Genomic DNA, 72,089 nt, shown 5'->3' on the forward strand with positions numbered 1-72,089 from the left:
TGACACAGCGACAAGGAATGCGCCTGTTCAATCCATGTCTCTGTTAATCCCAGCTGGAGTGGCACGAAATGCAACACTGACACCAGGGAAGGGTTGATTCAAACCAGGCCTGTCTTAAACCCAGAAGGAGAGGTACTGAGTCCCACTCACATACCAGCAAAGCGCTTATACAATCCAGGACTGTGGTGACCGCAGCTGGAGTGGTAGAGAATCCCACTCACACACCAAGAAATGTTCAATTCAAACCAGGCCTCTGTCAATTTCGGTTGGAGTGTTTTGAGTCCCACTCACAATCCATAAAATAGCCAATTCCTGTCAGGCCTGTGTCATTCCCAGATGGAGTGGTACTGAGTTCCACTCACACTCCAAGTTAGAGCCAAATAAAAAACGACCTGTGGTATTGAGTCTGTCTCACAATCCAAAAAATAGCCAGTTCACAGCAGACGTGTGTTAATCGCTGCTGGAGTGGTACTGAGTCCCGCTCACAAACCTGGAAATAGCCATATTAAACCAAGGCATTGTTACTCCCAGCTGCGGTGGCACTGAGCCCCACGCACACAACAGGAAGGGGCCAATTCATATCAGACCTGTGGGAATGCCAGCCGGAGTGGTACTGAGTCGCACTGACACACCATGAACGGGCCAATTCAAACCATGCCTGTGTTAATCCCAGCTGGAGTGGTAAATAGTCTGGTTAACACAGAAGGAAATGTCCAATTCAAGCCAGGCGTGTGTTAGTCCCTGATGGAGTGGTACTGTGTCCCACTCAGAAAGCAGATAAAGACCAATTCAAACCAGGCCAGTGTTAATCCAAACAGGAGTGGTCCTGAGTCCCACTCACGTCAGGAAAACACCAATACAATCCAGGTTTGTGTTAATCCCAGGTGGAGTGGTACTAAATCCTACTCGCACACCAGGAATGGGTCAATTCAAACGAGGCCGGTGTTAACCCCAGCTGGAGTGGTACTGAATTCCACGCACACACTCGGCAAGGTTCAATTGAATCCAGGCCTTTACTAATCCCAGTTGATGTGGTTCGGAGTCCCACTGATACTCCAGGAAAGAGCAAATTCAAGTCATGCCTGTGTTATTCCCAGTTGGGATCGTACTGAATCCTAGTTACGCGCCAGGGAAGTGCCTAATCAAATCAGGCCTGTGTTAGTCCCAGCTGGAGTGGTACTAAGTTCCACTCACACACCACGAAAGGTTCAATTCAAACCAGGCCAGTTTTGCCCCCAGCTGGAGTGGTACTGCTTCCCACTCACACAAGAGGTGGGGACCAATTCATTCCAGGCCTGTGTTAATCCCAGTTGGAGTGGTACTGAGTCCCACTCACACTCCAGGAATTGGCCAGTTCAAACCAGGCCTCTATCAATTCCATTGGAGTGTTTTGAGTCCCAGGTACAATCCAGAAAATAGTCAATTCATGCCAAGCCTGTGTCATTTGCTGCTGTACTGTTACTGAGTCCCACTTACAATTCAGATAATAGTAAATTCATACCAGACCTGTGTTAAACCCCAGCTGGAGTGGTACTAAATTCCACTCACACACCAGGGAAGTTCCACTTCAAACCAGGCCAGTTTTGGATCCCAGCTGGATTGGTACTAAATTCCACTCACACAACAGGAAATGTCCAATTCAAACCAGGCTTGTATTAATCCCAGTTGGAGTGGCATTGTGTGCCACTCACAGACCAGGCACAGGCCAATTCAAACCACGCCTGTGTTAATCCCATCTGCAGTGGAACTGAGGCCTACTCACAAAATAGGAAATATGCAATTAAAGCCAAGCCTTTGTAAATCCCAGCTGGAGTGGCACTGAGACTTACTCATACTCCACGGAAGTGCCACTTCAAACCATACCTGCGTTAATCCCAGTTGTAATGGTACTCAGTCCCACTCACACACGAGAAAAGTGCCAATTTAACTAAGGCTTGTGGTACTACCAGGTGGAATGATACTGAAACCCACTCCGACGTCAGAAGCGCTGATTGATACAGGACATTGCTAATCACAGTTGAAATGGTACTGAATCCCACTCAAACAACAGTAGCAGGCCTGTGTTAATCCCAGCTGGAGTGGTTGTAAATCACCCCCACACACCCGGAAGGGTTGAATTCAAACGAGGCCTATGTTAACCCCAGCTGGGTTGGTACTGACTCCCACTCTCACACCAGGGAATGTCTAATTCAAACCAGTCCGGTTTTGATCCGAGATGGAGATCTACTGAGTCCCATTCCCACACCAGGAAAGGCCTCTTGAAGCCAGGCCTTTGTTAATCCCAGTTTGAGTGGTACTGATTCCCACCCACGAAACAAGAAGAGACCAATTCTTAACAAGCCTGTGTTCATCCCAGTTGGAATGATACTAAGGTTCACTTTCACGCCAGGAACGGTCCAATTCAATCCAGGCCGGTTTTAATCCCAGCTAAATTGGTACTGAGTCCCAATCACACACCAGGAAATGGCCAGTTCAGACCAGGCCACTGTTAAAGTCGGTTGGTTGTTTTGACTCCCACTCACAATCTGGAAAATAGACAGTTCATGTCAGGCCTGTGTCATTCCAAGCTGGAGTGGTACTGAGCCCCACTCACACTCCGGGATAGAACCAAATAAATCTCGACTTGTGTTTTTCCCAGCTGGAGTCGTACTGAGTGACACTCACACATCTGAAAAGAGTCCATTTAAACCAGGCCTTAGTCAATCCCATTTGGAGTGGTACTGAGTCCGGATATCACAGCAGGAAAGGGCCTATTCAAACCAGGCTGGTACTAATCCCAGCTGGAGTAGAACTGAGTCCCACTCACACAGAAAGAAAGTGCCTATTGAATCCATGCCTGTGTTAATCCCAGTTGGAGTGGTACTAAATACCACACACACCAGGAAGGCGTCAATTCAAACGAGGTCGATGTTAACCCCAGACGGACTGGTGTTGAATCTCACTCACACACCAGCAAATGTCCAATTCAAACCATGCCGGTTTTGTTCCCATCTCACGTTGTACTGAGTCCATTCCCACGCCACGAAGGGCCGATTGAAAACAGGCCTTTGTTAACCCCATCTTGAGTGGTACTGAGTCCCAAACACACACCAGGAAAGGTCCAATTCAAAGCACGCCGGTTTTAATCCCAGCTGGAATGGTACTGATTCTCACTCACACAACAGGAAGGCGCCAATTCATGCCAGGCCTGTCTTAGTCCGATTTGGAGTGTTACTGAGTTCCAGCCACAATCCTGAACATAGGCAATTCATGCCAGGCCGGTGACATTCCCAGCAGCATTTGTACAGAGTCGCTCTCACACACCTGGAAAGAGCCAAATAAAAACCGGCCTCTTTCAACCTCACCTGGTGCTGCACTGAGTCATATTCAGAATCCAGAAAATAGCCAATTCATACCAGGCTTGTGTTATTCTCAGTAGGGGTGGTACTGAGTCCGATGCACACACCAGGAAAGGGCCAATTCAACCCAGCCCTTTCTTAATCCCAGCTGTATTGTTACTGAGTCCCATTCACATACCAGTAGAGGGCAATTTCAAACCAGGTCTCCGTTAAACGCGACGGGAGTGTTATTGAGACCAACTCAAAAAACAAGAAAGTGCCCATTCTGAGCAGGCCCCTGGTATTCCCATCTGCTGTGGTACTTAGCCCACTTACTCACCAGCAAAGCTTCTAGACTGACCAGTCCTGTACTACTTTGGGAATAGTGATCACAATTCCGTAAGTTTCAGAATACTCATGGACAAAGACGAGAGTGGTCCTAAAGGAAGAGTGCTAAATTGGGGGAAGGCCAACTATACCAACATTCGGAAGGAGCTGGGGAATGTAGATTGGGAGCAGCTGTTTGAAGGTAAATCTACATGTGATATGTGGGAGGCTTTTAAAGAGAGGTTGATTAGCGTGCAAGAGAGACATGTTCCTGTGAAAATGAGGGGTAGAAATGGCAAGATTAGGGAACCATGGATGACAGGTGAAATTGTGAGACTAGCTAAGAGGAAAAAGGAAGCACACATAAGGTCGAGGCGGCTGAAGGAAGACGAAGCTTTGAAAGAATATCGGGATTGTAGGACCAATCTGAAACGAGGAATTAAGAGGGCTAAAAGGGGTCATGAAATAGCTTTAGCAAACAGGGTTAAGGAAAATCCCAAAGCCTTTTATTCATATATAAGGAGCTAGAGGGTAACTAGAGAAAGGATTGGCCCACTCAAGGACAAAGGAGGAAAGTTATGCGTGGAGTCAGAGAAAATGGGTGAGATTCTAAACGAGTACTTTGCATCGGTATTCACCGAGGTGAGGGACATGACAGATGTTGAGGTTAGGGACAGATGTTTGATTACTCTAGGTCAAGTCGGCATAAGGAGGGAGGAAGTGTTGGCTATTCTAAAAGGCATTAAGGTGGACAGGTCGCCAGGTCCAGATGGGATCTATCCCAGGTTACTGAGGGAAGCGAGAGAGGAAATAGCTGGGGCTTTAACAGATATCTTTGCAGCATTCTTAAACACGGGTGAGGTCCCGGAGGACTGGAGAATTGCTAATGTTGTCCGCTTGTTTAAGAAGGGTAGCAGGGAAAATCCAGGTAATTATCGACCGGTGAGCCTGAAGTCAGTGGTGGGGAAGCTGCTGGAGAAGATACTGAGGGATAGGAACTATTCCCATTTGGAGGAAAATGGGCTTATCAATGATAGGCAACACGGTTTTGTGACGGGTAAGTCGTGCCTCACAAACATTATTGAGTTTTTCGAGAAGGTGACCAAACAGGTGGATGAGGGGAAAGCAGTGGATGTGGTGTATATGGATTTCAGTAAGGCGTTTGATAAGGTTCCCCACGGTAGGCTATTGCAGAAAATAGGGAAGTATGGGTTTGAAGGTGATTTAGAGATTTGGATCAGAAATTGGCTGGCTGTAAGAAGACAGAGGGAGGTTGTTGATGGCAAATGTTCATCCTGGAGTTTAGTTACTAGTGGTGTACTGCAAGGATCTGTTTTGGGGCCACTGCTGTTTGTCATTTTTATAAATGACCTGGATGAGGGTGGACAAGGGTGGGTTAGTAAATTTGCAGATGACACTAAGGTCGGTGGAGTTATGGATAGTGCCGAAGGATGTTGTAGGGTACAGAGGGACATAGATAGGCTGCAGAGCTGGGCTGAGAGATGGCAAATGGAGTTTAATGCGGAAAAGTGCGAGGTGATTCACTTTGGAAGGAGTAACAGGAATGCAGAGTACTGGGCTAATGGGAAGATTCTTGGTAGTGTAGATGAACAGAGAGATCTTGGTGTCCAGGTGCATAAATCCCTGAAGGTTAATAGGGCTGTTAAGAAGGCATATTATGTGTTAGCTTTTATTAGTAGGGGGATCGAGTTTCGGAGCCACGAGGTCATGCTGCAGCTGTACAAAACTCTGGTGAGACCGCACCTGGAGTATTGCGTGCAGTTCTGGTCACCGCATTATAGGAAGGATGTGGAAGCTATGGGAAGGGTGCAGAGGATATTTACTAGGATGTTGCCCGGTATGGAGGGAAGGTCGCACGAGGAAAGGCTGAGGGACTTGAGGTTGTTTTCGTTGGAGAGAAGGAGGAGGAGAAGTGACTTAATAGAGATATATAAGATAATCAGAGCGTTAGATAGGGTAGATAGTGAGAGTCTGTTTCCTCAGATGGTGATGGCAAACACGAGGGGACATAGCTTCAAGTTGAGGGGTGATAGATATAGGACAGATGTCAGAGGTAGTTTCTTTACTCAGAGAGTAGTAGGGGCGTGGAACGCCCTGCCTGCAACAGTAGTAGACTCGCCAACTTGAAGGGCATTTAAGTGGTCATTGGATAGACATATGGATGAAAATGGAATAATGTAGGTCAGATGGTTTCACAGGTAGCGCAACATCGAGGGCCGAAGGGCCTGTACTGCGCTGTAATGTTCTAAAAAAAAGTGACAAAGTTGATTGATGAGGGAAGGGATTTAGATGTCATGTACATGGACTTCAGTAAGGCGTTTGATAATGTTCCCCATGGTAGGCTGATGGAGAAAGTGAAGTCGCATGGGGTCCAGGGTGTACTAGCTAGATGGATAAAGAACAGGAGACAGAGAGTAGCAGTGGAAGGGAGCTTCTCAAAATGGAGATGTGTGACCAGTGGTATTCCACAGGGATCCGTGCTGGGACCACTGTTGTTTGCGATATACATAAATGATTTGGAGGAAAGAATAGGTGGTCTGATTAGCGAGTTTACAGCCGACACTAAGATTGGTGGAGTAGCAGATAGTGAAGGGGACTGTCATAGAATACAGCAGAATATAGATAGATTGGAGATTTGGGCAGATAAATGGCAGATGGAGTTCAATCAGGGCAAATGCGAGGTGATTAATTTTGGAAGATCCAATTCAAGAGTGAACTATACAGTAAATGGAAACGTCCTGGGGAAAATTGATCTGCAGAGAGATTTGGGTGTTCAGGTCCATTGTTCCCTGAAGGTGGCAACGCAGGTCAATAGAGTGGTCAAGAAGGCATACGGCATGCTTTCCTTCATCGGACGGGCTATTGAGTACGAGTGTTGGCAGGTCATGTTACAGTTGTATAAGACTTTGGTTCGGCCACATTTGGAACACTGCGTGCAGTTCTGGTCGCCACATTACCAAAAGGATGTAGATGCTTTGGAGAGGGTGCAGAGGAGGTTCACCAGGATGTTGCCTGGTATGGAGGGCGCTAGCTATGAAGAGAGGTTGAGTAGATTAGGATTATTTTCATTCGAAAGACGGATGTTGAGGGGGGACCTGATTGAGGTGTACAATATCATGAGAGGCCTGGACAGGGTGGATAGCAAGAAGCTTTTTCCCAGAGTGGTGGATTCAATTACTAGAGGACACGAGTTCAAAGTGAGAGGGGAAAAGTTTAGGGGAGATATGCGTGGAAAGTTCTTTACGCAGAGGGTGGTGGGTGCCTGGAACGCGTTGCCATCGGAGGTGGTAGACGCGGGCATGATAGCTTCTTTTAAGATGTATCTAGACAGATACATGAATGGGCAGCAAGCAAAGAGATGCAGACCCTTGGAAAATAGGCGACATGTTTAGATCGAGGATCTGGATTGGCGCAGGCTTGGAGGGCCGAAGGGCCTGTTCCTGTGCTGTAATTTTCTTTGTTCTTTGTTCTTAATCACAATTGAAGTGGCACGAAATCCAACTTACAAAGAAGGAAATGGCCTATTCAAATCAGGCCATTGTTGATCCTTGTTGGAGTGGTACTGAGTCCCACTTACACAGCAGGAAATGTTCAGTTCAAACCAGGCCTGAGTTAATCCCAGCTGGATTGGTCCTGAGTCCGACTCACAGACCAGGAAAGGGCCAATTCAAGCCAGGCCTCTGTTAATCCCAGCTGCATTGGTACTGAGTCCCACTGACACACCAAGAAAGAGGCAATTCAAATCTGGTCTGTTTTAATCCCAGTTGGAGAGGCCTTTATCCCACTCACACACCAAGAAATGGCCAATACAAACCAGGCCGCTGTTAATCTTAGCTGTAGTGGTACTGAGTCACACTCACACATCAGGAAAGGGCCAATTGAATACATCATTCCAGCTATTAGTCTCGTAAACATTCTCTCTACTGCCTCCAACGCATTTACATCATTCCTTAAATAAGGATACTAGTGCTGTGCACAGTGCTCCATATGTGGTCTCACCAGTGGCCTATATAGCTGAAGCATAACCTCCCTACTTTAGTGTTCAATTTCCCTTGTAATATATGATCACATTCTATCAGTTCTGCTAATTACATGCTGCACCTGCATACTGTCCTTTGTCGATTCATGCACCAGGACATCCATATCCCTCTGCATCTCAGAGCCCTGCAATTTTTCACCATTTAGATTATTTGCTTAATGCTTATTCTTCCTGCGAAAGTGACATTTTCACATTTTTCCACATTATACTCTATTTGCCAGATCTTTGCCACTCACTTAACCTATCTATATCCCTTTATAGCCCCCTGATGTCCTCTTCACAAGTTACTTTCCTACCCAGCTTTGTGTCATCAGCAAATCTAGCAACCATACCTTCATTTATATAATTTGCAAAAAGTTGAGGCCCTTTCGCAGATCCTTGTGGCACACCATTCGTTCCATCTTTCCAACCAGAAAATGACCCATTTAAGCCTACTGTCTGTTTCCCGTTGACTAGCCAATATTCTAACCATGCCAATATGTTACCCCCAACGCAATGAGTTTTTATTTTCTGAAATAACCTTTGCTGCGGCACCTCATCAAATGCCTTATGGAAATCTAAGTACAGTACATCCATTGGTTCCCCTTATCCGCAGCATATGTAACTACCTCAAGGAACTCCAATTAATTGGTTAAACATGATTTCCCTTTCACAAAGCCAGCTTGACTGTGCCTGGTTACCTTGATTTTTTTTTCTAGATACCCCGCAATACCGTCTTTCATAGTAGTTTCTAACATTTTCCCTCATACAGATGTTAAGCTAACTGGCCTGCAGTTTCCTGCTTTCTGTCTCCCTCCCTTTTGAATAAAGGAGTTACATTTGCTATTTTCCATTTTCGCGGAACCTTTCCTGAATCTAGGGAATTTTGGAAAATTAAAACTAACACATCAACGATCTCACTAGCCACTTCTTTTTATGACCGAGGATGACGTCCATCAGAACACGGGAGCTTGTCCGCCCGCAGTTCCAACAATTTGCTCAGTACCACTGCCTTGGTGATTGCAATTTTTTGAGTTGTTCTCTCTCATCCATTTCCTAACTTACAGCTTATACTGGGCTGTTACCTGTATCCTCAATAGTGAAGTACAATGCAAATTATGTTAAATTCTTCGGAAATCTTCTTATCATCAATTAATTCCCCAGACTCTATTTCGATTGGACCAAAGCTCACTTTGTTAATTCTTTCTTTTTTACATATCGATAGAAACTTTTAATTTCTGTATTTATATTCCTAGCCAACATTTTGCCATACTCTAATTTTACCGCCCATAGCATTCTTTTGGTCATCCATTGCTGCTTTCTATATTCTGTCTAATCTTCTGTCCTCCCATTATCTTTGTGTAATTATAGGTTTTTCTTACGTTTGATACTATCTTTAACAGTTTTAGTTAACCACGGATTGCCAGCTCCCACCCTTGGATTTTTTTCTTTCTCGTTGAAATGCATCTATTCTGCGTATTCTGAAATATCCCCTTAAATGTCTGCCACAGCATCTCTATTGACTTATCCCTTCACCTGATTTGCCAGTTCACTTTTGCTCGCTTTGATTTTATGGCCTTATAATTACCCTTATTTAAGTTTAACATACCATTCTTGCACACACTTTTCTCTCCTTCAAACTGAATATAAGATTCAATCATATCATGATCGCTGCTACCTTCGGGGGCCTTAACTATGAAGTCATTAATTAATCCTATCTCGTTGCACAAAACCAGGTCTAGTACCGCTTGTTCTCTGGTTGGCACCAGAACGTATTGTTCCAAGAAATTATCCCAAAAAGATTCTATGCACTCCTCATCTCGGCTACCTCTGCCAATTGATTTTTTCAGTCTATTAGTCTGTTCAGTTACGCCCCCCCACCCCCCCATAATTATCTCTGTACCTTTCTGACAAACTGCCATTATTTCTTAATTTATAATCTGCCCCACAACGTGGTTAATGTTTGGTGGCCTGTACACCACTCCCACAAGTGACTTCTTGCCTTTATGATTTCTCTTCTCTGCCCAAACTGCTTCTACATCCTGGTTTCTTGAACTTAGGTCATCCCTCCCCATTGTACTAACGCCATCATTAATTAACAGAGCAACCCCGCTACTCTTTCATAGCTTCCCGCCCTTCCTAAATGCCATGTACCCTTCAAAATTCAGGTCCTAATCTATGTCAGCCTATACAGAGACATGGTTGTAGGATCTCAGATATTACGTATTTATTTCTATTGGCGCCCTCAGTTCATTTGTTTTGTTTGAATGCGACATGCATTCAGATGCAAGCCTTTAGTTTTGTCCTTTTATTATTTTGTAACCTCAAGCCTTATCTGTCGATTTACTCTTAGATTTGTACGCTCTGTCCCTTCCTGTCACAGTCTGTTTATCATTTCCAACATAAATACCTTTGTCTTTTGCCTTGTCTCTGCTCCTTTCTTTACCATATCTTCCCAAATTTAATCCCTTCCCCCCGCTCTTCAGTTTAAAACCCTGTCTGCTTCCCTAAGTATGTGACTCTCTAGAACAGCGACACAGCATTATTCAGGTGTAAACCATCCCAATGGTACAGCCACCACTCTCCCAGTACTGGTGCCAGTGCCCCACGTACTGGAACCCACTTCTACCATACCAGTCTTTGAGACACGCATTAACTTCTCTAATCTTATTTGCCCTGTGCCTATTTGCACCTGGCTCAGGTAATAATCCAAGAACCTTTGAGGTTCATCTTCTCAATTTGGTATCTGGTTCCTCATACTAACTATGCAGAAGCTCTTTCCATGTACTGAATGTGTGATTGGTACCTACATGGACCACGATGACGGGATGTTCTCTCTCCCAATGTAAGTTCCTCTCTATCCCTGAGCAGATGTCCCAAACCCTGCCACCGGGCAGGAAGCACAGCCGTCTGGACTTCTGCTCTTTGCTGCAGAGAACAGTGTCAATCCCCCTAACTTCTTGCTCGTGACGTTTACCTGCATCCTTACTCCGGCGGTTCTCTGTTTTCCTTCTCACACTGATGATTGTGACGTCACTCTGAAGTCACTATTCGATTTTTTTTCCTGTGCTGGTCGTGCTCACGTCGTGCTCCTCTCTCTCTCTGCTCCCACCGTGCTCCTCTCTTTACACCCGCTGTGCTCCTCTCGCTCTCTCGCTCCGCTCCCGTAGCCCTCTTCTCTCTCTCCACTCCTGCCGTGCTTCTCTCTCTCAGATCCCGTCGCGCTCCTCTCTCTCTCTCTCTCTCTGCACTCACTGTTCTCCTCTCTCTCTCTCCGCTCCCACCGTACTCCTCTGCCTCTGCTTCAGCCGTGCTCCTCTCTCCCTCGCTTCAATCTCGCCGTGTCCCTCTCTCTCCATTCCAGCCGTGCACCTCTTTGTCGTTTTCCACTCCTGCTGTGCTCCTCTCTCTCTCCGATCCCGCCATGCTCCTCCCTCTCTCTCCACTCCAGTCGTGCTCCTTTCTCTCTATTCCCGCCGTTTCTCCCTCTCTCTCTGCTCCCGCCCTGCTCCTCTCTCCCTCTCCCGCCTGGCTCCTCTCTCCTTCTCTCCACTCCCAACCTGCTCCTCTCTTCGCTCCCACTGTGCTCCTTTATTTCTCTGTTCCTACCGTGCTCCGCTCTTTCCCTCTCCATTCCCGCCCTGCTCCTCTCTTTCTCTCCACTCCCACCGTGCTTCTCTGTCTCTCGCTTTGTCTGCGGTTTCCGGTCGTGAGGGGTGCTGCACTACAAGTGTGGTCAGTAGTTTGGAATGTCACTTTGTCGAAGGGGCAGTTGTGAGGGGTGCTGCACTGTCAGAGGAGCAGTCGTAAGTAAGTGTTGCACTGTTGGAGGTACAGCACTGAAGGAGAACCACACTGCCAGAAGCACAGTGCTGAGTGTTGTTTTGCTGCTGGAGGGGCAGTCCTGAGAAAGAGCGACACCGTCGGAGGCACAGCAATGAAGGGGAGTTACACTGCCAGACACGTAGTGCTGAAGAGGGGCTGCACTCTCAGAGGTACAGTTTTGTGGGAGTGCTGGACTGTCGCAGATGTTCTTTTTCAGACGAGACATTAAATCAAATTCCCCTCTTCCCTTTCATTTGGAGGTAATACATCTCATGGCTTTCTTTTGAATAAAAGCAGATCACTTATTTCCGAACCTCCTGTCCAATAATTATTCCTCATATACGTCACTGCAAAAAGATGATGTGGTCAGAATGACATTGCTCTTTGTGATCTCCTGTTTCACTGAGATTGGCTGCATTCTTTTTCCACATTGCAACAAGAGACGCCATCTGAAAAGTATTTCCTTGGCTGTAAAACAGTTTGGAAAGTCCTGTGGTTGGGCAAGAGCAATTTGAATGTAAGTCTTTTCTTCTTTCCTTTCTTTCATATCACTTTTGATGCCTGAGGCAAACAGTACTCAAACCGGTCATGGCAAATTTCACCAACAGTGGCCACAACAATTGTCTTTTAAAATGGTCTCAGTGCGTATCACTGAGAATGGTCAGAGCAAATATCTCTCAAGCTCATCGACATGAATATAATTTAAAACTGGTTCAGAACATATCATTAAAAATAGCCTCAGCACACATCATTAAAATGGCTGCAGTGCATGGTGCTTAAAATGGCTAGAACAAATATTACTTAAAATGGTCACAACAAATATCATTTAAAACAGCATCTGCACACAACATTATAATGGCCACAGTGTAAGGCGTTTAAAACAGCTGCAGCAAATATTACTTAAAATGGCCATGACAAATATCATTTAAAAATGCCACCGCACAAATCATTTAACATGGCCACAGTGCATGCCACATAAAATAGCCTGCCTGCATATCATATAACATCGCTGCTGTAGACACAAATCACTTAATGTGACCACCACTCACAACACTTAACATGATCCACAAGCATTGATCTAATTTTAAAATGGCTTCCGTGCATATCTATTAACCATTGAATACATTGCATTGTCCAGAAACAGAGCAGTATTCCGAAATTAGAAAAAAAAGAACACATATACACAAGCTCATACTGATGACTTCAATCTCCTGTCTGTGGAGGAGAACACACCCTGTTTTAAATCATGGGTCAACATGCTTGTATCACATTAAACGTTCAGGCCTAAATTAACCACAGCTATAAACCACTTTAAAACTCAAAGACCGCAATGCAACAGGAACACGTTCAAACAAGCCATTGAAATCCAGAGTCCTGGATAGGAAATTCACCCCTATTGTAATAAAGAGATTCAAAAGCATGTTGACCCATTGGATACTGCCTCAGGGTGAAGGAAGGAGAATGAAGATCCTGTCCAATAAAGTTCCTCATTCTATAACGCTCCAGCTCTCTTTATGTCTCATAATTGCAGTTTTCAGCGTAAAGCAGATGTCCCCAGGGGGAGCGAGATACAGAAATTGGATAAGGCAAAGCAAGAGATTCACGAGAAAAGGTCTGAACGATTCCAAAGCTTCCTTTCTCAGTTAGACCGACAATCTCTGAGCAACAGCTCATTATAATCAAATCCCAATGGGAAAGCAAAGGATTGAAAGTGATAAAGATTGAGAGAGAGAGAGAAATTGAGAATGTACAAATTAGATACACAGCAGATTGAGAGATATTTCCCTTCCCCTGGAGATAGAGAGGAAGGGAGGATGATTTGGGATTGCGACTGGGATCTGTCCCGCACAGAATCACCCTGGTTCAGCAGTTTACTTCACCCTCCACGTCTGTGATACATTGGCTGTCTCTGAATCTGTTTCCCATTGTCCTATCCATCGACTTGTTAATCCAGGACAAACCAGGTTGGAACCCATTTGACCAGGAGACCTGATTTTATTTTCTCATTTAAAATCATTAAATCTAAGCCCTTCAGAATCATTAATACAGTTTGAAAACATCTGATCCCACTCACAGGGTCCACACAAGGACTGTAGAAGGAATAAGACCCAGTGCCACTGTTCAATTCCACCCACAGCTCATGCTTCATATTAACCCCACTAAGCTCCATCAGAATTTCTCATTCTCCCTGTCTGACCTTTTGGACTGTGTTATTTCCCTGGCTTTGGGACACCAACGTTGGGAGCAAATGCGATTCCCAAGCCTGCACTTGCCGGTAATGAGAGGAGCAGAGTATTCTTCCAGGGATGAGACCTCCTAATTGACTATCTGTAAGCTCGCTATGCAATTAAAGATGGAGGGAAGGCCTTCCGAAGAGCTGGGTGCTGTTTAGGCAGGTCAGTCACTGCATGGGTGCCTCAACATGAAGGGTCCCTTTTCGTGCTGCACAGCAGTCATCAAATAACCAGGTCATGGCGAGAGAGGGAAGACCCCTCTGCTGGATGTGTCTTCAGTCTTTGAGGAATGTACCCGCCTCTTTGGAGCTTGGATTCTCTGTCTGGTCCAGGAACATTTAACCCTCTTTTTCAGTCCCTGTCTTGCTTTCATGCTTTGTCTGTTTCACTCTCACTCCCTGTTTGTCACTCTCTCTCACTCATTCCCCATGCAGAATTTTCTCTGCGGCTGTTGGGACAGGGATGTGATGGTCAAATCGGGTCTTGACACTGCACTCTGGGGAACAGTCACCCGGTTATGATTTTCCTCGAATTGATCAATTATTTTCAGGGGTGGATTGGCCGCCCATGTAAGAACAGTGAGCGGGCTTTCAAATCTAGAGGACCAGTATTCAGCTGTACAGCACTGAAGGAGAAGCAGCTTGCCTTTCCAGCTTTGTGGCCGACATCATTTGGGGGCATCTTCTCTCCAGTTTCTTAAAATGTTGAAGTAAAAAAAACACAACTGTTGGACCAGCATTGTGAATGGAGAGCTGTTCCACAGGGCGGCCTGTAACAGCTGCTGAAGGCAGGCAAACAGAGATTGTCTCGAAGCCTTCCTGGAGTACTGTCCCTCACCAGCCCCGTCTGTCACTGGAAAACCACCTTCAGGCAGCTGGTCTAGTCTTGGATGCCTCGGGGAGGCCGGAGGTTGACTGAAAAGTTCCGTTTGGCCTTCCACAGAGGGCTGGACTGTGTACCCTTGGAGGGATTCCTGATGCTTGGCTGAAAAGGCAGGGGGAAATTCCATCTAGGCCAGCTGGATCCCCCTGGAAAGATTATAACACACTGGGAATATTATTAACCGGCGTCGTTGATCCCGATCCCTTTCTAGGCAGTGATCCCTTGAGTGGTTATAATGTACTGGGAATATCATCAATTGGCGCCGTTGATCCCCATGCCTTTCTAGGCAGTGATCCCTGGAGTGGTAATGACACATTGGGAATATTACCAACCAGGGCCCGTGACCCCATGCCTTTCTATGCAGCGATCCCTGGAGTGATTATAACAAACTGGGAATATTAAAAACCAGGGACGGTGATCCCCTTGCCTTTCTAGGCAGTAATCCTTGGAGTGATTAGAACACAATGGGAATTAGAACAACCAGGGATGATGATCCCCATCCCTTACTGGGCAGCAATCCCTGGAGTGATTAGAAGACACTGGGACAATTAACAATCTGGGCCGTCGATCCCCATCCCTTTCGAGGCAGTGATCCCACCTCTAACAGCTCTGCCCATCAGAGGGCCAGATATTCAGCAGTATTGGCAGTGCCACTGGGAATAACGTCTGCTGCCATTACTACAAGAGTCCTTGAATTCAGGCTCAGTGCTGGAGCCAGGACCCACGCTCAGAGGCACATGGTCACAAGGGTCTGGCAGTGAGGCTCAGGTGAAGGGGCTAAATGTGGGCCTTTAGTGCAAGGGAGTGGGACTTCATCAAGATGCACCTTTCCATGTGGGAGTCCTTCCAGGGACACAAATTTCCCACAGTGAAGCATCCCCTCCCCCCACCACCCCCACAAGCCAACTGGCAGGTCGCCTTGTTTTACTGGGCGATGTCCCACATGGCAGAGCCCCTTGCCCACGGCACACCACTGATTAAATCCCAGTGGCGGCAGGAAGAGACACTTAATTGGCAATTTATATGCCTCAATTTGACTCTGGGTAGGAAGACCGTTGTCAGTCTATCCCATTCCAAGAATATTGCATTGCGATGGGGAGGCGATATGCCTGTGTCCCCGGCCTCCCATCACAATTCTATAGGCCCCTGCCTTTGAATTAGTCTCAGGGCCGCCTATACAATTCCACCAAGAGGTAATTAGCTCCCTTGAATTAGCAATGGGTGAGCTGTAGCACTGTCTCTCCCCAACATCCTGGCATGGGGGCGGTGATGGCCCCAGCAAACTGGCATGCAAACCCGCGGCACGAGTTCATGTGTCCACCTGCCTCTGTTCTCACCTGCATATGTGGTGTTAAATATTGCTCCATCTCTCTCTCTCTCTACCTTGTTCGCTGCCTGTACATCTCTCTGCATGCCTCTCTCCCTCACTTTGTGCTGGACTCCGTCTCTTGCTTTCCTTCTCTCTGTCTCACTCTTTCACTCTCTATATTTTTCTCCCAATCCGTGTCTGTCTGCCTCTCTCTCTCTGATCCTCGTTTTTTTCCCTCTCATTCTATCTCTCTTTATCTCTCTCTCTCTAGTCAGTCTGTCTTTATCTCTATTCAAGTCTCTCCCACGCCTTCTCTCCCTGTCATGTTATTTGTACCCCTTCCTCGCTCTGTTTTAGCATTTCTCTCCTTCTCTGACTCTCTCTCCCTATTTTATTAACTTTCTCCCTCCCTCTTTTTCGCTTCCTCTCTCTTTCGTTCTCCCTCTCTCTTCATCTCTTTATTAGTCTTCATCTGTCACTCTGTTCCATGTTTTTTTTCTCATGCACACTCCCTGTCTTTCTTTCTAACGCACTCAGTTTGTTTTCTCTTTCCCTCTATCCATTGCTCTCCACCTCGCCATGTATTTCACGCGCATCCAGTCCAGAGACGGGGAACGGACTCGGGGGGAGAGGACAGGAGCCCGGGGGTAGGGGTGCAGCAGCTCGGGGGGAGGGGGACAAGAGCTCGGGGGGAGGGGGAACAGGATCTCGGGGGGGACAGCATCTCGGCGGGAAGGGGACAGGAGTTCGTGGGGGGGGAGGTGGACTGGAGCTCGGGTGTGGTCGTGGGGGACAGGAGCTTGGAGAAGGGGGTTCGGTGTCAGAGGGGTTGGGCGACAGGATATGAAACAGCTTCGTTCATGGTAAAGTTGTACTGTTACTTTTATTGTTTCTAATAGAGATTACAAATTGTGAGATCTATTTGCAGTCGTGAAAGTTGTCATTTGGCTTCTTAGCCTGCGCAATCTCGAAGTTCTGTTGACAGCATCCCACATTTGAACCTACAAGGGCAGCCTAGTATTTGTACATTTCAGCACACCTTCGGCCACCCGAGTCTGTGCCGACCATCAACCACCCATTTATACTATACTTACACTAATTCCATATTCCTACCACATACCCACCTGTCCCTATATTTCCCTATCACCTACCGATACTAGGGGCAATTGCTAATGGCCAATTTACCTATCAACCTGCAAGTCTTTGGCTTGTGGGAGGAAACCGGAGCACCCGGTGGAAACCCACGCAGACACAGGGAGAACTTGCAAACTCCACACAGGCAGTACCCAGAATTGAACCCGGGTTGCTGGAGTTGTGAGGCTTCGGTGCTAACCACTGCGCCACTGTGTGTTGAACCGAAATCAATTGACAGCTTGTTTATCAAACTTAATGATCGTTTATATAATCTCCAGCAGCTCCAATCTTTTCATAAAAACTATATTAAACATCTGAAAATGCTTCACAATAAACCTTAACTGAGCCCCACCCAAGGAGAAGAAACAAACCAGTCTCCAAGCCCAGCCTGTCCTGAGACAGCAGCCGGACACAGTTCTTCATGTGAGAATGTTCAATTAGTAATCAGGACCAGGAAACATGGTTATTTTTAATCTGCAGAATCCAGGGATTGTGACAGTGATTCTGACAGCCACACCATCAACCTGATTCAGATCAGAAAATGCAGCACGTAAAGGCAGCATTTCCATAGATCCAGCCTTTAACATAGTTGAACATCCCAAAGAGTTTCATAGGAGAGTTAGTAGACAGAAATAGCACCCAGACACAAAAGGAGATATTAAGACTGGTGACCAAAGCCTTTGTCAAAGAGATAGGTGATCAGGACTAAAATGAAGAAAGTGAGGAAAAGAAGCAGAGAGGTTTTGGGAAAGAATTCTAGAGCTTTGGGATGATATAGCTGAAGGCACGGCCAGCAATGGTTCAGCAATTAAAATTGGGAAAGCTCAGGAGGCTAGGATAAGTGGACTGCAGAGATATGGAGGTGTAAGGCTAAGGAGGAGATTACAGAGATAGAGAGGGGCGACGACATGGAGGTGATTACAGAGATAGCGAGGGGCGAGGCCATGGAGGGACATTGCTGACTTGATTGTGAAAGAAATCTTAACTAAGCGAGGAAGCAGATCTCAGATGGTTCTCCTCTCCTCTCCTCCCACGTATTAGATCAAGAAATTCAAACAAAACTGCAGGTTCCAGGAGGAGGAGAGAGCGGCAAGGCTGAGATTAGAACGCACTTCCAATAATAAAAACAGGTATTCGTAAAAACAATGTGCACCTTTCAGAGAAAAGCCAGGTGAAATGGATTGCTATTCAAACAAAAGCACATCTGCTCTGGTTCCATTCTCTAAATCTTTTCGTTTACTTGTTTAAAAGGATTACATGGATTCTTCAATATTCCTGAAGCATCCTCACCGACAGCTCCTGTCTGAAAATGAATTTGCTGCCAGCTGGGCCCTCGTCTAAATCTTAATGCTCGTCTATTTAAACTTCTTAGGTGGAGGCGAGACAGAAGAGTAAGGTCTAGTTCCGTTCAATGGGACGGCAGTGTCAGTGTTAAACTTCTGATGTGACGGCGAAACAGAAGAATAAGGTCTAGTTCCATTCAATGGGACTGCAGTGTCTGTGTTAAACTTCTGAGGTGAAGGAGAGAAAGAAGAATAAGGTCTGGTTCCCTTCAATAGGACAGCAGTGTCTGTGTTAAACCTCTGAGGTGGAGGCGAAACAGAAGAGTATGGTCTCGTTCCATTCAATGGCACGGCAATGTCTGTGTTAAACTTATGAGGTGGAGGAGAGGCAGAAGAGTAAGGCCTATTTCCATTCAATGGGACGGCAGTGTCTGTGTTAAACTTCCGAGGAGGAGGCGAGAGAGGAGAGTAAGGTCTAGTTCGATTCAATGGGTCAACAGTGCCTGTGTTAAACTTCTGAGGTAGAGTTGAGACAGAAGCGCAAGGTCTAGTTCCATTCAATGGGACGGCAGTGTCTGTGTTAAACCCCTGAGGTGGAGGCGAAACAGAAGAGTAAGGTCTAGTTCCGTTCAATGTCACGGCAGTGTCTGTGTTAAACTTCTGAGGTGGAGGAGAGACAGAAGAGTAAGGTCTACTTGCATTGAATGGGACGGCAGTGTCTGTGCTAAACTTCAGAGGTGGAGCAGAGATAGAAAAGTAAGGTCTATTTCCATTCAATGGGACGGAGGTGTTTGTGTTAAATTAATGAGGTGGAGGAGAGACCGAAGATTATATCTAATTCCACTCAATGGGATGGCAGTGTCTGTTTTAAACTATTGAGGTGGAGGCGAGACAGTAGACTAACATCTGCTTCCATTCAATTGGACGGCAGTGTCTGTGTTAACAAAAGCAAGAAATGCCGGATTCACTCAGCAGGTCTGGCAGCATCTGTGGAAAGAGAAGCAGAGTTAACGTTTCGGGTCAGTGACCCTTCTTCGGAACTGACAAATATTAGAAAAGTCACAGATTATAAACCTGTACCCACTGTTTTTTTCAGGTTGTTCTTCTTCAGGTTTGCACTTGCTGATGTTCAATATTCAGTATATTCACACCTAATCTGTACTAATGCTTTGCCTTTCAACACACCATTAACATATTGTTTGCCTTTGCTCCTTGACCTTTTGGTCAGCTATGTGGCCTGGTCCAATCTGCACCTTCTCCTTTGTTATCTCTTGCCCAAACCCCACCTCACTTGTTTATAATCTGTGACTTTTCAAATATTTGTCAGTTCCGAAGAAGGGTCACTGACCCGAAACGTTAACTCTGCTTCTCTTTCCACAGATGCTGCCAGAATTGCTGAGTGAATCCGGCATTTCTTGTTTTTGTTTCAGATTTCAAGCATCCGCAGTATTTTGCTTTTATTTTAGTGTCTGTGTTAAACTTCCGAGGACAAGGAGTGACCGAAGATTAAGGTCTGGTTCCATTCATTGGGACGGCAGTGTCTGTGTTAAACGTCTGAGGTTGAGGAGTGAAGTAAGAGTACGATATAGTTCCATTTAGTGGGAGGGCAGTGTCTGTGTTCAACGTCTGTGGTGGAGGAGACACAGAAGAGTAAGATCTCGTTCCATTCAATGGGACGGCAATGTATGTGCTAAACTGCTGAGGCGGAGGCGAGAGAGAAGAGTGAGGTCTAGTTCCATACAATGGGACGGCAGTGTCTGTGTTAAACTTCTGAGATGGAGGAGAGACAGAGGAGTAAGGTGCAGTTACATTCAATGGGAGGACAGAGTCGCTGGTAATCTTCTGAAGTGGAGCCCAGACAGAAGAGTAAGGTCCAGACCCATTCAATGTGAGGACAGTGTTTGTGTTAAACCTCTGAGGTGGAGGCGAGGCAGAAGAGTATCGTCAATGCCATTCAATGGGGCGACAGTTTCTGTATTAAACTTCAGATGTGGTGGCGAGACAGAAGAGTCAGGTCTAATTCCATTCAGTGGGAGGACAGTGTCTGTGTTAAACTTGTGAGGTGGACGCGAGACAGAAGAGTGATTTCTAGTTCAATTCAATTGGACGACAGCGTCTGTGTTAAACCTCTTAGATGGAGTTGAAAAAGAAGAGTAATATCTAGTTCCAGTCAACGGGATGGGATTGTGTGTGTTAAACTTGTGACGTGGAGGAGAAACAGACGACTGATGTCCAGTTCCATTCAATGGGGTGCAGTGCCTGTGTTAAACCTCTGAGGTGGAGGCGAGACAGAAGAGTAACGTCAAGTGCCATTCATTTGGCGACAGTTTCTGTGTTAAACCTCTGTGGTGGCGGAGAGACAGAAGAGGAAGATCTAGTAACATTCAATGGGACGGCAGTGTCTGTGTTAAACTGTTGAGGTGCAAGAGAGACAGAAGAGTAAGGTCTGGTTCCATTCAATGGAGGGCAGTGTCTGGGTTAAACTTCTGAGGTGGAGGCGAGACAGAAGAGTAAGGTCTTGTTCCATTCAATGTGACAGACGTGTCTGTGTTAAGCTTCTTAGGTGGAGGAGAGACAGAAGAGTAAGGTCTTGTTCCATTCAATGTGACAGACGTGTCTGTGTTAAGCATCTTAGGTGGCAGAGAGACAGAAGAGTAAGGTCTTGTTCCATGCAATTTGACAGACGTGTCTGTGTTAAGCTTCTTAGGTGGCGGAGAGTCAGAAGAATAATTCTAGTTCTATTCAATGGGACGGCAGTGTCTGTGTTAATTTTCTGAGGTGGAGCGGAGACAGAAGAGTAACGTCTGGTTCCATTCAATGCGACGGCAGTGTCGGTGTTAAACCCCTGAGGTGGAGGAGAAACAGAAGAGTAAGGTCTAGTTCCTTTCAATGGGACAGCAATGTCGGTGTTAAACTTCTGAGGTTGAGGCGAGAGAGAAGAGTAAGGTCTAGTTACTTTCAATGGGTTGGAAGTATGTCTGTTAAACCTCTGAGGTGGAGGCGATGCAGAAGAGTAATGTCTGGTTCCATTCAATGGGGAGCAAATTTATTTGTTAAACTTCTGTGGTGGAGGCGAGACAGAACAGTAAGGTCTAGTAACATTCAATGGGACGGATGTGACTGTGTTAAACTTTTGAGTTGAATGATCGACAGAAGTGTAAGGTTTAGTTCCATTCAATGGGACAGCAGTGTCTGTGCTAACCTTCTGATGTGGATGAGAGACAGAAGAGTAAGGTCCAGATCCATTCAATGGGACGGAAGTGTTTCTGTTAAACCTCTGAGGTGGAGACGAGACAGAAGAGGAAGGTCTTGTTCCATTCAATGGGAGGAGAGTGTCTGTTGTAAACTTCTGAGGTGGAGGCGAGACAGAAGAGTAAGGTCTAATTCCATTCAATGGGAGGGCAGTGTCTGTGTTAAACCTCTGAGGAGGAGGAGGAGAGACAGATGAGTAAGGTCTAGTTACATGCAATGTGAGGCATGTATCAGTGTTAAGCTTCTGAGGTGGAGGAGAGACATAAGAGTATGGTGTAGTTTCTGTCAAAAGGACGGCCGTGTCTGTGTTAAACATCTGAGGTCTAGGCGAGACAGAACAGTAAGGTCTAGTTCCATTCAATTGGACGGCAGTGTCTGTGTTAATCTTCTGAGGTGGATGAGAGACAGAAGAGTAAGGTCCAGTTCCATTCAATGGGAGGGCAGTGTCTTTGTTAAACTTCTGAGGTGGAGGAGAGAAAGTAGAGTACGGTCTAATTCCAACCAATGGGAGGGGAGTGTCCATGTTAAACATCTGAGCTGGAGGAGAGACAGAAGAGTAAGATCTGGTTCCATTCAATTGGAAGGCAGTGTCTGTGTTAAGCCTCTGAGGTGGAGGAGAGACAGAAGAGTATGGTCTAGATCCATTCAATGGGACGGCAGTGTATGTGTTAAACTTCTGAGGTGGAGGAGAGATAGAAGAGTAAAGTCTAGTTCCACTCAATGGAAGGACAGTGTCTGTTAAACTTCTTAGGTGGAGGCAAGACAGAAGAGTAAGGTACAGTTCCGAAGAAGGGTCACTGACCCGAAACGTTAACTCTGCTTCTCTTTCCACAGATGCTGCCAGACCTGCTGAGTGATTCCAGCATTTATTGTTTTTGTTTGAGAAAGGTACAGTTCCATTCAATGGAAGGACAGTGTCTGTTAAACTTCTTAGGTGGAGGCGAGACAGAACAGTAAGTTCTAGTTCCATTCAATGGGACGGCAGTGTCTGTGTTAAACTTCTGAGGTGGAGGAGAGACAGAGGAGTAAGGTGCAGTTACATTCAATGGGAGGACAGAGTCGCTGGTAATCTTCTGAAGTGGAGCCCAGACAGAAGAGTAAGGTCTAGACCCATTCAATGTGAGGACAGTGTTTGTGTTAAACCTCTGAGGTGGAGGCGAGGCGGAAGAGTATCGTCAATGCCATTCAATGGGGCGACAGTTTCTGTATTAAACTTCAGATGTGGTGGCGAGACAGAAGAGTCAGGTTCAATTCCATTCAGTGGGAGGACAGTGTCTGTGTTAAACTTGTGAGGTGGACGCGAGACAGAAGAGTGATTTCTAGTTCAATTCAATTGGACGACAGCGTCTGTGTTAAACCTCTTAGATGGAGTTGAAAAAGAAGAGTAATATCTAGTTCCAGTCAACGGGATGGGATTGTGTGTGTTAAACTTGTGACGTGGAGGAGAAACAGACGACTAATGTCCAGTTCCATTCAATGGGGTGCAGTGCCTGTGTTAAACCTCTGAGGTGGAGGCGAGACAGAAGAGTAAGGTCTTGTTCCATTCAATGTGACAGACGTGTCTGTGTTAAACTTCTTAGGTGGAGGAGAGACAGAAGAGTAAGGTCTTGTTCCATTCAATGTGACAGACGTGTCTGTGTTAAGCATCTTAGGTGGCAGAGAGACAGAAGAGTAAGGTCTTGTTCCATACAATTTGACAGACGTGTCTGTGTTAAGCTTCTTAGGTGGCGGAGAGTCAGAAGAATAATTCTAGTGCTATTCAATGGGACGGCAGTGTCTGTGTTAATTTTCTGAGGTGGAGCGGAGACAGAAGAGTAACGTCTGGTTCCATTCAATGCGACGGCAGTGTCGGTGTTAAACCCCTGAGGTGGAGGAGAAACAGAAGAGTAAGGTCTAGTTCCTTTCAATGGGACAGCAATGTCGGTGTTAAACTTCTGAGGTTGAGGCGAGAGAGAAGAGTAAGGTCTAGTTCCTTTCAATGGGATGGAAGTATTTCTGTTAAACCTCTGAGGTGGAGGCGATGCAGAAGAGTAATGTCTGGTTCCATTCAATGGGGAGCAAATTTATTTGTTAAACTTCTGTGGTGGAGGCGAGACAGAACAGTAAGGTCTAGTAACATTCAATGGGACGGATGTGACTGTGTTAAACTTTTGAGTTGAATGATCGACAGAAGTGTAAGGTTTAGTTCCATTCAATGGGACAGCAGTGTCTGTGCTAAACTTCTGATGTAGATGAGAGACAGAAGAGTAAGGTCCAGATCCATTCAATGGGAGGGAAGTGTTTCTGTTAAACCTCTGAGGTGGAGACGAGACAGAAGAGGAAGGTCTTGTTCCATTCAATGGGAGGAGAGTGTCTGTTGTAAACTTCTGAGGTGGTGGCGAGACAGAAGAGTAAGGTCTAATTCCATTCAATGGGAGGGCAGTGTCTGTGTTAAACCTCTGAGGAGGAGGAGGAGAGACAGATGAGTAAGGTCTAGTTACATGCAATGTGAGGGATGTATCAGTGTTAAGCTTCTGAGGTGGATGAGAGACAGAAGAGTATGGTGTAGTTTCTGTCAAAAGGACGGCCGTGTCTGTGTTAAACTTCTGAGGTGGAGGAGAGACAGAAGAGTAAGGTCCAGTTCCATTCAATGGGAGGGCAGTGTCTTTGTTAAACTTCTGAGGTGGAGGAGAGAAAGTAGAGTACGGTCTAATTCCAACCAATGGGAGGGGAGTGTCCATGTTAAACATCTGAGCTGGAGGAGAGACAGAAGAGTAAGATCTGGTTCCATTCAATTGGAGGGCAGTGTCTGTGTTAAGCCTCTGAGGTGGAGGAGAGACAGAAGAGTATGGTCTAGTTCCACTCAATGGAAGGACAGTGTCTGTTAAACTTCTTAGGTGGAGGCAAGACAGAAGAGTAAGGTACAGTTCCGAAGAAGGGTCACTGACCCGAAACGTTAACTCTGCTTCTCTTTCCACAGATGCTGCCAGACCTGCTGAGTGATTCCAGCATTTCTTGTTTTTGTTTGAGAAAGGTACAGTTCCATTCAATGGACGGACAGTGTCTGTTAAACTTCTTAGGTGGAGGCGAGACAGAACAGTAAGGTCTAGTTCCATTCAATTGGATGAAAGTGTCTGTGATAAACTTCTGAGGTGGTGGTGTGACAGAAGAGTATGCTTTAATTCCTTTCAATGGGACGGCAGGGTCGGAGTTAAACTTCTGAGGTGGAAGCGACAAAGATGAGTAAGGTGTCGTTCCATTCAATGGGACGGCATTGCCGGTGTTAATGTGCTCAGGTGCAGGCGAGACAAAACAGTAAGGTCTATTTTCATTCAATGGGACGGCAGTGTCTGTGTTAAACTTCTAAGATGGAGGCGAGACAGAAGAGCAAGGTCTAGTTCCATTCAATCAGACGGGAGTGTCTGTGATAAACTTCTGAGATGGAGGAGGCACTGAAAAGTAATGTCTAGATCTAATCGTTGGGACGGCAATGTCTGTGTTAAACTTCTAAGGCGGAGACGAAACAGAAGAGTAAGTTCTAATTCCATTCAATGGGGCGGAAGTGTCTGTCTTATTCTTCGGAGGTGGAGACGAGACGAAAGAGTAAGTTCTAATTCCATTCAATGGGACGGCAGTGTCTGTCTTATTCTTCTGAGGGGGAGGCGAGACAGAAGAGTAAGTTCTAGTCCATTCAATGGGGAGGTAGTGCGTGTGTTAAACCTCTGAGGTGGAGACGAGACAGAAGAGTAAGGTCTAGTTCCGTTCAATGGGACGGCAATGTCTGTTTTATACTTCTGAGGTGCAAGAGAGACAGAAGGGTAAGGACTAGTTCCATTCAATGGAAGGGCAGTGCCTGTGTTAAACTTCTGAGGTGGAGGCGAAACAGAAGAGTAACATCTAATTCCGTTCAATGGGACGGCATGTCTGTTTTATACTTCTGAGGTGGAGGAGACACAGAAGGTTAAGGTCTAGTTCCATTCAATGGGAGGGTAGTGTCTGTGTTAAACTTCGGAGGTGGAGATGAGATAGAAAAGTAAGGTCTATTTCCATTCAATGGCACGGCAGTATCTGTGTTAAATTTCTGAGCGGGAGGAGAGACAGAAGAGTAAGGTCTAGTTCCATTCAATGGGAGCACAGTGTCTGTGTTAAACTTTTGAGGCTCAGAAGAGAAAGAAGATTGAGGTCCAGTTCCATTCAATGGGAGGACAGTGTATGTGTTAAACTTCAGACGTCGAGGAGAGACAGAAGAGTAAGGTCGACTTACATTGCATGGGAGGGCAGTGTTTGTTTTAAAATTCTGAGGTGGAAGCGAGACAGAAGAGTAAGGTCGAGTTCCTTTCCATGGAACGGCAGTGTCTGTGCTATAATTCTGAGGTGGAGGCGAGACAGGAGAGTTAGGTCTAGTTCCATTCAATGGGCCGCAGTGTCTGTGTTAAACCTCTGCGGTGGAGGAGAGACAGTAGATTAAGGTCTAGTTCCATTCAATTGGACGGCAGTGTCTGTGTTAAAATTCTCAGGTGGAGGACAGCCAAAAGAGTAAGGTCTCGTTCCATTCAATTGGATGGCAGTGCCGGTGTTAATCTTCTGATGTGGTGGCGAAACAGAGGAGTAAGGTCTGGTTCCATTCAATGGGAGGACAGTGTATGTGTGAAACCTCTGAGGTGGAGGCAGGACAGAAGAGACAGGTTCAAATCCATTCAATTGGACAACAGTGCCTGTGCTAAACTTATGATATGGAGGAGAAACAGAAGAGTAAGGTCCAGTTCCTTTCAGTGGAATGGAAGAGCCTGTGTTAAACTTGTGAGGTGGAGGAGAAACAGAAGTGCAAGGTCTAGTTACATTCAATGGGACAACAGTGCCTGTGTTAAACTTCTGATTCGGACGCGAGACAGAAAAGTAAGGTCTAGTTCCATTAAATGGGACGGCAGTGTCTGTGTTAAACATCTGAGGTGGAGGCGAGACAGAAGACTAAGGTCTAGTTCCATTCAATGGGACGGCTGTATATGCGTTAAACCTCGGAGGTGCAGGAGGGACGGAAGAGTAAGGACTAGTAATATTCAATGGGATGGCAGCGTCGATGTTAAATTTCTGAGGTGTAGGAGAGACAGAAGAGTAAGGTCTAGTTCCATTTAATGGTAGGGCAGTGTCTGTGTTAAACGTCTGAGGTGGAGGAGACACAGAAGGTTAAGGTCTAGTTCCATTCAATGGGAGGGTAGTGTCTGTGTTAAACTTCGGAGGTGGAGATGAGATAGAAAAGTAAGGTCTATTTCCATTCAATGGCACGGCAGTATCTGTGTTAAATTTCTGAGCGGGAGGAGAGACAGAAGAGTAAGGTCTAGTTCCATTCAATGGGAGCACAGTGTCTGTGTTAAACTTTTGAGGTGCAGAAGAGAAAGAAGATTGAGGTCCAGTTCCATTCAATGGGAGGACAGTGTATGTGTTAAACTTCAGAGGTCGAGGAGAGACAAAAGAGTAAGGTCTAGTTCCATTCAATTGGACGGCAGTGTCGGTGTTAACCTTCTGAGGTGAACGATCGACAGAAGAGCAAGGTCTGTTTCCATTCAATGGGAGGCTGTGTCTGTGCTAAACGTCTGAGATGGAGGAGAGAATGAAGAGTAAGGTCTATTTCCGTTCAATGGGACGGCAATGTCTGTGTTAAACCTCTGAGGTGGAGACGAGACAGAAGAGTAAGGTCTAGTTCCATTCAATGTGAGTGAGATGTCAGTTTCAAACTTTTAAGGTGGAGGAGAGACAGAAGAGTATGGTTTAGTGTCTGTCATTAGGACTGCAGTGTCTGTGTTAAACTTCTGAGGGCTAGGCCAGACAGAAGATTAAGGTCTAGTTCCATTCAATGGGACGGCAGTGTATGTGTTAAACTTCTGAGGTGTTGGCGAGACAGACGAGTACGTTCTGGCTCCATTCAATGGGAGGACAGTGCCTGTGTTAAACTTCTGCGGTGTAGATGAGTTAGAAGAGTAAGGTCTATTTCCATTCAATGGGACGGAAATGTCTGTGTTAAACGTCTGAGGTGGAGGCGAGACAGAAGAGGAAGGTCTACTTCCAATCAATGGTAGGGCAGTGCCAGTGTTAAACTTCGGAGGTGGAGGCATAACTGAAGAGTAAGGTATAGTTCCATTCAATGGGATTGAAGTGTCTGTTTTAAACCATTGATGTGGTTGTGAGACAGGAGATCAAGGTCAGGTTCGACTCAATGAGAGGACAGTGCCTGTCTTAAAATTCTTAGGTGGACGCGAGACAGAAGAGTATGATCCAGTTCCATTCAATGGGCGAACAGAGTCTGTGTTAAAGTTGTGAGTTGAAGGTGAAAGAGAAGAGGAAGGTCTACTTCCATTCAATGGGAGGCTGTGTCTGTGTTAAACCTCTGAGGTGGAGGCGAGACAGAAGAGTAAGGTCTACTTCTATTCACAGGGACAAAAGAGCCTGTGTTAAACGTCACAGGTGGAGGCGAGACAGAATAGTAAGGTCTAGTTCCATTCAATGGGACAACAGAACCTGTGATAAAACTCTGAGGTGGAGGAGAAACAGATGGGTAAGGTCTAGTTCCATTCAATGGGGTTGAAGTGGCTGTGTTAACTTCTGAGGTGGAGACGAAACAGAAGAGTAAGGTCCAGTTCCATTCAATGAGAGGGCAGTGTTTGTGTTAAACTTCAGAGGTGGAGGAGAGACAGACGATTAAGGGATAATTCCATTCAATGGGACGGAACTGTTTCTGTTAAACATCTGAGGTGGAGGCGACAACGAATAGGATGGTCTAGTTACATTCAATGAGAGGACAGTGTCTGTGTTAAACCTCTGAGGCGGAGGGAAGCCAGAAGAGTAAGGTCCAGTTCCATTCAATGGGAGGACAGTGTCTCTGTCAAATTTCTGAGGTGGAGGCGAGACAGAGATTAAGATCTAGTTCCACTCAATGGGACGGCAGTGTCTGGGTTAAACTACAGAGGTGGAGGAGAGACAGAAGGGAAAGGCCTGGTTCCATTCAATGGGACGGCAGTGAATGTGTTAAACCTCTGAGGTGGAGGCGAGACAGAAGGGAAAGGCCTGGTTCCATTCAATGCGAGGACAGTGTCTGTGTTAAACCTCTGAGGTGGAGGCGAGACAGAAGAGAAAAGTCTATTTCCATTCAATGGAACCACGGTGCCTGTGCTAAACTTCTGAGATGGAGGAGTAACAGAAGAGTAAGTTCTAGTTCCTTTCAATGGGATGGAAGTGCCTATGTTAAACATCTGAGGAGGAGGAGAGACAGAAGACTCGGCTCTAGTTCCATTTCATGGGACGGCAGTGTCGGTGTTAAACGTCTGAAGTGGAGGAGAGAAAGAAGAGTAAGGTCTAGTTCCATTGAATCGGAGGGCAGTGTCTGTGTTAAACTTCGGAGGTGGAGGGGAGACAGCTGATTATGTCTTGTTCTATTCAATGGGAGGACAGTGTCTGTGTTAAACTTCTGAGGTGGAGGAGCGACAGAAGAGTAAGGTCTAGTTCCATTCAATTGGACGGCAGTGTCTGTGTTAAACGTCTGAGGTGGAGGAGAGACAAAAGAGTAAGGTCTAATTCCTTTCAATGGGAGGGCAGTGATGAGTTAAACTTCTGAGGTGGAGATCAGACAGAACAGTAAGGTCTAGTTCCATTCAATGGGACGGCAGTGTCGGTGTTAAACTTTTGAGGTGCAGATGAGAATGAAGATTGAGGTCCAGTTCCATTCAATGGGAGGACAGTGTATGTGTTAAACTTCAGAGGTCGAGGAGAGACAAAAGAGTAAGGTCGACTTACATTGCATGGGAGGGCAGTGTCTGTGTTAATCGTCTGAGGTGAAAAATCGACAGAAGAGTAAGGTCTGTTTCCATTCAATGGGAGGGCAGTGTCTCTGTTAGACGTCTGAGGTGGAGGAGAGAAAGAAGAGTAAGGGATAGTTCCATTTAATGGGAGGGTAGTGTTTCTGTAAAACCTCTGAGGTGGAGGAGAGAAAGAAGATGAAAGTGTAGTTCCATTCAATGGGACGGCATTGTCCGTGTTAAACTTCAGAGGTGGAGGACAGACAGGAGAGTATTGTCTAGTTCCATTCAATGGGAGGGCAGTGTCTATGTTAACCTTCTGTGATGGAGATAAGACAGAAAAGTACGGTCCATTTCCATTGAATGTGACGGCAGTCTCTGTGCTGAACTTCTCAGGTGGAGGCGAGACAGAAGAGAAAGGTCTAGCTCCATTCAGTGGTAGAACAGTGTCTCTGTTAAACTTCTGAGGTGGATGCGAGACAGAAAAGTAAGATCTATTTCTATTCAATTGGAGGAAAGTGTCTCTGTTAAACTTCTGAGGTGGAGGCGGGAAAGAAGAGTCACGTCTAACTCCATTCAATGGGTCAGCAGTGTCTGTGTTAAACTTCTGAGGTGGAGGAAAGACAGACGAGTAAGGTGTAGTTCCAGTCAATGGGACGGCAGTGTATGTGTTAAACCTCTGATGTGGAGGAGATAAAGAAGAGTTAGGTCTAGTTCCATTCAATGGGATGGCAGTGTCTGTGCTAAACGTTTGAGGTGGCGTTGAGAAAGAAGAGTAAGGTCTGGTACCATTTAATGTGAATGAAGTGTTTCTGTTAAACTTGTGAGGTGGAGGAGACACAGAGGATTCTGGTCTATTACCATTCATTGTGAGGGCAGTGTCTGTGTTAAAACTCTGAGGTGGGGGAGAGATAGCAGACTAAAGTCCAGTTCCATTCAGTGGGATTGCAGTGTCTGTGTTAAACCTCTGACGTGGAGGTGAGACAGAAGAGTAAAGTCGAGTTCTATTCAATGGGAGGGCAGTGTCTATGTTGAACTTCTGTGGCGGAGATGAGAGACAGACGAGTAAGGTCTATTTCCCTTCAATCGGACGGCAGTGTCTGTGTTAAACTTCTGAACTGGAGGTGAGACAGAAGAGTAAGGTCTAGTTCCATGCAGTTGGAGGACAGTGTCTGTGTTAACCTTCTGAGGTGGAGGTGAGACCAAAGAGTAAGGTCTAGTTCCATTCAATGGGAGGGCAGTGTCTGTGTTAAACTTCTGAGGTGGACGCGAGATAGAAGAGTAGGGTCTATTTCCATTCAATGGGAGGACAGTGTCTCTGTTAAGCTGCTGAGGAGCAGGCGAGACGGAGGAGTCAGATCTAATTCCATTCAGTAGGACGGCAGCGTCTGTGTGAAACCTGTGAGGTGGAGGAGAGACAGAAGATTAAGGTCAACTTCCATTGAATGGGAGGGCAGTGCCTGTGTTAAACTTCTGAGGTGGAGGCGAGACAGAAGAGTAATGTCTAGTTCCAATCAATAGTGGACAGTGTCTGTGTTAAACGTCTGAGGTGCAGGCGAGACAGAAGAGTAAGATCTAGTTCCAATCAATAGGGGACATTGTTTGTGTTAGACGTCTAATCTGGTGGCGAGACAGAAGAGTAAGGTATATTTCCTTTCAATGGGAGGAAAGTGCCTGTGTTAAACTTCTGAGGTGGAGGAGAAACAGAAGAGTAAGGTCTAGTTCCATTCAATGGGAGGGCAGTGTCTGTGTTAAAATTCTGAGGTGGCGGAGAGAAAGAAGAGTAAGGTCTAGTTCCATTTAATGGGAGGGTAGTGTCTGTATTAAAATTCTGAGGTGGAGGAGAGACAGAAGGGAAAAATATATTTCTAATCAATGGGAGGACAGTGTCTCTGTTAAACTTCTGATGTGGAGGCGAGACGGAAGAGTCAGGTCTAATCCCATTCAAAGGGACGGCAGTGTCAGTGTGAAACCTATGAGGCGGAGAAGAGACAGAAGAGTAAGGTCTACTTCCATTCAATGGCACGGCAGTGTCTGTGTTAAACTTCTGAGGAGGAGGAGAGACAGAAGAGTAAGGTCTAGTTCCAGTGAATGGGAGAACAGTGCCTGTGTTAAACTTCTGAGGTGGACGCGAGACAGGAGAGTAAGGTCCAGTTCCATTCAATGGGACGGCAGTGTCTGTGTTAAACTTCTGAGGTACAGAATGGACGGAAGGGTAAAGTCTGGTTCCATTCAATGGGACGACAGTGTCTGTGCTAAACTTCTGAGGTACAGAAGGGACGGAAGGGTAAGGTCTGGTTCCATTCAATGGGACGGCAGTGTCTGTGTTAAACTTCTGAGGTTAAGGAGAGACATAAGATTCAGGTCTTGTTCCATTCATTGGGAGGGCAGTGTCTGTGTTAAAACTCTGAGGTGGAGGAGAGAAAGAAGTGTAAGGTCTAGTTCCATTTAATGGGAGGGAAGTTTTTCTGCAAAATGAGGAATCCGATGACTGTTTCTGATCCACAACTGTTTTATTGTCAATTCATAGTTCAGTCCAAATATCAGTTCCCACGGTTCCCTACTGGACTGACTCTCTGTCCAGAGGTAACTTCCCACTGTGCAAAAACGCTGCCCTTAAATACAAAATATAATGTGCACCACCTGTCTCTATTAGCACTGAAGTGAGTCTTGTTTAATTAAAGGGGCCAGCATTTTCAATATTGTCAGATTCCCTTTCTTTCAAGAAAAAAAAACATATTTACAGATAAGTAAATATATAAAAAATAAAGATTCCCAAACGTTACATAATAAGATATCCTCCGTCTAGAGCCGTCAACAACTTTTCAGTCGAGGCATTCCTCTTCTTAAAACAGCCTGATAGTTGATGACTGGAATCCACACATCTCAGCTTGGATATTTCTTTCCTTTCCAGTATTTGCTTTAAACTGGCTATGTTTATCGTCCGCCTTTTTTTTTCATTTAAACTTTTTGTTTTATGTATATTATCCCACAGACATCGATTATAGATGTAACATTCAATTTGTATTGTCTTTTCAGTCTCTCTTTCATATAACCTTTCTTCCAAGATCTTGGACAAATATAACGCCATGTCTACAGCATCCACGAGTGCAAGAGTTTCAGTGGAGAGTGTTCTCTTCACCACTCTTCAGATTTTCTTGTCCTCTCCTGGAAATGGGCAACGTCTCCCATTCATTCCACAGGGAATATCACAAACCAGCCTGCACAGGAAATCAAACACCAAGGTTTGCATGCAATGCATCACTAAAAACGATTAATTTTATATTTTTGGGATCAGCCAAAGCTGGGAACTTCTGCATACACTTAGAACATAGAACATAGAACAGTACAGCACAGTACAGGCCCTTCGGCCCACGATGTTGTGCCGAACCTTTAACCTACTCTAAAATCTAACTAACTACCTACCCTTCATTCTACTATCATCCATGTACCTATCCAAGAGTCGCTTAAATGCCCGTAATGTATCTGCTTCTACTACCACCACTGGCAGCGCATTCCACGCACCCACCACTCTCTGTGTAAAGAACCTACCTCTGACATCTCCCTGAAACCTTCCTCCAATCACCTTAAAATTATGCCCCCTGGTGATAGCCCTTTCCGCCCTGGGAAAAAAGTCTCTGGCTATCCACTCTATCTCTGCCTGTCGTCATCTTGTACCCCTCTATCAAGTCACCTCTCATCCTTCTTCGCTCCAATGAGAAAAGCCCTAGCTCCCTCAATCTTTCTTCGTATGACATGCCCTACAGTCCAGGCAGCATCCTGGTAAATCTCCTCTGCACCCTCTCTAAAGCTTCCACCTCCTTTTTATAATGAGGCGACCAGAACTGAACACAATATTCCAAGTGTGGTCTAACCAGGGCCTTATAGAGCTGCAGCATAACCTCGCAGCTCTTAAACTCAATCCCCCTGTCAATAAAAGCCAACACACCAAACGCCTTCTTAACAACCCTATCAACCTGGATGGCAACTTTGAGCGATCTATGGACATTTACCCCAAGCTCCCTCTCGATTTTTATTTTTTTAAAATGTTTTGTTCATCATCAAGATGTCTTCAACCTTTGGAGGTTTCATCGCAAGACTAAGTTCTAGCGCATCAAAACCTGCATCTGGTCACGTCTGTGAGGCTAACAAATTGAGCCGTCTGACAAGTCTCCTCAACTGTTCCATTTCATCCTCAGATATCTGGCTCTTTCTGTCCCAATCTGGTGAGACTAATTGTGATGGGAGTGGCATTTTCCAAGTAAGAATGTTGATGCAAAACTACATCGGACTCATCCTGTTTTACCTCCAAACCCACATAGTTAAAAGCCCCAAACACTTGACTGCCAATGTAAAATTCCTTCATAATTCGATGAATGACATTCTTTTGAAGCTCATTAGTACCAGCCCACAAAAATCGTCCACATGCATCATAAAGATACTCGAAAGCTTTCCATTACAGTGCCAATAAAACATTGCAGGGTCTGCGTAAATTTGTGAACACCCCGACTGTAACAGAACTGCCCTCACTGAAACATACCATACCCAGGAGGTGTCATTCAAACTATAATCACATTTATTTCTTCAACTTCCAGAGTTTCCCTTCTATGTTTGATGTTTCCTTCGAAGGCTGGGAAAACACTTCCCTCTGAAGCCGGTCAGCTGAAGGAAAGCCGCTTTGATATCTATGGACTTGCACCGAGAGGAATAGTTGCTAAAATGACCCAAACGACTCTCAAAATCACCAGTCTCGCTTCGGGAACGTCTACCCTGATATCTTTATCCCCCAAGCAGTCCTCAAAACCTCCGGCCAACAACTGAGCCTTGGCGTTATAGGTCCCATTTGTTAGGACCTTTTCTGTACAGATCCATCTGTGTGATACATCAGATTGATCCCTATCCAGAAGCTCTATCTATACCCCAAATCAGTTCCAACTCTCTGTCTCTCTTTTACCTTTCTTAACCCCTTATCTTCTAACCTATTGGCGGCTGAAAACGCTTCCCGATCACGGGCACTTCTGCTTCTGACCTTATCCAGAGATGGTTCTCCACTATCCAGGCTGCACAGTCGTCTCATCAGCCTGCGTCTCTCTCTCACGTTGATCTCTTTCTGGACTACCCCTGTCAAAATGTCTACTAAATGTCCTTTCCATTGTGCACAATCTTTTCCTCCTCCCAGACACATCTCCTGAGTCATTACCTGAACTCGAGCTACGTTTCCTCGTTCTCCATTCTGTTTGCCAATCCATGGCCTTCACTTCTTGTCCCTCTTCTTGGACATTTAACCAATTTTTGCCTTTGCCTGCAGACTTCACAGCTCGTCCAACTATCTTAGCCTCACGCCAGTTATCGGACCCTGCTGGCCGGTACACCACCGGGGAAGCTACTTTGGGAAACTGATCCCTGGATGAGATAGCTTCTTCGTTCTTCCCAAAGTGTCCGTGTATCGGTATCTATTTGTTGAGCTCTCATATCCTGCCCCACTGACTCAAAATTGCAGAATACATGGGTATGTGATGTACATGGTGCTTCATGATCATCACTTTCTCCCATGTTCTCTGTGTTCAAAAAATCATAACTCTTCCCTATTACCTCGAACAATGTGCTTTTATGGTTTGATTCCCATGCTGTATAACAAGAATTTTCCCATCACGTCCGATAACTTTTCCCAGACTTTACCATTCCCCATGCCCATCTCTCGCATAATAAACAAGATCAACAGAACTAAAGTCTGCCCCAGAATTTCTAATGCCATGTCTTAATGCTCTCCGATTTTTTTCTGATCCTTCAGATTGGATAAACGCTCTCCGGCCAACATGTAGAGCATTTAGGTGAGTAGAGAAATTACAGCTAATAGTCGTTCCCTCCAGAGCTGGAGGATCGTCACATAGTATGGAAGGTAATTTTGTATTATGGCCGTATACCTATGGGATGGGCTATACTGACCAACATCCCCTCCCCCACCCCTCCCCGCCCGCCCGCTCCTCCCCACCACCATTTTTAAAGAATGTTTTGCCTTTACTGCATTTGCCAAAGCAGGATTTTAGATTACAGTTCGTTCGATCAGCCAGTATTTTGTGTACCATTTCATCAACTGCAGCATGATTTCTTTCACACAATCATTTGCTGAATGGACTTCCTGCTACAGTGTTCGTAACTGCAATGTTTAGTTTCTCATACATGTCCCTAAACTCGCCAGTTGCAAATTCCCCTCTGTTACCTGTCAGAAATGTTGCCGGCGTTCCAAGACCCATAGCAACCCAATTTCCCATAACTTTATCCACTATTGTCCGTTTGTCCATGTCGTTTATTGCCGAAGATATGCTGAACCTAGTTGCCACATTGACAAAGTGCAACAGATAAATACCTCGATCTCTGTACCACACTTTCAGGTCCATATCCACCACTTCATTAAATTCTCTAGCTAATGACACATTCACAACCGTGCGCACTGGTGTCTTTTGACATTTAATACGTGCGTCACATTGAGATGTTATTTGGTCAACAAGAGAGTTGTATTCTTTATCCACAACTCCAACATATTTTAGTCGCTCTGCGATGAAGGAGGAACAAATTGTCTGTGCAACTTCCAGATAATTCCCCTCCTTTTAGCCAGACTCTTGTCTCCAGAGGTCAATAATACTTCTTGAACCTCGCGGCGAGAAACACCCCATTTCCTCAACGGAATACAATAATGTCTTGATCCAGTGAATTGTAAGTTTACCACTTTACTGAAGGCAAATGCATTGTCGTTCTCCATGTCCAATCTCATCTTTGCTTTTTTTCATCGAAGATTTACTCAGCAACAAAAGTATGTCACTGTGAGCCACATCAGTGCTGATGAAATGATGCATTCCTGCTATTTCACACGGAGGACCACTCTATTTAAAGACGTTAACGTATTATTGTCTCCAAACCTAAAGCTTTCGTATTCTCTAACATCACTTTTATCTGCCTTGTCAAGGGATTCCAAGTAACAGCTTAGACAATCGGCTCTACACAATTTTGGAGTACAAGCACTATCTAATTTCACACAATTGAATGAATGAGCAACCAACATGCTCATGGTCCGACTCAGGTATTTGGTGACAAATATGACTTTGCCATGTCGTTCATCGTTATCATATTCATAAGCAGAACCGTCTGTTTCATGAATTACTTCAAATACTCGTTCCCTGGCTCCAGGACAATTACTCACATTGTGATACTTAGACTCAAATCGAGAACACCTGTTAACCACTCCCCATGCACCTCCAGGATTCATTCACCTTCTGCTATCTTCCCAACTTTGTCTTCTGTATTGATCCATTAATCTATTAAAAGTACTGTCCACCTCTAAAGGTCTTTCAGCAACTCTCTCTCTCTTTGTACAAGCGCCTGCGACAAGGCCCCTGCCGATTTTGAGAGAGAGTAATCATGGAGTGCAACATTCTCTGGATCACCGCAGAATTTCCATCTGTTGACATGAAGGTAAATGGAAATGATTGTCTTCCCAAAAATGTCTTTGGTGAGCAGTCATTTGCTCAAAAAGAGACTCTTTACCATGAAATTGAACCCCTGCCAAAACCAAATGACTATCCATATGAGAGATTTGTGCACAACCTAACAATTTGAAAGCAATTGCAGACACATGAATTTCTAGATTGATCTTTTTAGACTGTTGTATAAACTATCAAAATCCATGATATATTCTTCCATGGACTGATTGTCCGTCTTTATAAATTTATCAAACGTCGACCATGCTTCATAGGCTTCCAATAAATCACAATTTTTGTAAATCTTGCCCATAAATTGTATTAGAATTGGCAATTCCTCTTCAATATCCAAATCAGTAACGTCCAGTTCTGAAAGTACTTTATTGCGAATCTTAATGTTTCCTGGTAAAGACAAAGCCAAGGCCATACCCTGCTTCCTCCTGGTTAGGGATGTAACCTGAGTCCACATTTTCACTTTATTCTTCCGATATCCATATGGTTCCAATTCTGAAGAGACTGGTGAGTGATCGTAATTCGAGAGCCTGCAACGTGACTCAGTCATTTCACCCAGAAGCCACCTGGAGTCTTGCTTTGGTTAGAGAAAGAAACTACGTTTTTTCTCTATATTCCCACCTGAAGAGATCGAAGTTAATCCTCTGCTATCATGTTATATATTCACCAAGATGAGGAAGCCCGTGACAGTCTCTGACCCACAACTGTTTTATTGTCAATTCATATTTCAGTCCGAATACCTGTTCCCACTCTTGCCTTTGGATGAACTCTGTCTCGAGGTAATTCCCCACTGGGCCAAAACCCATCCCTTAAATAAAAATCTATAATGAGCATTACCTGCTCTCTATTAACACTGAATGAGTCCTGTTTAATTAAATAGATCGGCATTTTCAATATTGCCATGGAGTACAGGAATAAACATACTTGCTGCAATTAGACAGGGCTTTGGTGAAACTCCATCTGAAATACTTCGTGCAGTTTTGGTCTCAATATTAAAAGCACAGATAGATTTACAGTAGAAGCATTTGGGGCGGCACAGTGGCGCAGTGGTTAGCACTGCAGCCTCACAGCTCCAGGGACCCGGGTTCGATTCTGGGGACTGCCTGTGTGGAGTTTGCAAGTTCTCCCTGTGTCTGCGTGGGTTTTCTCCGGGTGCTCCGGTTTCCTGCCACAAGCCAAAAGATTTGCAGGTTGATAGGTAAATTGGCCATTATAAATTGTCACTAGTATAGGTAAGTGGGAGGGAAATATAGGGACAGGTGGGGATGTTTGGTAGGAAAATGGGATTAGTGTCGTATTAGTATAAATGGGTGGTTGATGGTCGGCACAGACTCGGTGGGCCGAAGGGCCTGTTTCAGTGCTGTATCTCTAATCTAATCTAATCATTTGTTGGAAGTTCACAAAATTGGTCTCTGGGTTCAGAGGGTTGTCCTGTGATGAGAGGTTGAGTAAATTGGGCCGATGTTCTCTGGTGTTTCGAAGAATGAGAGGTGATGTCATTGAACCATTCAAGATTTTGAATGGGTTTGATCGGGTAAATGCTGAGACACTTTTTAAACTGATATCAAGATATGGGGCCGGTCATTTAGGATGAGGAGAAATTTCTTCAAATAGTTGGGAATCCTTAGAATTCTCTACGCCAGAAGGCTATGGATGTTCCATTGTTGAATGTATTTAAATCTAGACAGATTTTTGGTGTCTCCGGGAACTAAGGGATATGGGGGCAATGCGGGAAAGTGGAATTGTAGTTTCAGATCAGTCATGACCATATTGGATTGCAGAGCAGGTTCAACCAGTTATATTGTCATTCTCCTACTCCTATTTATTGTGTTCTGATGTTCTTCAGGCGCTTTTTGTCTATGGAGTATTTGAGAAACTTAATCATTCAACCTCAGTTGAACACCTCACACGTAGCTGTATTAAAATGAATTGTCATTTAAATGCCCATTGTGCCAGTTTTGTACTAATATTAACTCCATCAGCTATTTTATTGCATTCTTCCTCTATATTAACTGTCATTTCAATTTGGCTTTGCCTGTAAATTTGGGGGTTGTGCATCTGCTTCCCAATCCCAGAAAATTAATGTAAATAGTGAGCAATAGTGTTCCCAGCTCTGATCAATGTGGAACACCAGTTCTCACCTTCCAACAATCTGAGGAAACACCTTTCACTCCTACTCCCTTCTTTCTGTTTCTGTATCCAGCTTGCTGTCCATTCTGCCTCTCCCCCCTCCCCCACCACACCCAATTCCACTGTTCTGAGATTAGTCATGTGTCTGCTACGTGGTACCAGAGGCGAAGGCCTTTAGAAAAACAAAGAATATTACATCTACTATAGTAGGCGTATCTACTCGTTGTGGGATTGTTAAAATATTTCAATAAGATTGTTTATGTATGATCTTCCTTTTGGAATATGTGACTACTCTGTGTTATCTTATGTGTTTACAGATATTTTACTGTTCCATCTTTGAATACCGATTCCATTATCGTTCCTACCAACTGGCATTATGATAACTGGAAGATGGTTCTTTGGAATTGTTCTGTATTATGTTTTCAAAACAAGAAGCACATCAGCTGTCCCTCAGTCTTCTGCACTATTTTTTGTACTGATAATTATTAATCAACAGATAATCGTGCCTCTGCTATCTCTTCCCTATCTTTTTAGTATATGTGGATGCAATCTATCTGAAGAGAATGTTTATCCGCTCTTTGATTACTTTATCAAATATATCTCTGCTTTCTACCTTCAGTGTCTTGAAGTTTGTTGTTGAATCTATTCACTTTTCTTTAAGTTCAGTTCTTTCCTCAGAGATCTCGATTCCTTTTTCATGCTCTCAATCCTGATACACTGATTCATTCTGCCCCAACTGTCCCACAACACGGGAGACTTGCCTGATGCTGAGCTCAGACATGCAATGCAGAAGTCGATTTGTATTTCTGTCCATGACAGTCTGTTGCTGTCTAATCCATAGCCCAGTAAAGCCGAGCTGTCCTTAAATTCACAGTTGATGGAAACTTTCCTGACAGACACCAGGAGGCTGTTTCCCGGCAGTTTCCCTCCACCGATACATTGCTGGAACTCCACTTTTCCTCAGCGTCTCTGGTCTGCGAATAAAAACCTTTGCAGGTTCCTGATCCTGATCCCTGTGCAGGGTCCCTGTTGGAGAGTATATGTGCGTTGACCTCGTGAGTAAACATCGCAATATTCCACACTGAAATGGTGTCATGAGGGCTTCCATGGGCCCTGCATCTTTTTTTCGCTTCGTGTAGGATATGTGGGCAATTCTTTGTTCCAATGTTTTAGAGGTCTCTGCTTCATAATTTTTTACTGATACTTTGATGCCTGTGCTGATGCCATTTCTATTTTTTCTTTGTCTTGAAATGGAAAATGTCAACAAATAGGCTTCTCATTTCCACTCCGCCCTTATCTTCAGACGGCCTGCTCCAGACAATTCCCTTCTTTGGCAGATGGATGAAATGTGAAGAATTGTGAATTGATCCACTTTGGTAGCAAAAACAACACAAATCACTAAGTATTTATTAAATGGTGAGAGGTTGGGAAGTGTTGATGTCCAAAGGGACCTGGGTGTCCGTGTTCATGAGTCATTAAAAGGTAGTATGCAGGTGCAGTGAGCAATTAAGAAGGCAAATGACATGTTGGCCTTCATCACAAAGGGATTTGAGCAGACGAGTGAAGTTGTCTTGCTGCAATTGCATAGAGCCTCTGTGAGACCACAACGTAGTATTATGTACCGCCGTGGTGTCCTTATCTAAGAAAGGATAAACTTGCCATTGAGGGAGTGCAGTTCATCAAACTACTCCCTGTGATCTGATAGTCTTATGAAGAGAGATTGCAGAAACTGTGCCTGTATTATCTGCAGTTTTCGATGAACAAAAGGTGATCTCATTGAAACTTGCAACATTCTTACTGGGTGTGACAGGGTCGATGTGGATAGGATCTTTCTTCTGGCTCGTGAGTATTGAATCAGGGGACAGTGTCTCAGAATAAGTGTAGGCCATTTAGGACTGGGATGAGGAGGAACTTCTTTACTCAGGGGGTGGTGAAGATTGAGAATTTTTTTTGCCTCAGAAGTCTGTAGATGTTCAATTATAGAGGATATTCAAGGCAAAAATCGATAGAGTTCTGGATACTAATGCCTTCAAGGGATATGGGAATAGTGGGGAGAAATGGCGTAGAGGTAGATGATCAACTATGATTTGTTTGAATGTTGAAGCAAGCTCGATGGGCCGAATGAACTACTGCTTCTCCAATTTCGCATGTTACTGTGTTCCTTCTTCGACTTCTCTACCTCTATTTCAGGAGATTTTCTATCCACAAATATCTACTATAACCCCATTAATTCCCACACCTACCTTAATTATACTTCTCCACTGCACTTTCTGGAACGAATTGCTGAGCCGAGGACTCCCCACCTTTGTGGTTAACAGGGCTCTCAAGCCTTTTCATGCCATTTTCTCTATTATTGCCTTCAACCCCCTCGCTCCATGCCATAACAAAGGTAATGTTCCCCTTGTCCTTGCCATCCACGCCTAACAGCCTCCACATTCAATGTAACATCCTCCAACATTTCTGCCACATCCAGCTAAGTCCAGGAACAGCCCTATATTTTGCACCCATCCTATGACCCCACCCATCATGGCTCGCAGCTGCACACCTAAATGATCCCAGCTTTGCTCCTCTTCCCACCGCACATTCCGCAGATGTAACACCTGCTTTTCTACCTCCTTCCTTCACACTGTACAAGGCCCCAAACACGCTTTCCAGGTGAAACAGTGATTTATTTGTTCTTGTGACAATTTACTAACTGTATTTGATGCTGGCGATGGAGTCCCCTGTACATTATGCTAGGAGCAAACACATTTGGGTAATTACTTTGCTGAGCTCCTCCAAGCGGTCTGCAAGTGTGAACCTAAAATTCCAGTCACTGGTCAATTTAATTCTACATCCCACTCACACTCTGACCTCTCTATCCTCGACATCCTACTCTGTTTTACTGCAAGTCAATGAGGAACAGCACTGGATATTTTGATTACAAATTTTATTTCCTGTTCTGCTTAATATTGAGATTAATCTTCACATTATAAACGTTGCTTCCACATTCTCAGACGGCCTGTGCTGGCAATGGATGTCACCTACACCAGATTCACGAGGAGTGGAGGGGGTGTTGGCTGATACTTGGAGTGGGATCACTGATTGGTACACAGCTAGCAGTCTTGACCACACCTCTGTGTTCCACCCACATTTCCCTCTGCCTTATTTGGGCCCCTGGAAATTTCTACTCTTTCCCAGATTTTTCGTGCCCCCTTCTCTTATGCTATTCTGCTGTTACAGTTTAAAGTTCCTCTGGAATCATCCTCCGTTGCTTTACTTGTCCAATTCACCTTGCACCATCATCCCTTTTGGCACTGAATCACTCTGGCCCACCTTCCGACCTTTACCCACATACCCCACTTTCCTATGGGAACATCATTTATTTAAAACAGTTAATCTCTGATATATTATATTTCTGATGACAGCCGAGTCACCTGAAACATTAACTCTGTTTTCTTCACCACAGATGTTGCCTGACCTGCTGTGTGTTTTCACTAAGCTCCTATTTTTAAATCAGATTTATAGCAGTTTAAGTATTTCGTTTTTGCTCAATGCTTAAGCCTAAATATTAACAGATGTGACTGACATAGGCAGTCTCTGATCCTCACCCGTGTGGTGAGGGTACTCTATCCTGCAGCAGGGTCCAAGTGTAGGGAAGACAAGGTCAAAAGGGTGAGGGAGTGTCTTATACCCAGCCCCAGATAGAGGTTTCATATCATATAGCGGGATCCGTGTCTGGCGAAGGGGAGGAGTAGAATAAGTCGCCTATCTGCAAACCCGAATAAGACATCTACTATCTGGTTTGGGAACAGTGTCTGCCGAGGACGTCTGTGAGAACGAGTGTCTGAACCCCAAAAGCGATGAGAGGTCTCCTATCCTGGTGCATAGAAACAGACAAGATAGGAGCAGGAATAGGCCATTTGGTCCGTCGAGACTGGTCCATCATTCATTATGATCATGGCTGATTTCCTAACTCAGTAGCCTGTTCTGGCTTTCGCCCCATACCCTTTGATTCCTCTACACGATAGAGCTATATCGAACTCCTTTCTGAAAACGTTCAATATTTTGGCCTCAACTGCTTTCTGTGGTCGCGTATTCCACAGGCTCACCACTCTGTCAGTGAAGAGATTTCTCCTCATAGCAGTCCAAAAAGATTACCCCCGTATCCTTAGACTATGGTCCATGGTTCTGTAATCCCCCACTATCGGGAACATCTTTCCTGCATCTACCCTATCAAGTCCAGTTAGAATTTTATAGGTTTCTATGAGTTCCCCCCCTCACTCTTCTGAACTCCATCGAATATAATCCTAAACTACGTAATCTATCCTCATAGGTCAGTCCTGCCATCCCAGGAATCAGTCTAGTGAACCTTCGCTGCTCTCCCTCTATAGCAAGAACATCCTTCCTCAGATAAGGAGACACAAACTGCACACAATGTTCCAGGTGTGGCCTCAGCAAGGCCTTGTATAATTGCAGCAAGACATCCCTGCTTCTGTATTCGAATCATTTCGCTATGAAGGCCAACATACCATTTGCCTTGTTTACTGCCTGTTGCACCTGCATGCTTACCTTCAGTCACTGGTGTACAAGAACACCCAGGTCTCCCTGCATATTCCCCTCTCACAATTTATAGCCGTTCAGGTAATAATCTGCCTTCCTGTTTTTGCTACCAAAGTGGATAACCTCACATTTGTCCACATTATACTGCATCATGCCATGCATTAGCCCACTCACTCAACATGTCCAAATCATCCTGAAACCTTTCTGCATGCTGCTCACAACTCACGCTCCCACCCAGTTTTCTGTCACGTAAATCATTAATGTCTATTGTGAATAGCTGGGCTCCTAGCACCGATCCCTTCGGTACCCCACTAGTCACTGCCTGCCATTCAGAAAATAAAACATTTATACCGACTCTTTGTTTCCTGTCCGCCCAACCAATTTTCTATCCCACGCAATACACTACCCCTAATCCCATGCACTTTAAATATACATGCTAATCTCTTATGTGGGACTTTGTCGAAAGCCTTCTGAAAGTCCAAATAAACAACATCCACTGGCTGTCCCTGATCAACTCAACGAGTTGCATTCTCGAACAATTCTGGCAGATCTGTCAAGCATGATTTCCCTTTCGTAAATCCATGCTGACTCTGTCCGATTCTACCACTGTTCTCCAAGTTCTCTTCCAAAAAATCTTTGATAATGGGCTCGAGAATGTAGCCCACTACCGACGTCAGGCCGACTGGTCTATAATTCCCTAATGTCTCTCTACCTCTCTTTTTAAATAGTGTGGTTTCGTTAGCTACCATTCAATCTGTAGGGATATTTCCAGTGTCTACACAACCTTGGAAAATGACCTTCCATTATTTCAAGAGTCACTTCCTTAAGTACTCTGTGATCCAGACCATCAGGCCCCGGGGAATTATCGGCCTTTAGTCCCATCAATTTTCCCAACAACATTTCTGTACTAATACTGATTTATTTCAGTTCCTCTCTCTCACTAAACTCTGTGTTCCCCAACATTTCTGGGATGATATTTGTGTCAGCTTTTGTGAAGACAGATCCAAAGTATGCATTTAGTTGGTCAGCCATTTCTTTATTCCCCATAATAAATTCCCATGCTTCTGAATGCAAGGGACCTACATCTGTCTTCACCAATCTTTTTTCTCTTCACATACCTATAGATTCTTTTACAGCCAATTTTTATGGTCACTGCAAGCTTGCTCTTCTACTCTATTTTCCCCTTCTTAATCAATCCTTTGGTCATCCTTTGCTGAATTTTAAACTGCTCCCATCCTCAGTTCTGTTGTTTTTCCTAACACATTTACATTCCGTTTCATAAGATTATAAGATCATAAGAACTAGGAGCAGGAGTAGGCCGTCCGGCCCCTCGAGCCTGCTCTGCCATTCAATAGGATCATGGCTGATCTTTTCGTGGACTCAGATCCACTTACTCGCGTTCTCACCGTATCCCTTAATTCTTTTATTATTCAAAAAGATATCTACCTTAGCTTTAAAAACGTTTACTGAAGAAGCGTCAACTACTTCACTGGGCAAGGAATTCCATAGATTAACAACCCTCTGGGTGAAAACGTGCCTTCTTAATACTGTCCTAAATCTGCTCCCTATAATCTTGAGGCTATGCCCTCTTGTCCGAGCTTCACCTGCCAGTGGAAACATACTCTCTACTTGTATCTTATCTATTCCCTTCATGATTTTATATGTCCCCCCTCATTCTTCTGAATTCCAATGAATATAATCACAATCTACTCAGTCTCTCCTCATAAGCCAAACCCCTCAACTCCGGAATCAACCAAATGCACGTCCTCTGCACGTTCTCCAGTGCCAGTACATCCTTTCTCAAGTAAGGAGAGCAAAACTGCACACAGTAGTCCAGGTGCGGCCTCACCAGTACCCTATACAGCTGCAACATAACCTCTCTGCTTTTAAACTCAATCCCTTTAGCAATGAAGGACAAAATTCCATTTGCCTTCCTAATTACTTGCGATTCATGCACAATGACTCCCAGGTCCCTCTGCATAGCAGCATACTGCAACTTTTTACCATTCAAGTAATAATACTTTTTACTGTTACTCCTACCGAAATGAATGACTTCACATTTATTAACATTGTATTCCACCTTTGCCCACTCACTCAATGTATCTATGTTCCTCTGCAAAGTTTCACAGTCATCTGCACACTTTGCTCTGCCACTCATCTTAGTGTCATCTGCAAACTTTGACACCCTACAAGTGGCACCCAACTCCAAATCATCTATATAAATTGTAAATAATTGCGGTCCCAACACCGATCCCTGAGGCACACCACTAGATTGCCAACCAGAATAGCACTCATTTATCCCCACTCTCTGCTTCCTGTTAGTCAACCAATCCTCTATCCATGCTAATACTTTACCCCTAACGCCATGCATCCTTATCTGATGCAGCAGCCTCTTGTGCGGCACCTTGTCGAAGGCCTTTTGGAAATCTAGGTACACCACATCCACTGGGTCCCCATTGTCCACCTTGCTCGTAATGTCATCATAGAATTCCAAAAGATTTGTCAAGCATGACCTGCCCTTCATGAACCCATGCTGCGTCTGCCCAACGGAACAATTTCTATCCAGATGCCCTGCTATTTCTTCCTTGATAATAGACACAAGCATCTTCCCCACTACAGAGGTTAAGCTAACCGGTCTATACTTCCCCATCTTTTGTCTACCTCCCTTTTTAAACAGTGGCGTCACATCTGCTGTTTTCCAACCTGCTGGGCCTACCCCAGAGTCCAGTGAATTTTGGAAAATTACGATCAGTGAACCTGCTATTTCTCCCGCCATCTCTTTTAGTACCCTAGGATGCATTCAAGCAGGGCCAGGAGACTTATCAATCCTTAGCTCCATTAGCTTGCCCAACACTACCTCTTCCATAATAATGATTGTTTTCAGGTCCTCACCTACGTTCGTCTCTTTGTCAATAACTGGCATGTTATTAATGTCCTCCACTGTGAAGACCGATACAAAATACCTGTTCAATGCCTCGGCCATTTCATCATATCCCATAACTAAATTCCCCTTCTCATCCTCTAAAGGACCAACGTTTACTTTAGCCACTCTTTTTCGTTTTGTATATTTATAGAAACTTTTGCTATCTGTCTTTATATTCTGTGCTAGTTTTTTCTCATGTTCTATCTTACTTGTCTTTATAGCTCTTTTTGTGCCTTTCTGTTGACCTTTAAAGATTTCCCAATCTTCTAGTTTCATGCTGTTTTTGGCCACTTAGTATGCCTTCTCTTTCGATTTGATAGCCTACCTTATTTCCTTAGACACCCATGGCAGATTACCCGTTTTCTTCCAGTCCTTCCATTTCACTGGAATATACTTTTGCTGAGCATTTTGAAAAATTGCTTTGAAAGTCCTCCACTGCTCGTCAACTGTCCCACCATAAAATCTTTGTTTCCAGTCGACTTTAGCCAAGTCCTCCCTCATTCTATTGTAGTCCCCCATGTTCAAGCGCAGGACCCTGGTATTGGATTTTGTCTTCACACTCTCCATCTGTATTCTAAATTCAACTATACTGTGGTCACTCCTTCCAAGAGGATCCCTAACTATGAGGTCATTAATTATTCCTGTCTCATTACACAGGACTAGATCTAGGATAGCTCGCTCCCTCGTCGGTTCCATTACAGACTGTTCAAGAAAACTATCACGGATGCACTCAACGAACTCCTCCTCAAGGCTACCCTGACTGAGCTGGTTCGACCAATCTACATGTAGATTAAAATCCCCCATGAAAATTGCCGTACCATTTTTACAGGCATTAGTTATTTCTTTGTTTATTGCCCGCCCCAATGTGATGTTATTATTTGGTGGCCTATAGACTACGCCTATCAATGACTTTTTCTTCGTAGAGTTTCTAATTTCCACCCAAATGGATTCAACCTCATTCTCCATATGACCTATATCATCTCTCAGCACCGCCCTGATGTCGTCCTTGAATATCAGAGCTACACCACCTCCCTTACCTTCCTCTCTTTCCTTCTGAATAGTCTGGTACCCCTGGATATTTAACTCCCAGTCGTGACCAACCTGTAACCATGTATCCGTAATGGCTACCAAATCATATTCATACGCGATGATTTGTGCCGTTAACTCATCAACCTTATTATGAATGCTACGAGCATTCAGGTAAAGTGCCTTTATGCTAGCTTTCTTACCCTCATGATTTCGAACATCTCGAATAATAACTCCTGAGTTACCCTTCCTTTCTGATTCTTTCATAGTCTGCCTTGAACTTAAACCCTCCTGCACACATGTTAACCTGCTGCTAACCATTTTATTTACCATCATACTCCCTGTCGTTTTCCCTTTCCCTTCCCCCCGAGTCACTAGTTTAAAGTCCTAGAGACCACCCTATTTAACCGTTTCCTTGGATCTAATGCTATCTCTAATTTCCCTTGGAAGCCAAGGTTTGGCTACCTTTCCCAATCAGCGTAAAATCCAGCCCGATGTTTCTCCTCTGAATTTCTGTCCTGGATTGACAGTGACGGCTTTGTAAACTCCTTTTACAGGTCCTTAGAAGTGAAGGATTTACACACAGCAAACTCAAACCAAAGATTACATCAAGATATGACAGTAAGTCGATTCATCGGGATGTGCATATCATCGACTTGGAATGTGGTAGGAAAAAGGTTTGTTTGATCTTGCTGAGAAAGGAATTCAGGTATCAGTGTGACTGGAAAAGAACTGAGATATACAAAACTCTGGTTAGACCACATCTTGCGTATTGTGTTCAATTCTAGGCAGCACACCTTAGGAAGGATATATTAAAATTGGAGGGAGTGCAGTGCAGATCTACCTGAAAGATACCTGGAAACCAAGTGTTAAATTACGAGGAGAGATTGTACAAATGAGTCATAGTCATTACAGCACAGAGGGAAGCCATTCAGATTTTTGATTCCCTGCCAGCTCTCTTTGGAGCAATCCAGTCAGTCCCATTCCCCCGCTCTATCCACGTAGTCCTGCAGGTTTATTTCCCTCAAGTGTCCATCCAATTTCCTTTTGAAATCATTGATTGTCCCTGCTTCTAGCACCCTCGTAGGCAGCGAGCTCCAGGTCATTACCACTTGCTGTGTGAAAAAAAAAAACTTAGATTCCTGGAGTCATATAGTCATACAGCATAGAAACAGGCCCTTCGACCCACCACGTCCATGCCAACCATAATGCCTATCTATGCTAATCCCACCTTCCTGCATTCATTCCATATTCATCTATGCCTTGCTCATTCAAGTACCTGTCCAGTTGTCTCTTAAATGTCGCTACTGTTCCTGCCTCCACCACATCCTCAGGCAGGTCATTCCAGATACCCACAATACTTTGTGTGAAAAATTTACCCCTGTGATCCCCTTTAAACCTACTCCCTCTCACCTTAAATCTATGCCCTCTAGTTTTAGTCACCCTGTTTTAGCAAACAGGGTTAAGGAAAATCCCAAAGCCTTTTATTCATATATAAGGAGCAAGAGGGTAACTAGAGAAAGGATTGGCCCACTCAAGGACAAAGGAGGAAAGTTATGCGTGGAGTCAGATAAAATGGGTGAGATTCTAAACGAGTACTTTGCATCTGTATTCACCGAGGAGAGGGAGAAGACGGATGTTGAGGTTAGGGACAGATGTTTGATTACTCTAGGTCAAGTCGGCATAAGGAGGGAGGAAGTGTTGGGTATTCTAAAAGGCATTAAGGTGGACAAGTCCCCAGGTCCGGATGGGATCTATCCCAGGTTACTGAGGGAAGCGAGAGAGGAAATAGCTGGGGCCTTAACAGATATCTTTGCAGCATCCTTAAACACGGGTGAGGTCCCGGAGGACTGGAGAATTGCTAATGTTGTCCCCTTGCTTAAGAAGGGTAGCAGGGAAAATTCAGGTAATTATAGACCGGTGAGCCTGACGTCAGTGGTAGGGAAGCTGCTGGAGAAGGTACTGAGGGATAGGATCTATTCCCATTTGGAAGAAAATGGGCTTATCAGTGATAGACAACATGGTTTTGTGCAGGGAAGGTCATGTCTTACCAACTTAATAGAATTCTTTGAGGAAGTGACAAAGTTGATTGATGAGGGAAGGGCTGTAGATGTCATATACATGGACTTCAGTAAGGCGTTTGATAAGGTTCCCCATGGCAGGCTGATGGAGAAAGTGAAGTCGCATGGGATTCAGGGTGTACTAGCTAGATGGATAAAGAACTGGCTGGGCAACAGGAGACAGAGAGTAGCAGTGGAAGGGAGTTTCTCAAAATGGAGACGTGTGACCAGTGGTGTTCAACAGGGATCCGTGCTGGGACCACTGTTGTTTGTGATATACATAAATGATTTGGAGGAAAGTATAGGTGGTCTGATTAGCAAGTTTGCAGACGACACTAAGATTGGTGGAGTAGCAGATAGTGAAGGGGACTGTCTTATAATACAGCAGAATATAAATAGATTGGAGAGTTGGGCAGAAAAATGGCAGATGGAGTTCAATCAGGGCAAATGCGAGGTGATGCATTTTGGAAGATCCAATTCAAGAGTGAATGGAAAAGTCCTGGGAAAATTGATGTACAGAGAGACTTGGGTGTTCAGGTCCATTGTTCCCTGAAGGTGGCAACGCAGGTCAATAGAGTGGTCAAGAAGGCATACGGCATGCTTTCCTTCATCGGACGGGGTATTGAGTACAAGGGTTGGCAGGTCATGTTACAGTTGTCTAAGACTTTGGTTCGGCCACATTTGGAATACTGCGTGCAGTTCTGGTCACCACATTACCAAAAGGAAGTAGATGCTTTGGAGAGGGTGCAGAGGAGGTTCACCAGGATGTTGCCTAGTATGGAGGGCGCTAGCTATGAAGAGAGGTTGAGCAGATTAGGATTATTTTCATTAGAAAGACGGAGGTTGAGGGGGGACCTGATTGAGGGGTACAAAATCATGAGAGGTATAGACAGGGTGGATAGCAAGAAGAATTTTCCCAGAGTGGGGGATGCAATTACGAGGGGTCACGAGTTCAAAGTGAGAGGGGAAAAGTTTAGGGGGGATATGCGTGGAAAGTTCTTTACGCAAAGGATGGTGGGTGCCTGGAACGCGTTGCCAGCGGAGGTGGTAGACGCCGGCACGATAGGGTCTTTTAAGATGTATCTGGACAGATACATGAATGGGCAGGATGCAAAGAGATACAGACCCTAAGAAAATAGGCGACATGTTTAGAAAGAGGATCTGGATCAGCGCAGGCTTGGAGGGCCGAAGGGCCTGTTCTTGTGCTGTAATTTTCTTTGTTCTTTGTTCTTTGTTCCGACCATGGGAAACATGCTCTGGCTATCTACCCTATCTATGCCTCTCATAATTTTATATACCTCTATCATATCCCCTCTCAGCCTCCTTCGCTGCAGGGAAAACAGTGCCAGCCTATCCAATCTCTCTTTATAACTCAAGCCCTCCAAACCAGGCAACATCCTTGTGAATCTTATCAGCACGCTCACTAGCTTAATCACACCTTTCCTATAGTGTAGCGACCAGAGCTGCACACAGTACTCCAAATGCAGCCGAACCAACGTTGTGTACAGCTGTAACATGACGTCCCAACTCTTGTACTCAATGCCTCAACCGATGAAGGCAAGCATGCCATATGCCTTCTTCACCACCCTGTCTACCTGTGTTGCCACTTTCAGGGAACTATGTGCTTGCACCCCAAGGTCTCTCTGCTCAAGAACACTCCCCAGGACCCTGCCATTCACTGTATATGTCTTGCCCTGTTTGAACTTCCCAAATTGCATCACTTCACACTTGGCTGCGTTAAATTCCATTTGCCAATCGCTTGCCCACTTTCCCTGTTGATCTATATCCTGTTGTAACCTTGGACAACCTTCTTCACTGTCCACTATACCACCAGTTTTGGTGTCATCTGAAAACTTACTAATCATGCCTCTTACATTCACATCCAAGTCATTAATATATATGACAAACAACAGAGGGCCCTTCACCGATCCCTGTGGCACACCACTGTTCACCAGCCTCCAATCTGAAAAACAACACTCCACTGCCACCCTCTGCCTCCTATCACCAAGCCAATTTGTTTTTATCCAATTTGCTACCTCACCCTGAATCCCATGTGTTCGAACCTTCTGGACCAGCCGACCATGCGGAACCTTGTCAAAGGCCAAGCTAAAGTCCATGTAGACAACGTCCATCGCCTTACTCTCGTTAATCTTCTTGGTCACCTCCTCGAAAAACTCAATCAAATTCCTGAGACATGATTTTCCACGCACAAAGCCATGCTGACCATCCGTAATCAGACCATGCCTTTCCAGATGCATATAAATGCTGTCTCTCAGAATCCCTTCTGTATCTATTCCCAAAGCTTTAATCTTGTCTCCAATCCTAGTCCAATCATCTAATGGGAACAGCTTTTATTTTTCTACCTTATCTAAAACCGTAATAATTTATGAACACCTCTATCAGATCTTCGCTCAATCTCCTTTGCGCCAAGGAGAACAACGACAGTGTCTCCAACCTGCACACCCTCAAGGATCTTCACATCCTTCCTAAAGTGTGATGACCAGAAATGGATGCAATACCTTAGTTGGGGCCTAACCAGTGCTTTATAAAGATTCAGCATAACTTTCCTGCTTTTGCACTAAATACCTCTGTTTATGAAGCCCAAGAACCCAAATGCTTTGCCAACTACTGAACATTTATTTGCAACTTTAATAGTTATTCACGTGAATCCCCAGGTTCCTCTGTCCCTGCACACTCTTTGGACCTGTGCCATTAAGTAAATAATTACCTTTCCCCATCCATTCTGCCAGAATGCATCATCTCACTCTGATGGTTGCATTTCTTGCAATTTGCAAGATTAAGGCATGATTTGATCAATGATTCCCAGACATTAATTGCAACTAATTGGGAATAATTTATCTTTATTTACTGTATCATGTAGGATTTTTCTTAATTCTTATCTATGGTATCTGGGCGTCACTGGCAAGAACAACTGGCTGCCTAGGCCATTTCAGAGGGCCGTTAAGAATGTAGGCCTGGAATCACATGTCGGCCAGGCTAGACAAGAATGGCAGATTTCCTTCCCTAAAGGACACTAGTGAACCAGCGTTTTTTTTTTAATGACAATCCATGATAGTTTCATGGCACCATCAGCACTGAGACTAGCTTTCAATGCCAGGATTTTCATTACTTAATTGAATTTAAAGAATGAAGAGAACTGAACTCGTGTCCCTAGGGCATTAGCCTGGGCATCTAGATTGCTAGTTTGATGACATTACCATTACTCCACAGTCTCCCCTCAATTTATGATCTAGGACTAGTGGGCATAGTCCAAAACAGGATTCTCCGCCCTTTATGGACAGAGAGTCGCATTATGATATTTTTTCCTCAACCCAGGGGCCCATGAGTAAATTTCAAAAGATAAAGCCAGTAACAGTTATTTCCCATTAAAAAACAACAATAAATGTGCATTTTTATGAAGAAGCTTTAAACTAGAATACTAATTTATTGACCTACTGTCTCGTCAATATATTGAAAACTGACGTGGTGCCATACCTGTCCCCGCGCTTTCTGTTCCCCTCCCCTCCCCACCCCTGCTCTCTCTGTTCACCCCCCACTCTATCTGTCCCCCAACTCTCTGCACCCCCAACCCCTCTCTCTCTGTGCCCGCCGCTCTCTCTGCCTCCCGTTCACTCTCCCTCCCCCCCCCGCATGCTCTCCATTCCCCCACCCCACTGGCTGTCTGTCTCCCCCACTCTCTGCCCCCTCCGCTCTCTCTGTCCCCCTCCGCTCACTCTGTCCCCGCCCCCTGCTCTCTCTGCCCCCCCCCGCTCTCTCTGTCCCCCTCCGCTCTCTCTGTTCCCGACCCCCTGCTCTCTGTGCACAGCACCCACCACCCCCACCGGTCTCTCTGTTTTTCAGACAGTAAAACTCAAACTTCACATCAAAATCTGACAGAGTCACTTAATTTATCAGGACCTGAACATCATCGGGCTTTCAATATGGAAGAAAATGCTTTGTCTGTTCTGTCTGTAGGAACGGATTTCAGGTGTCAGTGCGACTGGAAAAGCACTGAGATATACAAAGTCCTGGTTAGACCACACCTGGACTGTTCTGGACAATACACTTAAGGAACGATATATTACCCTTGGACAGAGTGCAGTCTAGATTTATCTGAATGATACCTGGACACCAAGGGTTAAATTACCAGGAGTGATTACACAAATGAGTCATAGTCATGACATCACAGAAAAGGCCATTCCGTTTTTTGATTCCCTGCCAGCTCTCTGTGGAATAATCCAGTCAGTCCCATTTCCCCGCTCTATCCCCGGAGTCCAGCAGGTTTATTTCCCTCAATGTCCATTCAATTTCACTTTGAAATCATTGATGATCCCTGCTTCTACCACCCTCATAGGCCATGTGTTCCACGCATCAAAAAATTCTTCTTCGCAGCCTCCTGTATCTTTTGCCCAAAACCTTAATCTTGTCCCCCAGGCCTTGTCCAATCCGCTGATGGGAACAGTGTTTCTTTGCCTATCTTATATAGAACATCATAATTTTGAACGCCTCTATCAGAGCTCTGCTCAATCTCCTTTGCTCCAAGGAGAACAATCCCAGCTTCTCCAACCTGCGCCCTCTCCAGGACCTTCACATCCTTCTTAAAGTGTGGTCACCAGAACAGGAAGCAATACTCCAGCTGTGGCCTAACCAGAGCTTCATAAATGTTCAGCATAACTTCCCTTTGCACTCAATACCTCTATTTATGAAGCCCAAGATGACAAATGCTTTGCCAACTATTCTCTCAATGTGTCCTCTGTGCATTTGAATCCGCAGGTCCCTCTGTCCCTGCACACAGTTTATAACTGTACCATTAAGCAGATATTCCCTCTCCCAATCTCTTCTGCCAGAATGCACCACCTCACATTAAGGGTTGTATTCCCTGGAATTTAGAAGATGAAGCGATGGGGTGATTTGATTACAGTTTTCGAGAAATTAATTGCAACTGTTTGGAAATAGCTTATCTCTATCAACTGTCATTGGGGATCTTTTTATTCGTTCTTGCAATGTGGGTGTCACTGGCAATACCACGATTTGATGGCCATCCTAATTACCCTTGAGAACAGAGATGCTTGCTAGTCATGTCAGAGATCTATTAATGGTCAGCCTCATTGCTATGGGTCTGGAGATACATGGAGGCCGGACTAGGTAAGGACAGCAGAGTTCCTTTCCTAAAGGACATGAGTGAATCAGATGGGGCTTTATGCATGACAATCGATGATAGACTCAATAATGGTGCCATGAAACAATCTTTCAATTTCAGATATTTTTTTATCAATTAAATAACCTTTCAATTCCACCAACTGTCATGGTGGGACGTGAATATATGTCCCTAGGCCTTTGGATTATGACATTTGCATTATGCCACTGTGTCCCCTCAATTTTCATTTAGTACCAGTGGACATTGTCAAAAGCCGAGAGACAGAACTTTCATTAATCCACCACAAGGCCGATAAACCCAAGCATTAATCCACCCCGGGTCCTGTAAACGTGAACACTAATCTTCCCCTGGGCCTTGTAAATCCGAACATTAATCTACGGCTAGGCACAGTAAACCTTAGCATTGATCCAGCCCTGGGCCTTGTAAATCCGAACATTAAACCGAGCATCAATGTACCCCGGGCCGTGTAAACTCGAGCGCTAATCCACCCCTGGGCCCTGTAATCCTAATCTTTAATCCACCCCTGGGTCCTGGAAACCCCAGCGTTCGTCCACCCCTGGGCCCTGTAAACCCCAGCGTTAATCTCCACCACCGCCCCCTCCCACCCCGGGCCCTGTGGACCCGAGTATTAATCCACCCCGAAACCCTGTAAACCCGAGCGTTAATCTACCCCCCGCCGCTGTAAAGCCAAGCGTTAATCCACACTTGGACTCTGTGAACCCGAGTATTAATTCACCCCTCGGCCCTGTGAACCCGAGCGTCAATCCACGCCTGTTCCCTGTATGCAATCTTTATGAATGAATTAGATGAAGAGACAGTAAGTAATGTATCTATCTTTGCTGAAGATATAAAGTTAGGTGGTAATGTAAACTGGGAGTAGGACGCAGGGAGGCTGCAAGGGGATGGAGACAAGTTCAGTGAGTTGGCAACAAGATAGCATATGGAGTATAATGTGGGACTGTGTGAGGTTATTAACTTTGGCCGTAAGAATAGAAAGGCAGAATACTTTTCAAAAGACCTGAAAATTGTCAATGTTGATGTTCAGAGAGACCTGTGTGTACTCGTTCCAGGAACAGAGAAAGTTACCATGGAAGTCTAGCAAGCAATAAGGAAGGCAAATAGCATGTTGGCCTTTGTTGCAGCGGCTTGGAGTACACATATAAAGAAGTCTTTCTGCAATTGTAAAAGGCTTTGGTGGGACTGCCACTGGAATAATTTGTTCTTTGCATGGGAGATGGGCATCGCTGGCGAGGGCAGCATTGTTGCCCATCTCTAATTCACTTTGAGAAGGTGGTGGTGAGCTGCCTTATTGAACCGCTGCAGTCCATCTTCTGTGGGTACACCCGCAGTGCGGTTAGGAAGGGGTTGCAGGAGTTTGGTCCTGCGAAAGTGAAGGAATGGTGGTAGAGATCCAAGTCAGGATGGTGTATGACTTGAAGGGGATGTTGCAGGTAGTGATGGTCCCATGCATCTGCTGTCCTTGTCCTTCTAAGTGGTAGAGGTCAAGGGTTTGGAAGGTGCTGTTGAAGGAACCTTGGTGCGTTGCTGCAGTGTATCTTCTAGATGGTACACACTGCTGCCACTGCGCGTCAGTAGTGGAGGGAGTGAATGTTTAATAGATTGGATGCCAATCAAGCGGGATGCTTTGTCCTGAATGATGTAGAGCTTTCTGAGTGTTGAAGCCGCAGATAGCCAGAAATGTGGTGAGTATTCCATCACACCCCTGACTTGTGCCTTGTAGATGATGGACAGGCTTTGCGGAGACAGGAGGTGAGTTACTCGCCGCAGAATTCCGAGCCTCTGACCTGCTCTTGCAGCCACATTTATGTGACTGTTCCAGTTCAGTTTCTGGTCACTGTTAATCACCAGGTGGGGCTTTCAGCGACGGCAATAACATTGAATGTCAAGGGTATATAGTTCAATTCTCTCTTGTTAGAGATGGTTGTTGCCTGGCACTTGTGTGGCGCGAATGTTACTGGCCAATTATTAGTCCAGGCCTGGATAGTATCCAGGACTTGCTGTATTTCTACACGGACTGCTTCAGTATCTGAGGAGTCACGAATCGTGCTGAACATTGTGCAAGCATCATAGATAAATAGAAACATAGAAAATAGGAGCATGCTTCGGCCATTCGGCCCTTCGAGCCTGCTCGGCCATTCGTTATGATCATGGATGAACATCCAACTCAGTAGCCTGTTCCCAATTTCCCCCCATACCCTTTGATCTCTTTCCCAAGAGCTATATCTAGCTCCTTCTTGAAAACATACAATGTTTTGGCCTCAAATGCTTTCTGTAGTACCGAATTCCACAGGCTCACCACTCTGTGGGTGAAGACATTTCTCCTCATCGCAGTCCTCAAATATTCACTCCTTCGACTATGACCCCTGGTTCTGGCAACCCCCAGCATCGGGAACATCCTTCCTGCATCTACCCTGTCAAGTCCTGTTAACATTTTATAGGTTTCTATGAGATTCACCCCCTCACTCTGCTGAACTCCAGCGAATATAATCCTAACCGACTCAATCTCTCCTCATATGTCAGTCCCGCAACCCAGGAATCAGTCTGGTAAACCTTTGTTGCGCTCCCTCTATCGCAAGAACATAATCCCTCAGATAAGGAGATCAAAACTGCACACAATATTCCAGGTGTGGCCTCACCTATGCACTGCAAACTTTCAGCAAGACATCCCAACTCCTGTACTCGAATGCTTTCGCTATGAAGGCCAACATACCATTTGCCTTTTTTACTACCTGTTGCACCTGCATGGTTACCTTCAGCGACTGGTGTAGGCAAACACCCAGGTCTCGCTGCATATTCCCTTTACTCTCTTTACAGCTGTTCAGATAATAGTCTGCCTTCCTGTTTTTGCTACCAAAGTGGATAACCTCACAGTTTTCCACATTATACTGCATCTTCCATGCATTAGCCCACTCATTCAACTTGTCCCAATCACCCTGAAGCCTCTCTGCATCCTCCTCACAACTCGCCTTCCCATCCAGTTTTGTGTCATCTGCAAATTTGCAGATATTACTTTAGTTCCCTCATCTAAATCATTAATGTATATTGTGAATAGCTGGGGTCCTAGCACAGATCCCTGCAATGCCCCACGAGTCACTGCCTGCCATTCAGTAAAAGACCCATATATCCCTACACTTTATTTACTATCCGCCAACCAATATTCTATGCATCACAATACACTACCCCGAATTCCATGTGCTTTAATTTAACATGCTAATCACTTATGTTTGCATCAGCGAATATCTCCACTTCTGACCTTATGATTGAAAGGTCATTGATGAAGCAGCTGAACATGTTTGGGCCACGCACACTACGCTGAGGAACTCCTGCAGTGATTTCCAGGAGCTGAGATGATTGACCTCCAACAGCCACACCATCTTCCTTTCGGCTAGGTACGTATGCAACAGAGAGTTTTCCCCCTGATTCCCATTGACTCCAGTTTTTTCTAGGGCTCCTTGATGCCATACTTTGCCAAATGCTGCCTTGATGTTTTTTGTTTTATTCATTCATGGGATGTGGGCGACGCTGGCCAGGCCTGAATTTATTGCCCATCCCTAATTGCCCTTGAGAAGGTGCCTTCTTGAACCGCTGCTTTCCATTTGGGGTGGGTATACCCACAGTGCTGTTAGGAAGGAAGTTCCAGAATTTTGACGCAGCGGCAGTGAAGGAACGACGATATAGTTCCAAGTCAGGACGGTGTGTGACTTGGAGGGGAACTTGCAGGTGGTGGTGTTCCTATGCATTTGCTGCCTTTGCCCTTCTAGTTGGTAGAGGTCGCGGGTTTGGAAGCGGCTGTCTAAGGAGCCTTGGTGCATTGCTGCAGTGTATCTTGTCGATGGTACACACTGATGCCACTGTGCGTCGGTGGTGTTGGGAGTGAATGTTGGTAGATAGGGTGCCAATCAAGCGGGCTGCTTTGTCCTGGATGGAGACAAGCTTCTTGAGTGTTGTTGGAACTGCACCCATCCAGGCAAGTGGAAAGTATTCCATCACACTCCTGACTTGTGCCTTGTAGATGGTGGACAGGATTTGGGGAGTCAGGAGGTGAGTTACTCACCTCGGGATTCTTAGCCTCTGAACTGTTCTTGTAGCCACAGTATTTGTCTGGCTACTCCAGTGCAGTTTCTGGTCAATGGTAACCCCTAGAATGTTGATAGTGGGGGATTCAGCGATGGTAATGCTGTTGAATGTCAAGGGGAGATGGTTGGATTCTCTCTTGTTGGAGATGGTCATTTCCTGGCACTTATGTGGCGTGAATGTTACTTGCCACTTATCAGCCCAAGCCTGGATATTGTCCAGGTCTTGCTGCATTTCTACACGGACTGCTATAGTATCTGAGGAGTCACGAATGGTGCTGAACATTGTGCAATCATCCGCAAACATCCCCACTTCTGACCTTATGATTGAAGGAAGGTCATTTATGAAGCAGCTGAAGATGCTTGGGCCTGGGACACTACCCTGAAGAACTCCTGCAGTGATGTCCTGGAGCTCAGACGATTGGCCTCCAACAACCACAACCATCTTCCTTTGCGCGAGGTATGATTCCAACCAGCGGAAGGTTTTCCCCCTGATTCCCATTTACTTCAGTTTTGCTAGGGCTCCTTGATGCCATACATGGCCAATTGCTGCCTTGATGTCAAGGGCAGTCACTCTCACCTCACCTCTTGAGTTCAGCCCTTTTGCCCATGTTTGAACCAAGGCTGTAATGAGGTCAGGAGCTGAGTAGCCCTGGCGGAACCCAAACTGAGCGTCACTGAGCAGCTTATTGCTAAGCAAGTGCTGCTAGATGGTACTGTTGATGATACCTTCCATCACTTTACTGATGATAGAGAGTAGGCTGATGGGGCGGTAATTGGCTGGGTTGGACTTGTCCTGCCTTTTGTGTACAGGACATTCCTGGGAAATTTTCCACATTGCAGGGTAGCTGCCAGTGTTGTAGCTGTACTGGAACAACTTGGCTCGGGGCGCGGCAAGTTCTGGAGCACAGGTCTTCAGTACTATTGCCGGAATATTGTCAGGGCCCATAGCTTTTTCAGTATCCACTGCTTTCAGTCGTTTCTTGATATAACGCGGAGGGAATCGAATTGGCTGAAATCTGGCATCTGTGATGCTGGGGACTTCAGGAGGAGGCCGAGATGGATCATCAACTCGGCAGTTATCTCTGAACATTGTTGCAAATGCTTCAGCCTTATCTCTCGCACTGATGTGCTGGGCTCCCCCATCATGGAGGATGGGGATATTTGTGGAGCCACCTCCTCCAGTTAGTTGTTTAATTGTCCACCACCATTCATGGCTGGATGTGACAGGACTGCCGAGATTAGGTCTGATCCGCTGGTTATGGGATTGCTTAGCTCTGTCTATCGCATGCTGCTTACGCAGTTTGGCACGCAAGTAGTCCTGGGTTGTAGCTTCACCAGTTTGACACCTCATTTTGAGGTATGCCTGGTGCTGCTCCTGGCATGCCCTCCTGCACTTTGCATTAAACCAGGGTTGGTCTCCTGGCCTGATGGTAAAGGTAGAGTGGGGGATATGCCGGCCATGAGGTTGCAGATTGTGGTTGAGTACAATTCTGCTGCAGCTGATGGCCCACAGCGCCTCACTTATGCCCAGATTTGCATTGCTCGATCTGTTCGACATCTATCCCATTTAGTACGGTGATATTGCCAGACAACACGATGGATGGTATCCTCAATGCGAAGGTGGGACATCGTCTCCCCAAGGACTGCGTGGTGGTAACTCCTACCAATACAGCCATGGACAGAAGCATCTGCAGCAGGCAGATTGGTAAGGACGAGGTCAAGTATGTTTTTCCCTCGTGTTGGTTCTCCCAGCACCTGCCGCAGACCCAGTCTAGCAGCTATGTCCTTTAGGACTCGGCCAGCTCGGTCAGTAGTGGTGCTACCGACCCACTCTTAGTGATGGACATTGAAGTCCCTCACTGAGAGTACATTTTGTGCCCTTGCCACCCTCAGTGCTTCCTCCAAGTGGTGTTCAACATGGTGGAGTATTGAGTCAACAGCTGAGGGAGGGCGGCATGTGGTAATCAGTAGGAGGTTACCTTGCCCATGTTTGACCTGACGTCATGCGACTTCATGGGGTCCGGAGTCGATGTTGAGGACTCCTAGGGCAATTCCCTCCCTATTGTAAACCACTGTGCCACCACCTCTGGTGGATCTGTCCTGCCGGTGGGACAGGTCACACCCAGGGATAGTGACTGCAGTGCAGGGACATTGCCTGTAAGTTATAATTCAGTGAGTATGACTATGTCAGGCTGTTGCTTGACTACTCTGTGGGACAGCTCTCACAACTTTGGCACAAGCCCCCAGATGTTAATGAGGAGGACTTTGTAGGGTCGACAGGGCTGGGTTTGCCGTTGTCGTTTCTGCTGCCTAGGTCGATGCTGGGTGGTCCGTCCGGTTGCATTCCTTTTTATTAACTTCGTAGCGGTTAGGTACAACTGAGTGGTTTGCGAGGCCATTTCGGAGGGCATGTAAGAGTTAACCACATTGCTGTGGGTCTGGAGTCACATGTAGGCCAGACCAGGTAAGGACAGCAGATTTCCTTCCCTAAAGGACATTAGTAAACCAGATGGGTTTTTACAACAAAAACAAGAAATGCTGGATTCACTCAGCAGGTCTGGCAGCATCTGTGGAAAGAGAAGCAGAGTTAACGTTTCGGGTCAGTGACCCTTCTTCGGATATCTTCCAAAGAAGGGTCACTGACCCGAAACGTTAACTCTGCTTCTCTTTCCACAGATGCTGCCAGACCTGCCGAGTGAATCCAGCATTTCTTGTTTTTGTTTCAGATTTCCAGCATCCGCAGTATTTTGCTTTTATTTTGGGTTTTTACAACAATCGACAATGGTTTCATGGCCATCATTAGACTTGCTTTTAATTCCAGATTTATTATTTGAATTCAAATTCCACCTTCTGCTGTGGTGGGATTCGAGCCCATGTCCCCGCAGAAATACCCTGGGCCTCTGGGTTACTAGTCCAGTGGTTACACCACTATGCCACCTCCTACCCCTGTCACTTCACCGGAGAAGGAGAACCCTCGACAACAGGCTTTTTAGCAGCTTCGTCTGGCTGTCAGTGATGTTCATAGCCTAAAGGAGTCCATTGGCCACGTATAACTTCAGCGTGATAGGTTACAGTCCATGTATAGGTACCTGAAGGGGCTGCCCCTCAACATGCATTTACAGTTTAGTCCCAGGCTCCTAATCTTTGGTCCCTTGGTATGGATGGGCGTGGGTAAGTTGGAGGACCTGTTCTTGGGCAAGATTAAAATGTACAGGTTTACGATGTGCGTGTGCCATGTTGGGTGGGGTCACTTCAGCTGCCAGCCTCTCTCCTAAGGTATTGTCTGTGCCTGGGGACCGTGGAAAGGGAGCACACTTGATATCTTCTGCGTCCGGTGGGCAGCTCAGGGTACAGATTGTCTCATGGTCACTGCTAACTTTCCTGTCCACAGGATGTGTTACCATTTCCCTCTTTCGTCAGCTAGTGACTCCCAAGTGCAATAGTCGACATTTAGGACCTTCATGTCACACTTGCAAGCATTCTTTAAGTGGAGCTTTTGGCGCCCCACTGGTTGCCTGACCCCGGCTATCTCACCATACATAAAGTCCTTGGGTGTCCGCTGGTCTTCCAACCTGCGGACGTGGCTGATCCACCGATGCTCCCTCTGTTTGATTTGTGATTACGCTTGCGAATTCTGTCTTTGGGAGGGCTGCTGCATTTGTGATTTTGTCCTGCCAGGATATACCCATAATGTGCCGAGAACAGTGAAGGTGGAAATTATTGAGCTTCTTTTCCTGGTAGCTGTCAGTTGCCCATGTTTCACAGCCATACAGCAAAGAGCTGAGAACACAGGCCTTATAAACCATCGGCTTGTTCCGAAGGCCCAGCTTGGTGTTATCCCATGCCTGTTTCACGAGTTGGCCAAAGGTGGTAGCTGCTTTCCCTATGTGTGCATTGAGCTCTGCATCAAGGGACAGGCTGTCTGTCACGGTGGGCTCAATGTAGCAGAATTTTCTAACCACTTCCTGTAGGGTGTTATTTAGTGCGATCAGGGGCAGAGATTCAACACCTTGTCCCATGACCACAGTTTTCATGACACGTATAGTCAAGGAGAACAAGTTAAGTCATTGGCACCAACCAGAACTTTACGTCACGCAGAGGTGCGATCTTCACAGTTTTCTCCACACCCGCACCTATCATAGCACAGATCAGAACACCGACCACTCTCTTATCAGATGCAAAGTGAAGTTGCACTGCCAAAATCTCCACAGCTCCAAACACGACGGACACCACATATCAACATCCCTTACCTAAGCAATGATGCTAAATACCAGCACTTTGCACTGTCATTGGAACACTTGATACCCACCAAAGCCTTAACAGGAAGCATCGATGCTGAGATTGATGGAGTTTGGAAGTCACTAAACTGAATCATTTATGAAGCAGAAGAAGCATCATTTGGTAAAGGCTGAAGCCGCAACAAGGGCTGGTTTGACACCTGCTCAGCTGAGATAATGTATCAGTGATGTAAAAACAAAGCCTCGATGATGCATAACGTAAGCCTAACAGCGTAGACACTGCACGACCTGAAAGTAACCAAGAAAGCTGTGTAAAGAAGTGAGATCTTGCACAAACAAACACTGAATCAGATTATGTCAAGAAATCCAAACTGCATGTGATAAAGGGAATATGAGCAATGTACGAAGGGATCAAGAGGGTGTTGGGCCCTGCCATAACCAAAGTTGCTGCTCTGAATTCCTATTGCAAATAAATCAGTTAAATTCTGCTTTGAACGTTACGGTACAATTATGCAACAGTCATTTAATCCCGAGATAAGGACAGATAGAACCATAGAGTTATACAGAACAGAAACAGGTCCTTCAGCCCATCATGTCTGTGCCGGCCATCCAGCACCCAACTATTCTTAACCCATTTTCCAGCACTTGGCCCGTAGCCTTGCATGCTGTGGCGTTTCAAGTGCTCATCTAAATACTTCTTTAATGTTGTGAGGGTTCCTGTCTCTACCACCCCTTCAGGCAGTGTGTTCCTGATTCCAACCAACATCTGCATGAAAAAACGATACCTCAAATCTTCCCTGAACATCCTGCCCCTTACCTTAAATCTATGCCCCCGGTGCTTGGCTCCTCCAGTAACGGAAAACAACGTTTCTTCCTATCTACCCTATTAATGACCTTCATAATCTTGCATGCCTCAATATGTTCCCCCTCAGCCTTCTCTGCTCTCAGGAAAACAACCCTAGCCTTTTCAGTCTCTCTTCATAGCTGAAATGATCTAGCCCAGGCAACATCATGGTGAATCTTCTCTGCACCCTCTCCAGTGCAATTACATCCTTCCAATAGTGTGGTGACACAGTACTCCAGCTGTGATCTAACTGGCGTTTTATACAGTTCCATCATAACCACCGTGCTCGTATATTCTATGCCTTGGCTTATAAAGGCAAGTATCCCATATGCCTTCTTAACCACCTTATATATCTGTGCTGCTGCCTTCAGTGATCTATGGAGAAGTACACCAAAGTCCCTTTGACCCTCTGTACTTCCTACGGTCCTACCATCCAATGTGTATTCCCTTGCCTTGTTCGCCCTCCCAAAATGCATTACCACACATTTCTCAGGACTAAATTCCATTTGCCACTGCTCTGTCCATCTTACCAGATCATCTATATCTCCCTGTAATCTAAGGATTTCCTCCTCACTATTTCCAACACCACCAATTTTCGTGTCAACTGCGAACTTACTGATCATACCTCCTATATATACACGTCTATATCATTAAAATACACTATATCGGCAAGGGTCCCATCACCGATCCCTGTGGTACACTACTGGTCACAGGCTTTCAATCGCAAAAAAAAGGCTTCGACCATTACCCTCTGCCGCCTGTCACTAAGTCAATTTTGGATCCAATTTGCCAACTTGCCCTGGATCGCATGGGCTCTTACCTACTTTGCCAATCTCCCATGCGGGATCTTTTCAAAAGCCTTACTGAAGTCCATATACACTACATCAACTGTGTTACCCTTATCTACACATTCAGTCACCAACTCGGAAAAATCAATCAAGTTAGTTAGACACGATCTCCCACTAACAAATCCATGCTGACTGTCCGTAATTAATCCTTGCCTCTCCAAGTGGAGATTAATCTTGTCCATCAAAATTTTTCTCAATATTTACAATCACTTATGTTGGACTGACCGGCCTGTAATTATCTGGTTTATCTCTGCTACCCTTCTTAAATAATGATACCACATTCGCTGTCCTGCAGTCCTCTGGTACCTCTTTTGTGGCCAGAGAGGATTTGAAAATTTGTCTCAGAGCCCCTGCTGTTTCCTCCCTTGCCTCACATAACAGCCTGGGATGCATTTCATCTGGGCCTGGGTTTTAACCACTTTTAAGCCCGCTAATACTTCCTCCATTTCAATCCTAATATGTTCAAGTGTATCACAATTCCCCTCCTTGCTCTCGACACCTACATCGTTCTTCTCCATAGTGAACACCGATGAAAAATAATCATTTAAAAGCTCACCTACGCCCTCTGGCCCTACACAAAGATTGCCACGTTGATCCCCTATGTATCATACCCTTTCCCTGGTTGTTCTCTTAGCCTTAATATACTTATAAAACGCCTTAGGCTTTTCCTTTATTTGGCCCGCCAGTGTTTTTTTCATGACACCTCTTCGCTGTCCTAATTACTTTTTTAAGTGCCTCCCTACACTTTCTATACTCCTCTAGTTCCTCCACTATTTTCAGCACTTGGTATCTGCCGTAAGCTTCCTTTTTCCTTATCCAATCCTCTACTTCCCTTGACATTCAGGGTTCCCTGGACCTGTTGGTCCGACCCTTCACATTAACAGGTACATGTCGGCTCTGAACTCTCACAATTTCCTCTTTGAATGACTCCCACTGATGTGATGTAGACTCTCCTGCAAGTAGCTGCTCCCTGTCCACATTGGCCAGATTCTGTTTTATCATATTGAAATCGGCCTATTCCCAATTCATTACCATTATTTCCGGCCCGTCTTTGTCCTTTTCCATAACTACCTTAAATCTTAGAGTACAGATCTTCAATGTGTTTCCAGGAATTCCTTATTAATGTGTTAGAGGGAACATGAGGAAAAACATTTTCACCCAGAGGGTGGTGGGTGTCTGAAATTAACTGCCAGGAATGGTGGTGGAGGCAGAAAGCCTCAAATCTTTTAAAAGGTACCTGGACACGAATCTGAGTTCTGTAACCAAGGCTATAGACCAGGTGCTGGAAGGTGGGATTAGATTGTGCGGCTAGTATTCTCGGCTGGCATGGACACGACAGCCTGAATGGCTTCCTTCTATGCCCTAATCTTTTATTTGGATCTATAGTGCTTGACGGCAGGATATATTATCCAGAACATACTCGTGGATGGAATCCTAACAGTTACTCTGGAATCACTCCCATTGTGGACCTCCGCTGCTGTAGGTTGCAGACTGGAGTTTTTTTTTCTCATGGGATGGGAGCATCGCTGGCAAGGCCAGAGCTTGTAGCCCACCCCTAGAGAAAGTGGTGGTGAGCAGCCTTCTTGAACTTCGTCAGTCCATGTGAGGCAGATAAACCCACAGTGTTGTTAGGAAGGGAGTTCCAGGATTTTAGCGCCCGACAGTGATGGAACGGTGATATAGTTCCACGTCAGGATGGTGTGTGCCTGAGAGGGAACTTGCAGGCGGTGCTGTTCCCATGTGCTTCTGGGTGCCTTGTCCTTCTGGGTGCCAGAGGTCACAGATTCAGAAGGTGCTGTTGAAAGAGGTTTGTTGAATTGCTGCAGTGCATCTTGTTTATGGTTCATACTGTTGCCATTGTGTGCAGGTGGTGGAGGGAGTGAATGTATAATATGGTGCAGATCAAGCAGACTGCTTCGTCTTGGAGGTTGTTGAGCTTTGAGTGTTGTTGGAGCCACACACATCCAGGCAAGTGGAGAGTATTCCAGCAGATTCCTGACTTGTGCCTTGTATATGGTAACAGTGTTTGGGGAGTCAGGAGGTGAGTTACTTACCACAGAATTCCCAGACTCCGGCCTGCTCTTGTAGTCACACTTTTTTATGGCTGGTCCAGTTAATTTTCTGGACAATAGTAATCCCAGGTCATTGATGGCGGTGAATTCAGTGATGGTAATGCCAAGGGGAGATGGTTAGGATGCTCTAGTTGGTGATGGCCATTGGCACTTGTGTGGTGCGAATGTTTCTTGGAAATGGGACCTCCAGGAGTGGACTGTAAGAAAGCTAGGTTTCAGTATTCTGTCAAATACATGAAGAACCAGAAGAATCCTTACAAAGGAACTGTTTGGGGTTGTCCCTGTCAGCAGAGGACTAGGGATGAATAATGTCTGACTTCCCGAACTGTATTACATTGAATCCAGATTGGAACAAGATGGATTATATTTCGAGGGGAATATGGACAAATACCACCCACAATTGAAGGAGACAAAAGCAGCTATTCGATAAGCTGACAGATCTTTGGAAAGGAGAAGGTCCATAATTCAGCGAATCTGATCAGCATATCCTTCCATTCCTTTGTCCCGATTAAATTTACCTAGCTTCCCTTTAAATGTATCTCTGCTATTCATCACAACTCGTGCACATAGGCACTAATGATATAGGTAAAAAACGGGATGAGGTCCTACAAGCAGAGTTTAGGGAGTTAGGAGCCAAGTTAAAAAGTAGGACCTCAGAGGTAGTAATCTCAGGATTACTACCAGTGCCACGTGATAGTCAGAGTAAAAATGAAAGAATAGTCAGGATGAATGCGTGGCTTGAGAGATGGTGCAGGAAGGATGGGTTCAGATTTTTGGGACATTGGGACCGGTTCTGGGGGAGGTGGGACTATTACAAATTGGACGGTCTACACCTGGGCCGGACTGGAACCAATGTCCTTGGAGATGCTTTTGCTAACGCTGTTGGGGAGGGTTTAAACTAATGTGGCAGGGGGATGGGAACCAATTGAGGTCAGTTGACAGTGAGGAGGTAGTAACAAAAGCCTGTAAGAAACGAGATAATGAAGTCAGTGTGACTAAGAGGAAGAGCAGGCAGGGAGCAGATGATGAATATAAAGGGACTGGTGGTCTGAGGTGCATTTGTTTTAATGCAAGAAGTGTAGTTGGTAAGGCAGATGAACTTAGGGCTTGGATTAGTACCTGGGAGTATGATGTTATTGCTATTACTGAGACTTGGTTGAGGGAAGGGCATGATTGGCAACTAAATATCCCAGGATATCGATGCTTCAGGCGGGATAGAGAGGGAGGTAAAAGGGGTGGAGGAGTTGCATTACTGGTCAAAGAGGATATCACAGCTGTGCTGAAGGAGGGCACTATGGAGGACTCGAGCAGTGAGGCAATATGGACAGAACTCAGAAATAGGAAGGGTGCGGTAACAATGTTGGGGCTGTACTACAGGCCTCCCAACAGCGAGCGTGAGATAGAGGTACGAATATGTAAACAGATTATGGAAAGATGTAGGAGCAACAGGGTGGTGGTGATAGGAGATTTTAAATTTCCCAACATTGACTGGGATTCGCTTAATGTTAGAGGTCTAGATGGAGCAGAATTTGTAAGGAGCATCCAGGAGGGTTTTCTAGAGCAGTATGTAAATAGTCCAACTCGGGAAGGGGCCATACTGGACCTGGTGTTGGGGAATGAGCCCGGCCAGGTTGTTGAAGTTTCAGTAGGGGACTACTTTGGGAATAGTGATCACAATTCCGTAAGCTTTAAAATACTCATGGACAAAGACGAGAGTGGTCCAAAACGAAGAGTGCTAAATTGGGGGAAGGCCAACTATACCAAAATTCGGCAGGAGCTGGGAAATGTAGATTGGGAGCAGCTGTTTGAAGGTAAATCCACATGTGATATGTGGGAGGCTTTTAAAGAGAGGTTGATTAGCGTGCAGGAGAGACATGTTCCTGTGAAAATGAGGGACAGAAATGGCAAGATTAGGGAACCATGGATGACAGGTGAAATTGTGAGACTAGCTAAGAGGAAAAAGGAAGCATACATAAGGTCTAGGCGGCTGATGAAAGACGAAGCTTTGAAAGAATATCGGGAATGTAGGACCAATCTGAAACGAGGAATTAAGAGGGCTAAAAGGGGTCATGAAATATCTTTAGCAAACAGGGTTAAGGAAAATCCCAAAGCCTTTTATTCATATATAAGGAGAAAGAGGGTATCTAGAGAAAGGATTGGCCCACTAAAGGACAAAGGAGGAATGTTATGCTTGGACTCAGAGAAAATAGGTGAGATTCTAAACGAGTACTTTGCATCGGTATTCACCGAGGAGAGGGACATGACGGATGTTGAGGTTAGGAACAGATGTTTGATTACTCTAGGTCAAGTCGGCATAAGGAGGGAGGAAGTGTTGGGTATTCTAAAGGGCATTAAGGTGGACAAGTCCCCAGGTCCGGATGGGATCTATCCCAGGTTACTGAAGGAAGCGAGAGAGGAAATAGCTGGGGCCTTAACAGATATCTTTGCAGCATCCTTAAACACGGGTGAGGTCCCGGAGGACTGGACAATTGCTAATGTTGTCCCCTTGTTTAAGAAGGGTAGCAGGGATAATCCAGGTAATTATAGACCGGTGAGCCTGACGTCAGTGGTAGGGAAGCTGCTGGAGAAGATACTGAGGGATAGGATCTATTCCCATTTGGAAGAAAATGGGCTCATCAGTGATAGGCAACATGGTTTTGTGCAGGGAAGATCATGTCTTACCAACTTAATAGAATTCTTTGAGGAAGTGACAAAGTTGATTGATGAGGGAAGGGCTGTCGATGTCATATACATGGACTTCAGTAAGGCGTTTGATAAGGTTCCCCATGGCAGGCTGATGGAGAAAGTGAAGGCGCTTGGGGTCCAAGGTGTACTAGCTAGATGGATAAAGAACTGGCTTGGCAACAGGAGACAGAGAGTAGCAGTAGAATGGAGTTTCTCAAAATGGAGACGTGTGACCAGTGGTGTTCCACAGGGATCCGTGCTGGGACCACTGTTGTTTGTGATATACATTAATGATTTGGAGGAAAGTATAGGTGGACTGATTAGCAAATTTGCAGACGACACTAAGATTGGTGGAGTAGCAGATAGTGAAGGGGACTGTCAGAGAATACAGCAGAATATAGATAGATTAGAGAGTTGGGCAGAGAAATGGCAGATGGAGTTCAATCAGGGCAAATGCGAGGTGATGCATTTTGGAAGATCCAATTCAAGAGTGAACTATACAGTAAATGGAAAAGTCCTGGGGAAAATTGATGTCCAGAGAGATTTGGGTGTTCAGGTCCACTGTTCCCTGAAGGTGGCAACGCAGGTAAATAGAGTGGTCAAGAAGGCATACGGCATGCTTTCCTTCATCGGACGGGGCATTGAGTACAAGAGTTGGCAGGTCATGTTACAGTTGTATAGGACTTTGGTTCGGCCACATTTGGAATACTGCGTACAGTTCTGGTCGCCACATTATCAAAAGGATGTGGATGCTTTGGAGAGGGTGCAGAGGAGGTTCACCAGGATGTTGCCTGGCATGGAGGGCGCTAGCTATGAAGAGAGGTTGAGTAGATTAGGATTATTTTCATTAGAAAGACGGAGGTTGAGGGGGGACCTGATTGAGGTGTACAAAATCATGAGAGGTATAGACAGGGTGGATAGCAAGAAGCTTTTTCCCAGAGTGGGGGTTTCAATTACTAGAGGACACGAGTTCAAAGTGAAAGGGGAAAAGTTTAGGGGGGATATACGTGGAAAGTTCTTTACGCAGAGGGTGGTGGGCACCTGGAACGCATTGCCAGCGGAGGTGGTAGATGCGGGCACGATGGAGTCTTTTAAGATGTATCTGGACAGATACATGAATGGGCAGGAAGAAAAGAGATACAGAAGCTTAGAAAATAGGCGACATGTTTAGAGGGAGGATCTGGATCTTCGCAGGCTTGGAGGGCCGAAGGGCCTGTTCCTGTGCTGAAATTATCTTTGTTCTTTTTGTTCTTAACTATTCCCTGTGGTATCACATTCCACATTCTTCCCTCGCTTTGGGTAAAGAAGGCTCTCCTGAATTCAGTATTGGTTTATTGGTGACTATCTGATATGTATGATCATTAGTTTGGGAACCGCCCTCAAATGGAAATATTTTCACCATATCCTGCCTGTTTAAGCTTTGACTAATCCCAAAGACCTCTATGAGCTCACCCATCAACCATCTCCATTATCTCGAGCAAAGAGCTCCAGTCTGTTCAGCCTTTCCTGATAACTTTACCCTCTCAATTCTCAGACAAACCTTGCAAATATTCTTCGCACCTTTTCCAGTGCCTTCATATCATTTTGATAATAAGGAGACCAGAACTGTTCACAGTTCTCCACGTGTAGTCTAACCAATGCTCAATACTAGTTTAACACAAATTCACTTCTTTTCAATTCTATTCCTTTGGAAATGAACCTTTGATCTTCATTTTCATCCTTTATGGCCTTATTCACCGGTGTTGCTACTTTTATTGGTCAGTGTATCTGTACCTTTGCTCCTCTGTCCCATTTAGACTCTTATTTTCCAAATGGTATTGTGACCTCCTTATTCATCCTGCCAAAATACATCACAGCAGATTTATCTGTATTGACATTCATTTACCGATTACAATTCCTTTTCTGCAAGTTTATTGATGTCTTGGTGCATTTAGTCTCAGTTTTCCTCAGGAGTAACTATCTCCTAGTTTGGTGTCATCCACAAATTTTGAAATTGTACTTCCGATTCCCGAGTCTAAATCATTTGTGAACATAGTGAATAGCAGTGGTCCCAGCACAAATCCCTGTGGAACACCACTTCCCACTTTCCGCCAGTCTGATTAACTACTCTTCACCCCGAATCTCTGTTTTCTGTTTGGTAACCAGCTTAGTATTCATAACTGTCTGTACAATCCGCTAGGTAACCAAGATCAGGCCGTGTGTGGTGAACCACCAGGCAGCAGAGTGCATGGAAAGGTGGCCAGAAAGTAGAAATCAGAGCGTTCGTTTTACAGGGAGTTCATAGTGGTGTACGGTGAACCACAACAGAAATGGGCAGTTAGCTCCTGGTGTTTGAGAGAAATCAGCTTTCAAAATGATGCAGAGTTTCATCCAATGAGGGAGATCTGTGCTCAGCCCCGCCCATTAAGGGACATAGGCTCCGCCGCTCATTTTCTCCACTTGGTTGGAGGACCAACTTCCAACTCAGTCCTCCAGCCCCGCCATTTCCGTCCTATTGGTCCAGAGATATCATCAATCAGCCGGATGTTGTGAGCTGCCAAGTTCAAGGTGTGGAACGAGTGGGTTAATAAACGCTCGGGGGAGCAGGTCCAAGGTTCACCGCGGATGGAAA

The sequence above is a fragment of the Heterodontus francisci genome, unplaced genomic scaffold (assembly GCF_036365525.1).
Source record: "Heterodontus francisci isolate sHetFra1 unplaced genomic scaffold, sHetFra1.hap1 HAP1_SCAFFOLD_300, whole genome shotgun sequence".
NCBI classification, from domain to species: Eukaryota; Metazoa; Chordata; class Chondrichthyes; order Heterodontiformes; family Heterodontidae; genus Heterodontus; species Heterodontus francisci.